The 54,969-nt window shown below is 37.1% G+C and overlaps 3 protein-coding genes and 1 long non-coding RNA gene across 4 annotated transcripts; all 4 read left to right on the top strand.

The window, feature by feature from the left end:
• The first annotated feature begins 14,216 nt into the window (after positions 1-14,216).
• On the top strand, positions 14,217-15,223 carry LOC148743392 (uncharacterized). Its single transcript, XR_015999293.1, has 2 exons — positions 14,217-14,496; positions 14,864-15,223. It is a non-coding gene; the product is annotated as an uncharacterized LOC148743392 (long non-coding RNA).
• A 496-nt stretch (positions 15,224-15,719) lies between these two features.
• Positions 15,720-25,903, top strand: LOC148743391 (uncharacterized). The gene is made up of 12 exons (XM_088751096.1): positions 15,720-15,885; positions 16,701-17,039; positions 17,130-17,378; positions 18,478-18,601; positions 19,866-19,937; positions 21,212-21,283; positions 22,012-22,083; positions 22,767-22,838; positions 23,283-23,354; positions 23,734-23,805; positions 24,851-24,922; positions 25,776-25,903. Exons 1-12 carry the CDS (start codon positions 15,720-15,722, stop codon positions 25,849-25,851), a joined length of 1,458 nt encoding a protein of 485 aa, XP_088607222.1. The 3' UTR covers positions 25,852-25,903.
• Positions 25,904-31,976: 6,073 nt separating this feature from the next.
• LOC148743390 (uncharacterized) lies at positions 31,977-45,308 on the top strand. The gene is made up of 10 exons (XM_088751089.1): positions 31,977-32,026; positions 35,424-35,495; positions 36,073-36,141; positions 36,858-36,929; positions 37,374-37,445; positions 37,832-37,903; positions 38,951-39,022; positions 39,873-39,944; positions 40,678-42,625; positions 45,237-45,308. The coding sequence occupies exons 1-9, from the start codon at positions 31,977-31,979 to the stop codon at positions 40,751-40,753; spliced, it is 627 nt and encodes a 208-aa protein (XP_088607215.1). The 3' UTR covers positions 40,754-42,625; positions 45,237-45,308.
• LOC148743389 (G protein-coupled receptor GRL101-like) lies at positions 42,311-51,360 on the top strand. The gene is made up of 14 exons (XM_088751081.1): positions 42,311-42,360; positions 45,760-45,831; positions 46,280-46,351; positions 46,922-46,993; positions 47,140-47,211; positions 47,856-47,927; positions 48,544-48,615; positions 48,775-48,846; positions 48,969-49,040; positions 49,336-50,296; positions 50,546-50,627; positions 50,797-50,844; positions 50,963-51,022; positions 51,337-51,360. Exons 1-12 carry the CDS (start codon positions 42,311-42,313, stop codon positions 50,805-50,807), a joined length of 1,680 nt encoding a protein of 559 aa, XP_088607207.1. The 3' UTR covers positions 50,808-50,844; positions 50,963-51,022; positions 51,337-51,360.
• The last annotated feature ends 3,609 nt before the right edge of the window (positions 51,361-54,969 follow it).

Raw genomic sequence — 54,969 nt, 5'->3', positions numbered from 1 at the left:
CAAAAAACCTAAATTTCAGCAAACAGCACGTAAATAAAACCATGTTTTATTGGCATAATCTAGGCTGCCCAAATCCTTGCAAATGTATCACAGCAGTTGGAATCATGAGTGCAGCTACCCTCATTGAATGTAGAGGAAAATATTTACCGTCAGTTCCATGGCACTTGCCCCTTTTCTACAGCGAAATTGTAAGCATTTCAACTCTTTTTGTTTAACCTGTATAACCTGTATATACTCGTAGATACCTAGGTGAAAATCTGAAACCAAATGTCCCTAAAGTTTTCTACAATCATTAATTGTTTTCCCAAACATTTCAGCGGTCCGAAATCCTGACTCCTCGAATTTTATTGGCTTATTTAATTTCGGGAGCTCCAGCGGTTCGGATTTTCCCATTCAGACCCCGGATACGGAATGCTCCGAGTGTTACAATCTGTTGCCTAAAAAGCGTTTGTAATTTAATAATTCTCCTCAAAAACTAACTCCGATGGAAAACAAAAACTTACATTTACAACTGCAAAAAGAAACAAACAACAGGAAAGGAAGACGTTAAACTCACTAACCTATCTATACTCGTAGAGATCTAGATAACAATCAGATAGAGGAGCTGGCATCTGGAGTCTTCAACAGCAACACGAAATTAAACTACTTGTAAGTCTCCAAAGTTTTTAATAACCATTATTTTTTTCTAAGCATCTCAGCGGTCCGGAATCCTTAATCTTCAAATCTTATTGTCTTATTCCGCGAGCTCCAGCGGTTCGGATTTTCCGAGTACTTCGATTTGTGGCCGTTTATAATTTAATCACTCTCCACAAAAAGTAACTTAGAAAGTTAAAACGTGTGGTGTTTACAGTTGATCACTGGAACTTTATTTCATTTAAAATCCTAATTTTGCTAAACAGTTTGTCCGTTATAAATCGTTAAGCAAAGTTTTGAGTCCTTCTGCAAATACACAGTCAAGGCAAGTTCCTTGAATGTCGGCATTTCTACCAAACATTGCACTACAGAAAACTCTGTAATTGTCAGTTTCCAGATCATGACCGATACTTATAAAGAGAAAATGTTTCAAAATTTTTTTGGAAGGCTTCCTCTCTTTTCTCCACTATCTACTCGCTAAAAAGTTGATCGGTTCATGAAGGAGCTCACCGTTACTACAGCCCTAAATCATTCGGTTCCTTTTGGGAAGCATTTCGTCAAAATTCTGTAACTTAATTAAGAGATCTATAATAAACTGAAAATTACTCAGTAAAAGAGAATATTGGTGAGCACGGCGAGCTAAGACTTCCAAACCACGTGAATGTATCAGGGTTTCTACGTTTTTAGCGAATTTGCTTTATTTGTTTGTGTGAGGTATTCTCCATGGCTTGTGTCCAAGGGGCGGAGGGGAGGGGGGGAGAGACGGAAAGGGAGAACACAAATGAAGGTCGTACTTGCATGTGTTCTCTCTCAGATCTCAATGTTACGGCTCTGTAGTTCCCGCCTCTTCCCTCTGCTTATTAATAGAACACTGATAATTTCTTGTGAGACAAAGTTTCAACACTTGCAGATGGTTACGTAATAACAAGATCAAGAAGCTGCGAAGTGACTCCTTTTCTAAGTCAGTCAAGCTGAAAAGTCTGTGTGAAAAGTATATCCGTTTTTACATGTATCAGAGCACCCCTTTTTAGCTGTCTCTTATGAAATTCATCTTGAGAAAATGTACGACAACAATACACAGGAGGTTAAATGTTTCACCTCAGTGCGGAATATTTTCTCCTTTTAGAGACTTGGGTACAAACCAAATAGAGGAGCTACCACCTGAAGTCTTCCACAACAGTACAGAGTTAGTCAAACTGTAAGTAACTAATATCTATACCTAAGCTTGTGGTAGTTTTATTGACGCGCGATGTGATAAGAATTGCTATATAACTCACGCATGGTAGGTTAGTGAACCACAAAGGTAATGGAATAGGGTTGGAGGGTTTTCAGATCGGCAATATTGACAGAGAGGAGTAGAGCATCCTTCCATCTTCATAAATGACAATATACTGGAATTTTCAAATTCCATTTCCAATTTTTATCGGTAAATCTGTTTCATTTGCAAATGCGAAGTATTCTGGGTTGCCAACGTGGAAAGGGGAGGCAGAGAGAGAGGGCGAAATGTGATAGTCTCTGAAGGTTTTCCCTCTCAGGTGACAACTTTCAGGTTCCGTACTACCCACCTCGTTCTCTAGTTTTACCAGTTTAGCAGTCGCATTTTCCTATATGATGGTAAGACAAAGTTTTCAACATTAACAGATGGTTAGACGGTAACAAGATCAAGAAGTTGAGTGGTGATTTATTTTCTCAGTTAATGGAGCTGCAATGGCTGTAAGTGAAAATTGGTACTCTTATATCAGCCATTTTGTGTTTGAGATTGTACCATTTCTTACAGAAAATAAAATTAAAAAAGTTAACGATCGCAAACCTAGTACGGGACTGAATTAATTTCCTCAAGATTTGAAGAAATGCCGATAATTAACGGACGTTTAAAAAGTTCCGCTCAAAAATTCATTATGTATCATTTTTATGGGAGGTTAAAGCACAACCAGATAGAGGAGCTACCATCAGGAATCTTCAACTACAACACTGAATTGGTCAAATTGTAAGGCGGTTAACAAGTTTGTGCTCGATTTTTACCAATTTTTTTTTTACTGTCATGATCGTTATCGTTATTAATTCTAAAATAATCGAAATATTGTTTAACGAAACCATAGTCGTCGTGAGTGAGGAAACATTACTTTTGTGTTCACCATCGCGAAAACCACAACAGATATTTGTTAGCGACTGACAAAAAAAGCGTACTATGGTTATATTTACCCTCTATGACGCTCTATTTCCCTAGTCTTGGTTCGCTATTTAAATTTGAAAACTGAGAGCAATTGTACATGCTTTGACTGCTTTATCTTGTTATCCACCAATAGATGGTTAAACAAAAACAAGATCACAAAGTTGCGTGGTGATTTATTTACTCCATTAGTCAAGCTGCAGAGGCTGTAAGTGGAGAACCTTTGAATATCTATCGCTGATCAAGTCTTGGACAATGTAGAGTGTTTATTAGATGATCAAGATAGTATATTTACCACACAATACTCCGTGATTTGTTATTCTACTTTTACTTAAGAAAGTAGATTTACAACATTATTGATTAATAGGGATTGTCCTTACAGTGGTAATTATAAAGCTGTGTAACGCAATACATTACAGATAGTAACTAGTTGATCCTTCTTTATTCTCCGACTCCAAGTGTCGTAGTCATAGACTTCTTCAGGAAGTTTTACAAGTACAACTAAACGCCTGTGTTTATAAGCCAGAGTTACGGGGGCCAATGACCATAGAGGCTTGGCCGGACTTACCAACAGGAACAGGCAAAGTTTTGTGAAAAATTTTAAAACGTGTAAGGCTAGGTGACAAAAATATTTTGGGGACCACGGTTTTAGAGGCGTTTTTACAGGCGTTTAGTTATACTTGTAAAACTCCCTGAAGAAATCTACGACAGTTAGACGGAACGCGTTGGAGAATAAAGAAGTTTTACAACTACTGTTCGCAGAATTTCTGCTCACTATTTTATATTTAAAACATTGTGAGGTGACTCCTTTTCTCAGTTAGTCAAGCTGAAAAGGCTGTGAGTGAAAAGTATATCCGTTTTTACATGCACGAGAACACCCATTTTTAGATGACTATTATAGTATTTATCTTGAGAAAATATACAACAACAATAAAGAGGAGGTTAAATGTTGAAGCTCAATGCCGGATATATCCTCTTTTAGGGACTGGATACAAACCAAATAGAGGAGCTACCACCTGAAGTCTTCCACAACAACACAGAGTTGGCCGAACTGTAAGTAAACAATATCTATACCTATGCTTGTGCTTATTTTATTAACGCGCGATGTGACAAGTATTGCTATATAACTCACGCATGGTAGGTTAGTGAACCATGAAGGTAATGGAATAGAGTGAGAGGGTTTTCAATAGACTGGAATTTTCAAATTCAACTTTCTAATTTTTATCGGTGAATTTGTTTCATTTGCTAACGCGATGTATTCTGGGTTGCCAACGTGGAAAGGGGAGGCGGAGAGAGAGCGAAATGTGATCGTCTTGGAAGGTTTTCCCTCTCAGGTGACAAATTTCAGGTTCCGTACTACCCACCTCGTTCGCTGCGCTTACTTGTTCGATTGTTTTTTGATACATTACAACTCGCGAATAAAAATCGTTTGCGCGCACTTTATATGGAATAGTCTCAGTCTATATCTTACTGAAAGCAACACATTTCTGAAAGACAGAAAATACGAACCTTTCATGCATGAAATAGTCTACTTCGCGTTTTGCGTAAGACTCGCTTGCAGCGTCAACTATTGCGCAATCGCATTTCATCACAAGTTTCGAAAAGATTTAATTATCTAATGAGCTAGCCCATAATCGTGAGTGACGAACCTTACTTTTATGTTCACTATCGCGAGAAAGCGAGAACTCGAAGAGATATTTATATATGCTCAGTACTGACATTTACATGGCATGAGTTAGAATTCTCCTTATCTTGTGGTCGACAAGGAAATGAAAATTTTTCATTAAAAGAGAACACTAACAATCTGTTCAAATTTCCCTTCAGAAAATACTATGTTAAACAACCGCAATCCCTCTTTTTCGGCGAAATCCGTCTCGCAATACAAGAAAATCAGCTAAAAAAAGAATGGATGTTTGCGTACCGCGTGGAAATCTGGGAGTGTACCTCACTCCCAGCGGTCTGTGTGATGTGATAACATCAGGTGTTCTTTTTAGCTGATTTTCTTGACTTGTGCAACGAATTTCGCCGAAGGGAGGAATTTCTCGTTGTCTAGCTTGTAGGTGTTTAACAAGTCCATTGTACATAAACGTATTCAATACTATTATTATCTGTGTCGATATCGTTACTAATTCTTAATTACTCAAAGGCTGTTTTACGAGAACAAATTGCGTGGTGATTCAATTACTTATTACTCTAGAATTTCCGGCTACTGCGAATAATCTCACCATAACAACCCAGCTCGACTCGTTGTCTTGGCCGGCAGTTGTACCACTAAACCTGTTACCAGTTATTTAGACAAAATTATGGCTCTTAACGTGAAACTTTACCATCAGGTATTAAAGACAGCAAACACGCACCTGAAATTTTTAGACTTTAATTTTCTTGGTGAAGACAAACTTCTTTTGACTATGGATATTACATCTACATACATACATACATACATACATACTTTATTGCATAGCTCCCCCCTGGGGGCTCTTCCGCCATACATGAATATAAGATATTAAGTCGTAAAAACGTCATAATAAGATAACATGATATTAAAAAAAAAAAAAAAAAAAAGAAAAAAAAAAATTAGCTTATATTTCAATACTAAAGTCACATGTTACGAATTAAGAATATTCTTAAAAATTTTCTTTTTAAAACCACTTAGGCTATCTGTGTCTCTGATAAATTTGGGTAAAAAATTATAACTTTTAGCCCCACGGAAGGCAAAAGCCCTTTGCCCAGCCGCGATCCTGCACTTGGGCAACGTAAGCTCGCTCTTCTGTCTGGTATCTCTTTGGTGAATTTCGGAACGTTGTTTAAATCGTTCACAGAGATAGTTAGGAGTCAAGTTGTTGATGCATTTATAAACCATGACTAAGTCATTAAAAAGTAGTTTTTTCTTTACGTTAAGCCATTTAAGAGACTTCAGTGCCTCTGTGATGTGATCGTACTTTTTCAAGCCAGTCACGATCCTGCAAGCGTAGTTCTGGACTAACTGAAGTTTTTTGATATTTTTATTACTTGTGTTACTCCAAACCGTCGAACAATAAAAAAGTTTGCAAAAGACGAAAGCGTTTATGAGGTATATCAGAGTGCTTCGATCCAGTAAATGTTTTATCCTATTGACTCTCGTTAATTTAAACATACAGTCAGATACCGTTTTTGTAATGTGCTCATTAAAATTAAGATGGCAATCAATGTGCACTCCCAGGTCCTTAACTACGGTCACAGGCTTGATTTCAGTTCCCAATATTGTAGCACTTGGAAGAGTGGCAGGTAAAGTTCTCATTAGTTGGGGGACGCCCACATAGAGAAGTTTTGTTTTATCAGGGTTTACGAGCAGCGAATTTCTACAACACCAACTCAATATTTCTTCTAGATCTTCGTTTACAGCAGAGATAACGTCTTGAAGTTTGTTTGAGGGGAACCCGAGGAAAATTTTTGTGTCATCCACATAGCCCAGGGGTTTGCAGTGTTTTGGAACTCGAAAGAGATCGTTTACATATAATGTAAACAATACTGGGCCCAGGATGGATCCTTGCGGTACTCCGACTGTTAAGGGTAGAGGGCTGGACAAGGTATCCTGAATCTTTACAACTTGTTGACGTTGTGTCAAATAACTCTCGAACCAGGTACAAGCTATTTCCGATAAACCAACGTTGCGAAGTTTTCGCAACATCAAGTCATGTCGAATGCTATCAAAAGCTTTGGACATATCCAAGAGAACTATAACCGACATCTTTCTGTGATCCATGTTATTTAGTAGTTCGTCTGTGAAATAAAGTAATGAGGTCTCGGCTGAGTGAAATTTTCTGTTTCCGCTTTGCATTTGATATATTATATTGTTTGAGTCAAGGAAGTTGACTAGTTGCGAGTGAGCTGCTCTTTCGCATACTTTAGATAAAATGGGTAGTAGTGAAATTGGTCTTGTGTTGGCAGGTTCCTCACTCTCGCCTGATTTAATGATTGGAACGATTTCTGCTTTCTTCCATTGTAGTGGAAAACTGCCCAGAGAAAAGGAGTCATTTATAAGACTAGTTATGATGGGAGCAATAACTGGTGAACTATCTTTCAGAATTTTTGCATTTACTTTGTCGCAACCGGGAGCTTTGTTAGACGGTATACTCATAATAATCTTCTGCACATCGCCCGTAGTGATGGAACGGAACATAAACAAGGTATTTTGACCAGAGCTGCGAATGGATTCACACGGATGAATTCCCTCAGTGTCTCGGGAGTTGAGATTATGTTCTTCAGCAAGGTCCGTGGCTTTCAAAGCTGTCACTTTTCCCACGTTAGCATAAAATTCATTGAATTTATTTGCCAGAAGGAGTGGATTTTCAACAGCGGCTAATGGAGCGTTTTTACATCTCTCTACTTATGCTGTCATTCCAAATTGCGAAGGTTTCCTGGGCTTCAAACCTTTTCTGATCAAGGCACTATTAAGAAACCTGTTTTTGTCGTTCCAGCGGGCCAGCATCGCGCCCAACCAATTCATCGGCAATCAGCACTACAAACACCACATAAGGAAACTACTGACCGCATTCTATTCACTCTCACATTTCACCCTCACAACCACGCAGATAAATCCATCTTTCTTAAAAACTTTAAATAACTTCAAAACGATTCAGAGACCGGTACTATCCTTTCCCAACCCCTACTTATTTCATTCAAAAGCTTTAAAAACATAGGCAACTTTTTGGTCAGAAGTTCACTACAAACTAATGATCAGCCCGCAAGTTTCAAATGCACTCGCGCACGATGCAAAACTTTTCCTTTCATTCATAAAGTTAGAAAATATCGGGACCCAAACGATCAATTAAGATTACTGATCACTTCACGTGCACCTCCGTCAAAGTCATCTATTGCATAACTTGCACTTATTGCAAAAAGATATTCATTGCTGAAACAGGAACACGACCAGGTGACCGATTCCGAGAACACCTTCGCGACAGTAGAAAGGAATCACAGGGATGCATTAAAACCAGTCGCTAGACAGTTTAATCTGACTTATCATTCTAAGCAGCCTATCGCAGTCTGCGGCCTTTCCTTACAATGATGTAGTTCGAAAAGCTGCAAAACTCTAGAATAGAAGTTTATCTACCGAAGAGAGTCTTCAATAGCAACACTGAGTTGACCTATCTGTAAGTTTTAAATTAAATAATCAATGAACTCTATTTCTAAAGATTATATCGGTTTTGCTAACATTTACCCACCATATGCTGAGATTCGTTTTCATTAATCAGCGAAAATATATTTAAATTACGGCCGAGTGTCGTCAATCTTAAAGGGAGTAGGAGAGGATGATAACAGATATGGTTTACAGATTGACAGTCCCGAGCAGGTAAGAGTAGTAACTCCTATTTGAAGCATCTTTGGGGATCTTTGCTCGCTCCATTCTCTCCTGGTTTCTCTTTCCAATTTTTCCTTTAACTAAGCCGCACAGACAAACGTGAACAGATTTATTACACTTCCTCATGCAACTGTTTTGCATACTCTCTAACTCTTCTAGATCCCTGAACAATAACAAAATGAAGGAGTTGCACCATACTCTATTGAATCAGTCAGTAAAGCTTAAGCAGTTGTAAGTAAAGTGTGTTTTTCTTTACCAAATGAATAAGCGCATCCAATATACTACACATTTTATGGAGAACGATAAAGATTTCTAGGTTAGATTATACAACCCTTGAGTATATGGTGGCACAAGAACTGATTACGAGCCGAAGTAAAATAAAGGAGCTATTTGCATGATTTTTAATGATATTTAAAAAAGAGACATCTTAAGTAACTTATCACTGATGAAGTTAGCAATGCTGAGTTCTTGGAAACTGAACTTCAGAGGTGGACTGGTCGAAATCTGTTAAATAGATGTTCATTAGTTAACAAATGGTAAACACCACACCACACCACAAGAAGCTAGAGTCACTCTCGACCATCGCCTTGTGCGACTCTTACGTTTCTCTTGTGCTTAGCCACTTCCCGCGTGCATCCATAACTCAATTGTGTACGCTGTGGTGTTTACCATTTATTTACGCAAGTCTGTCATCAAATGCTGCGTTTAAGCCTCAAAAATGGAAATTAAGGCTTTAACAAACTTATTTTTTTCCCATATCATCTTTTATCGTTTTATTCAGTTTAAACTTTCTGAGATAACAATAACAACATTATCAAGTTTTCATATCTCGTGAATTGTTCACAGCGACACTTTTAGATTCTGGCGCGCCCAGAGAAGCAGAGAAACAAGAGAGAATAAATAAGAGAGAATAAATTTCTCTGACTATAAATCTTCTGAAGATTTATAGTCAGAGAAAATTCAACCACACAGGTAGGGAATTCGAAGAATCTCTTCATAACCCTCCTATCTGGCGTAAGGACATTTTTGAATGGTAATGAATTGTTGTTTTTTTATGAAATATACCGAAAAATGATTCTGGAAGTTCCCTATAAAGCCTCGATTACAGACAGGAGTGTCTTAAAAAAAACAATGGCAATCTTCTTTGTGATTAAACTGCAAAATGTCGTTTTCAACTGCTTTTTATGAGTTAAACAGCCCCGCATCTGTGATCTGTCGTGGGATCCATAATATACAAGGCGCTTAACCTAAGGAAAAATGCGTTATCCATCATTTTACGCTATTTAGTCAAATGCTTCAACCCCACTCAACACTCAAACTTAATTCCCCCCAGTCCATCAGCTGATAACAGGAAGATGGCTTCCAAAAGAACAAACAAACGAACAAAAAAAAAACATAAAGAGCTTTGGCGGAGAAATGCACCGAAGCTCATCAAGATAAAACTTCGAGAGCATTTTGACATATTTTTTTTGAGTTGTCGTTCGCTACAACTACTTTTTTCATCTAATTGCCAGTATGTACATCACTGGTCTTGAAATCGCCTGTCTTTTCAGGACATGATTTAACTATTTCGCTCTTGTTTTTTGTCCATTAATCAAGACGAACAAGTAAAAAAAGAGCAGCATGGCGATTATCAAGTTGGAATTGAAGAACGATTTAACCAGGAAAGTACATAATGATCTCATTATATCAGTATGAGAGCGATTTTCGCAGTAAGGAACACTACTCAAGCAGTAGTGAAAATAAGGCCTGAAAACAATTCAGGCCTGTACCGCACTCCACATGTATGAATTTCATATATTCACAAACGTTGATCTCATCATAATTATTACAATTACTATTATCATTTTTTTATTTACAACGTTTATATCAATATCAAGATCATTGAATACATTCAAACAATTGTATTACAGTTTCAAAAATCGTTTCTGCCCTGCTTTGTTCTTACATGAAGAGGCTTATTCACTCATTTATTTTTCTGTCTTCTTAGTGCAGCAAGGAGCTGAAATGATGAGAGTTCAGGCTTTGGCAATGCCACCTCAGGAACGAGGTTCTTGATAACTCCTCTATTTTTGTTCGTTGAACAATAACATAAAGTTAAATACCGTCACGATTCATTGTGATAGTGTTATTGTGATCTCTTAATTTTTTCCCTTTCAACATCTTTTAGAAGAAGATCACGAAGGAGAAGATAACATTGAAGAAGATGATCTGGAATATAATACAAAATTGTAATCATTGGTCGATAAAGCATATAAAGCTAACAAAAGCCAAATCCTAAACTTTTTAGATCTAACCAGTAATTATATATTCCTACTTATGTTTCATTGTGATTATATCAGTCACGAGACTTCGATATCACGAGCCAGGATAATACGTCTAGCTCATAGAACTGTTAATTCTACTAACCTGCTCGCCGTATAACTCACTGAAATTTATAGGTAAGGTTATCTGAATATCAGGACTAACAATTTAGGAATAGCTTTATCCCTGACATCTAACAAGATATTTCTTGTTGTAGTACACCATTGAACAACAAAGAGCAGTATGTTGGATTATCAACGAATGGTGAAATGCAGAAAGAAGAATAATTCTACTAATAATATTATTGTGGAACAGAGTAAAGCAAGGATAGCTTCTTACTTTTCCTGGTTAGATCACGGGAAAATGTTTTTCAAGGCTTATCATTTCATAAAAATGGAGCTAACCGCCTCCCGGTTAGCTCAATGGATAGAGCGCTGGACTGATGTGCGGGAGGTCGAGGGCTCGGCCGGACCAACACTCAAGGTCTTAAAATAATTGAGAAGAATATGCTACCTTTCTATAACATCAAGAAATGGTTTAGATATTCTAGTCTTCTGGGATAGGAACAAATAAATGGAGGTCCCGTCTCCTGCAGGGTTAGGGGTAGGAGACGTTAATTTCCCGCGCACGAGGTTACTGTGCGATGGATGTCCTCCCCTGGGGTGGGATGGGTGGGTTGTTGTCTTGCGTTTCATACATGAGCCTCTGGCTCGGGCAATATGGGTAACCATGCTCCACGTAAAGACATAAAACTGATTACTATTAAAATGTGATCTTGTTTGATACCACTGGCCTACAGATTCAATCGGTTGTTCTCCATGTTTAAAACCGAGAGACATATCCTTCCTTGACAGAAAATGATAATAGATGATACAAATATTAATTAGAAAGAACAGCCGAAATGGTATTCACATCTGCTAGTAAATCTTAGCAAGCCTCTCAATACTTTATATCTCTGTCGGGTAAATACGATGATCTTGAGAAGACCTCTAGCGTGAGTAGGGCTACCCTAGAGAATCCTTATTTAAGCTATGTATAGGGAACAGACCGTAGTATTACGGCAAAGAAAATAAACCATCCACTAAGTGTATCTTCTACGTGGTTAAAACCGCTGGGAACTAATTATGAATAACATATATAGCCTCCGTTTATTTACTCCAAATATTATTGTTGATCTTGTGATTTACTTAATCAATTACTAATAATGTTGGAGCCAAAAATTTTAGGTAGGATATTTCAATTGTCAAGGATGGAAAAGTAGAAAGAAAGTAGCGGTTCAGCTGATACAGCGAAGTAACCTAACTATTTTGCAATGAGACTATTCACATTACCTATTGTCTTTAAAATCAGTAAAAGCTATTAAAAATCAATACCAATGATACATGAACTGTTTTGTGTGTTTTACCGAACAAGATAATAAGCGAAAGGGAGAAAAATATCATTTATGATTTAGGAAATTCTTGAGGGTCATCAAAAGCTCTTTTCTTGTCTATCGAAAATTTTCCCTGCAATCGTTCATACCGTGGCTTAAGGAAAAGAATAAATAACCTGGTTGGCCTGTCAAACCCTGATCCCAATTTTATGAAAAATTCACTTAAGTTGTCAATGCTGAACAAATTGCCACCTCGACCATACGATGCCAGCTACGCCACCCCACCTCCTCCCCCCCGCCTGCCCAAACGTAGTAAACGATCATTTAAATATGTTCCCTTCCTATCTATTTTTTCTGACAATCCTAAAAAAATGATAAAAAGATGAATAATGAAAAAAAAAAATTTGCCGCTAACTTTTCTTGGTTAGCTCACTAAACGTCTCTTAGTTATGAAAATAACTTAACGGAAGTCGATGGAGATCCAGCTTTCTAAAGACAGAAAAGGAGGCTATATACGATTTGAAGTTTAATTTACATAACACATTGCGATCTAGATATATATTTCATTTATTATTATCAACAAAATGTGGTTTAAAGGAGGCTTAAAATATATTCCTGATGTAAATGAATTCATTTAAATAGATATGACTGAATATGATATATTTGGACTCAAATTAACGATGTTGGGTTTGAACAATTTTGGCCAAATAAAACACCCAGCAAGATGCTAAAACGATTAATATTTTTTTTAAACCAGTATCAAAAGAACACCAATAGGTGTAGAGGTAATAACTTAAAACGTCCTTCTTAAAACAAAACAGCGTTTTGTTTTATTAAAGACTAAACTAACCTATCCCGCCTGATTGCAGGAAACCAATAAGTTTAAGATCTATTTAGTTGTGTTTGTTATTACTTGAAAATTTCCTATTCGATGTTAGCAACTGAACCGTACGTACTGCAGGAATGGAATATAGTTATTATCTTTTAATTTAATGGACAATTTTCAATATATAATAGAAAATATTTTTGTTTTATTTGCATAATAGTTATGTAAGCGGGTGTTTTCTACTTTTTATTTTGAATATTAGATGATAACTTTAGAAATCATTTTGACATGGCGAAAAACTGTAAAGAAATAAACGTCTTTTGAAATACCAACCAACCTCTTAGCGAATGACACGACGAATTTTTTTCATTCTGATCCGTTTTAATTTCCTTTCATTACTGCTTTACAGGGTTATTTCTTAGTGCTTGTGACACTAGGTATGGCCCACTTACACTTTAAATTCGCTCTCAAGCACCTTAAAGTCATTATTTTGTCTCGCTTTGTATGAGCTTTGTATTAGGATCATATCTAGGGCCAAAAAATTTGAATTCCATATTATGCATTTGATGAACTCGTTCCACCTAAAGTCTTATGTTCTGACGAACACAAGAATTTTATTTACTACATATTTAACAACAGTTACGCTACTTGGCATATTATATTCGCATCTTTGGTATGAACAAGTTATTACAAATAGGGAAAGAACATAGGCCACGCTCCTTCCGGTGAGACGGGACTCGATAGAGCGGCGGAAATCGAGCTTAAGTGAAAACTTATCCAATAGCAAAAATCTATACTATACGCTGTATTTAATAAAACTGAGAGACACAACTGAACAACGGTTAGCTAAATATTGACTCTCGTTGAGTTATGATAATTTCTTCCCTCTGATAGTTCATATCGGAGCGGGGAGGGGAGGGGAGGGGGCAGGGGGATGGGGGCTGCGAAATTCTGGTTTCACCACCATTGTAGCCTTGGGGCACATTCTGTGATCTCCTGTCAAGCCACTTTCTGAAACTTGCCCTTTTCAAGGAGAGGGGTTGACTTATTCGAGCGCTTGCAACTCGTTACATTTTGTAAAACGTAAGAGTAAGCATTTTTGGTTTTTATTTGAAAAGCTGGTTATGTGTTGGTGACTCATGTCGATGATATTTATTAAAATGCAAAATTGGTTGAAGGCATAATTGCTGACGTTTTATGGACAGATGATTGAGAATGTCGTACATAGTGAATTGACTTGAATGGAAGGCTTGTTCATAAGAATATTCATATTAAGATGATCTGGAACAGCTGTATGCAGGCGAACGTTCTATATATGAATTTTTTGCTGTTTAAAGACCGTTCGATCCGTAAATTGAAGTGAGGGAGCAGCAAAAAAACATTTCAGGTATTTATTTCTTTTTGATGTTTGAAATGTTGATACGATATAAGATAAAACTCAGCGTCAGTGAATGAAGTGAGAGAAGGGCGGACCTTTCAATTCTAAAAAAAATATTGGTATTTGTGCCTACTCGATATTCAAATATTCAAGGCAAATATGAGTTACTACATATGCACTTTTCATTTTAAAGGCTGATAAATAAATTCAGCATCCTCAAGTCTGCCAACATCCACTGCACTTATCTTTACAGTGCCATAATTTTAAAAGTGACTATTGATTTTTTTCCTACACCACTTTAAAAACTGGAATGATAATAAAAATTACAACATTTTCATGTTTTTATATTCAGTCAATTGTTTGCCGCGGCACGTTCTTTCAGGCGCGCACACAGAGACAGAAATACATGTACAAGGAGGAAGAAACGAACCTTAGGAGAAATTACATCGTTGGAGAAGATGTAATTGTAAAGGTAGGGGAGAAGCCATTTCTACAAGAATTTCTTTACAACTTTTCTTTTACGGCATAAGGAGAATTTCGTGGTATTATGGTTATATAACTTGTTCTTATTATCAATTGCAGTGAAATATAACACTGGGAAGTTCACTTAAAAACCTTAGTAAAGCAAAGCAGTGCCATAAAAAAGAAACTTTGATATAACTGCATCTCGTCGTCTTTAACTGCTTTGTGAGGAACACAGCCTCGGCATCTCTGATCTATAATGAGATCCGCTAACATACAAGGCACTTAACTTGGCGGAAAAAATGCATCATCCATCGTTTTATGTTACTCAATCCAATTATTTAAAAGTTGACTCAATATTTAAAACTTCCCCTCAGCTCATCAGCTGAAAACAGGAAGATGGTGTCTAGAAGGACCTTCTGGGGTTTCATTATTGCTTTCTGTAAGCACTGCTATCTTTCTTTTTTATTGAGTATCAAGTTAGGGGACTAAATATCTAATTTAAGCCGATTCTAGAGGATCGGAAATCGTTACTTTTTACCGACCTTAATAAGGGTTTTGGTCTAGTGACAATACCTCACACGTCGATGAAATTTTCCGGCCTGCGTAGGATACACTCGCGATTAAGCGAGTGACACACGCACGGAGGAGACACGTGGCGGTGAAGCTCTGAGGGGGATACGAAAATCGATTAACTGTTCCCTGGTAATTAAAAAAAAAAAAAAACAAAGAAAAAACATAGAAGCAATGGAGTTGACTCCCACTTCCCTCTCGAGTCCGAACTTCGTTATCCTGGAACGATAATATTTCTTCGGAATATTATCTTCTGGAATATTTCTTCGTTTATCCTGGAACGATCACATTGACTTTGCTATAAGTAAAGCAAATAAGATGTTGGGTATTATCTATAGAACGTGCAACATTGATTGCGACCAAAAAACTATGTTGATTCTATATAAATCGTTGGTACGACCGCAGCTGGAGTACGCATCTCAAGTTTGGTCTCCCTATACTAAAGCAAAAATTAAGGCCCTTGAGCGTGTTCAAAGGCGTGCCACCAAATTTATCTTGAAATGTGATTTAACTTATCCAGAACGTTTACTAAAATTAGGTCTTTTGCCTCTCGAGTTTAGAAGGGAGGTTTTAGATTTATGTTTCTTTTTTAAATGTCTGAAGGGGCAAATTGATTTTGACGTCCTATCATATGTTAGCTTCAAATCATATAAGTACAATATGAGGAACACAGAAGCCATACTTGCCAAGGGTCGCTTTAGAACCGATGTTTTTAAATTCTCATTTTTTAATCGCATTGTGGATTTATGGAACGACCTGCCTGTAGCTATTAGGACAATTGATCGAGTATCATTGTTTAGTAAGAAAGTGAATCAGTTTTATATCAGTAAATTTAACTTAAGTAAGGATAAATTTTTATAATTTTTGATTACGTATTGTTGTTGCTATTTGTCTAAGTTAGTTTTTAATTTTTTTTTGTATTTTATCACAGGCAGTTTATTTAATAAGGAATCTAGAATTCTGTATAAACTGGCCTAATTACTCAGATATCTCTTTTTTATTCTTGTATATATATTTAACTCCTTGTCTTTGTTTTTGTTTTGATTATCTGTGTAATTGAATTTGAGTAAATAAATAAATAAATAAATAAATTCCGCGATCCATGAGAGGGGACGACCATTACACGTGAGCTCCAAACCATGCGCGTGACGTATTACAAAAGTCAATTTATGGGGAGCACTTGAGCAACTAAACAGAGACATAATTGCTTTTCTTCACTCAATTTTAAACTAAACTGTACGGTAAAAACGGTCACAAAAAATCCAGCCACATTTATTGTTCTTAGAAGAGACAAATCTCTTTACTTGTCGTAGTTTGCAATGTCCGATACAAGTGATACAGTCTCCTTGGTCGGTCATCCTTTGCTTTATATCAAAGCTATTGTTATTTCGCCCCTGTGTGATTTCATCTACTTACTAGTTTACTTACTAGTTTTCATAGACATAGCCAATCTCAGCGTTGTCTTACGTGTATGACTTTGAATCAAAACGTAACGTCGTGAGTCCCCTTAGACGTATCTGAACTCGAACTCTCATTCTAGATAGTGCCTTTAAATAGCTTTGATAGAATTTACATATTTCAAGACTTGGGCGAGGAACTTTCCTTCTTTTTCCTCTCGTTTTCTATTGATTTTACACACAGATGCGCTGATATCGGAAATAAGCCTTCAAATAGTTGTCCCAGCTTTAAACGCGAGCCAACTTTTGCAAGCTCCAAAAGGACATTATGTGGAAGTCACTTTCACCTTGGAGACTTTGCATCCAACACCATGCATTGATGATATGTATCTTGAGGTTCGTGATGGAAACAACAAGTCTGCCAATCTTCTTGGAAAATTTTGTGGAAGGAACTTTTCTACTATTGTAAGATCCAGTGGACAGAACTTGTTTTTAAATCCGTCATATTACGATTCTCTTCGCTGGATAACTGGTTATTACAAGATGAGTTATTTTACCAATAACAAAGCAGCGAATAAAACCGGCAAGTATTGTCTTGATGAAAGTATCTGAAAATGAGATAACAATACTTGAAGTGCTTTTAATTTTTCTGTATTTGCTTTTTCTCTCTTAGTGGAGCCAAACTTGGATAAAGTGCTCAAGACTCAGTACGTTCTTTCCAAACATTCCTCGTCTTTATGGTGCCCAGCACAAGGTGCACCAGCACCATTCATTGTTTGGAGAAAGAATGGCATAGCGGTACAGAACAGTACAAGTGTGATGTTTCAACAAAAAATTACTGAAAAAAACAATGCCAAGTACAGCTGTGAAGTGAACAGAAAGGATGGTGTTGACAAGAAAGGATTCCGTCTTGTCATCGAACGTGAGTATTTTAACATTTTGACATTTATTCATGCTTACACGGACACATTCAAAATTTCCGCTTCCAACCACATTTACCAATTAACAAACAGAAAGGCCTTGACTGTGTTCTGTTCTGTTGTAAAGCACATAGAAATCGGCTAGAGCACGAAGGAAGTATAGAGAGAAACACGGGACGTAGTCGACTATTAGAAAATCAAACTGCTTAAGGCGTTTGTCTTATGAATGAACGACATCCGAATTCACAGGGACAAGAAGATTTTTCGGGATGACAAAACCGTAAAACGCGTTTGTTGTCTCTGATATGGCCTTCCACTCCACTCATCGGAAAGATATAAGAGCAAGCTTTTAGTTCAGTTCACTCGAGAGGCGGCCAATGTTATTTCTGAGGCTAGCTTCACTGTGATGACCGGAGATTGCCATGATGATCTAGCCGCGATGGAACTCAGCATGATTGCAGTCGCTCTGAAATCGCCACGACTTGCAAACATTTAACAGTTATACCAGTTTGATAAATTTTCAAGTTTCACCATTCCTCCTTTGTTCTCCTTTGTGTTAGAACATGAAACTATACATGTATATACTATACAAGTGAGAGTCATGTTTACTTGATATTACCGAACGTAAGTTTACAATCTAACTGAGCGTGACTACCTTCAAAACTCGGACTGTCTATTTTCCTAGTTCTTTTTGAGAATTTTCGTCTCTGCACACGTTAAAATAATGGAAACTACGGCACTTGGCACGTTTACAAACCGTTGTTTGTGCCATGTATTCGGTTTTATTTCGAAAAACACATGGAATGAATGATACGCAGACGTGTGCATACTTACAAGAACCAAGCGCATACACTACACTTTGGCTCTTCTGGTCCTACTTGCGTGCTCGCTTGTTCCAAAATTTCACTTAAAATTCACGAAAAAAAACGCTATATACAGTACAAATTTGCAAATGGTGTGACAGCTTTAGCTCAGTTCCGTGCTCTGTACTCTAATAGAAAACGCCCTTTTAACCAATGACAGCGTGCGTTATATCCGAACTTTACTATAATATGTATTATGAAGCATGACAACGGGATTATCATCTTTCCTTTTTTTAAGGCTGTCCGGATCCTTGCCAATGTACAACCACATATAGGTTTATGGATATGGTTACACGAGTTGGCTGCAAATACAGACAACTACAGTCCGTTCCAGATAAATTCCCTCACTCCACTGCGAGATTGTAAGCATTAAACTCTGATTTTGTAGTTTGATCCTACGACTGAGAGTAGTCGTTAAGGGATCCGAAACGTGGTTGGAATTCATCATCAGAGTGGAGAGGAGTTGTTTAATTTGGTAGCCGGTTGTTATAGGTGTTATTCCTAGTTTTGTGTCTCTCTGTTGGCTGAAAACCTGATAGTCAGTTTAGATTGGTCGGCTCGATCTGTCCATAGGTCCATGTACTAAAATAAGCAAACAAATAGAGCTAAATAACAGCTTTTAATAGAACTGTACGAACTGTCCAAAATCTTTCCAAAATGATTTTTTTCCAACAATCTGAAGTAATGAATTGTAATCAATCGAAATTCACTATTTTAGCAGATAAAAACATTATTTGTGGCGAGAATTTAGGAAAAAATCAAACTCGGATCAAAGTAAACAGATCGTCTAAGCAAAGTTTGGAAGCGCTTTACTCTGCTTTGATTTTCGAACCAACTGGAAAAACATTTTCGAATTCGGGCTCATAGCAATGAACCGATCTTTTTTGAAAATTGGCCCGGAGTGAGATAAAAGTTGAAGTAAAAAATCGTCTGGCTGAATTTCTTTTAGATATGATCAAGAGCGCAAATGTCAGAAATAAAAATTACATACTCGAACTTGAAAAGTTTATTACTTTTCAAATAAGACGTCAATCATTAATCGGCCCCACAGTTCCTTAACACAATATGTGCTGCTTGACTTCACCCAGACTGTCTGCCGAAGCAAAACAACCTAAGCGTGTATAAATCGATTGAAAACACATCAGTAGTTTTCTCTTTGTGCTCAATTAATATCTCTGCATTTTAGGAAAATAAAAAACAAATTAGTTGTCGAATTCTGTTGTTTATAAACTTTAAGATGATATATATAGGGTGATTTTAGTTTCCTACTGGTAATCTGCTATGTGGGAACTGTGGTTCGTATGAGTTTAGAAAATACTCTAAAAAGTGAATGTGTAGGAAATAGTTGAAATGCGTACTTAAAGGAGCAAAATTGAATTCAAATGAATTATGATTCAAGATACAGACGACAGAAAGAGTATAAGATGAAATTTAAACTTAAATATGTTTTCCTCTCCAGCTATAGTTAATGGGGGTTCCACTGTTATAAATGAAAGCATAAAGTTCTCTTAGTGCAATGACTTTTGATAGCCGCAAGTGGATTATAAGTCGGTGGAATTGTTTTTTCGTGTGGGTGTCTAGAAAGGGGAAATGCTGAAGAAAGGAGGACCTACATTAATCTTGCAGGTGGTTGGCCTCGAACAACATCAAGAAATTACATGGTGATATATTCACTCCATTGACCAAGCTGCAGCTGCTGTAAGTGAGCAAACTTATTATTACTTAAATTATTTTATGTATCACAACACATCTTTACATAGATTCCATAACACGCATACAAATAAGTACGCGTGTAAGAAGGTAGAAATTCAAATCTCAAAATCAAAAACCTCAACAACTTGGAAGAAATTTAATTTCAAGTGGTTTAGTCTCAGAAGCGCAAGATCCAGTTTAGAGTTATGGAGGCACTCGCGGGAAGTTTTAAGTGCACGAAAGAAGCGTAAGAGTTGCTTGAGGTGCAGTTGAGAGCAACTCTAGCTTCTTGGGTGCTCTCCAATCTTCGAAAGTGCATCTACAACCCGATATAGGCACAGCTAAAGCACGAACAAATCTTTTTATAACACAGCATGAATATACACGTTGAGCAGGATGAAAAAGAGTTTATTATAACCGGTCATGTTTACCAGTTAGTCGTATTCTACCCGAAAACCATTAATAAATGACAAAGCAAAAACGACCATGAAATATTTAGAGACCAATTATTTATTCAACGAGCGAACTTCTTGCATACATAAAACCGCGTAGTAGATTCATCATGAATCGCTGCTTACGGAAATTCGCGGACAGAAAACTGCGCAGGTTTGTGTTGAAAATTTGGGAAATATCTAAGATAGTACGGTTTTTCAAATTAATCCCTCATCGCACGATACTTTTAGGACAATATTTATTTTTTAGAAGAACGAAGGGAAAACTTACAAATTTCTTGCATTTACGAGACCAGGGTGATTTACTTTCTTTGAACAGACCATAACTCCAAGGTAAAATCCTTTTCCGCTTACAGGACAATCAGATTAATAATCTATCATCTGGAGTCTTCATTAACAACGTAGATTTCAACGATCTATAAGTAATCAGTTACAACCTTTAAGATCACATCGGTTTTGTTTACCTTCACGCCATCTACAAAATCCAACTTCCCCTTCTTAAATCGCAGTTCAAGTTAAAGAAAATGTCGTGAAGGTTACCTCTATCCTGGCTCGCCAACGAGGTGTGCTCAAAGTCTCATTATTTATTGAATATGAGCAGATATGTCATTTTTCGTCCTCCACAAAGCGAGTAACAGATTTAGGTTCAGTCGTACATTAACATTGTGGGATGATCATATATCGACCTTTTAAAAATAATAGCAAAAGCGTTTGCTTGACCCGGACATAACACGAATAAATGGTAATCCTGACAGTAAAAAGGCTCGCTACAGCAAAAATACTCGAGTTAACACTTTTAACTGAATTCAGGGAAATATCTTCCCGTAGGAATTTGGATAAAAACCAGATAAAGGAGTTACCACCTGGAGTCCTTAATAACAACTCCGAATTGATTAAACTGTAAGTAACTGATATTCATTCCTCTGTTAATGTCGCTAAGAGTTTTATCTCAACATTATCAGATATGATCAAGAAGGCCCTGAGGCTTAGTGGGTGTATTCAGCCATAAAGAAAGTGAGACGGGTGGGACGGGTCACAGATAGACGGTATTGGACAGAAGAGAACAACCCACCTTAGTTTGTTTGAGTATCTTCTTAATTAAATAAATATTCATCTTCTACATCTCGGGGGGTCTTCCTTTTGTTAACCCCATTTACTATTGCCTTGATAACTCTAAGCGTTGTTGTTATGAAAGAGGTGGAGAGGTGGAGAGATGCAAAGACATACTATTTACAAGATAAGACAAGAAATAAGTAAAATAACTGTGTGGGAAAAAATGCAAAGCGAAAGGTACGAGCAGGACACTATGTGATGCGCCTGCCCAAGAAACTGAAGTTTTAAAAATTGAAATATACGCATCTAAAGAAACAAAGAAATAGAATTACGGATGGTGATATGGGCAATTCCAGGGGATGAACCACGAACGCACCAAGTCCACAACAAAAAGTGGTATTAAAAAGGGCTTATACTTAATTTATAAAATTATTTAAAGAACCCTCAAGCGTTCCCGGCTCAGCTTTAGATGGGCCACGCACTTTAAATCTTATTTTACACCAGTATGACAGTCAAATGCGAACAGGATTTATAGATTTCCATGTATTGATAATAGACCGTTTCAAAACTTGCAGGTGGTTAAAAAGCAACCAGCTGAAGAATTTGTCAGGCGATGTTTTTTCCCAATTAGACAAGCTGCAGGAGCTGTAAGTAAAATGTCGTCTGTACAAATGCTTTATATCAACTTTTGCAACACTTACTCCCAGCACTACCCCCCTCCCTCTTTCACAAGTGATATTCTCCAATCTTGGATCCTTATATCCACTAAGATTAGTCTTCGCTCGAATTTCACTCAAGAAAAGAGAGTGTTTAATGGATGTTCCCGAAGGCAGATGTAATTTGTTTGTTCATAAAGTCGAATCAGAAAACACTGAAAAGAAAACGTCCCACGCAGCAAATTATTGACACTGGTAAGTCGGTTTACTTAATTAGAACAAACCTTAAATCCAGAGTAAAATCCTTTTTCCGTTTAGTTTCTTAGTTTCTGTAGGTAATAAAAGTTAAAGATAACAAAGATCATTTTTAATTTTTTTTATAGGTCACCTATGTTCAATGATCATGATTGGCCAATATAAGAAAAGTGGTCCATAATATTAGCACCCTCTAAAGACAAGCTTCATGTGAAATATTTCTTTGGAAAATTAGAACAAGGGTCGTCTTAATGCCGAATAAAACACTTTGGAACTCAGAAGTTGTTATTCCTAAATTCTAAACTACAGAGAGCCTATCGGTCCAAGGAGTTTTCTCAGCCAGTTCAAATTGATTAAAGCGTAGTAACTAAGTTTGAAAGTAGTTTTAACGACTTTTAAACTCTTTTTCTTCTATACAGACAACTTGGCAACAATAACCTAAAACAGTTGCCAGAGGGTTTGTTCGTTGGTTTAAGGGCACTGAAACGCTTGTGAGTTAATTAAAGGAAAACCTCAATGTACAAAATAAAAATAGTTAAGATTTTTTGTGGAACAATTTCGGATCTATGCAAACTGGAGATGGAGAAACTAATGTGTTTTTTAGAAAAAAAAGGGAAAATGCAAAACTGTTGCTGTAAGAGATGATATACCGTGTGATGTGCTAATTAGATGAATGGGCAAACTGATGCGCAGCAAGAATGTCTCCAATTACTAATCAATTAATAACAGCATAGTGGCACTCTACGACAAAAATAAAAACTTCTTTGCAAGCGATCTGCCACATACCTATCAAAAATTACCAGAAATCAGGTTCAACAAAGGGTTGGGCTGGTATTGGGTATATGAAGTCAGGTTGGAAACTCGACATAAAGAGACGATGTAACGAAAATTAACTGAGAAAGGTACTGACCTATTATATCTTAACTTTTAATCAGATGGCTACAACAAAACCAAATTGGAAAGCTACCCAAAGACGTGTTCAAAGATTTGACTAATTTGAATGAGCTGTGAGTATATGGTTAATGAAATACTAGGTCTTTATATTGTATTTACTTTTAATCCATTTTGCGCTCCTCCTGACATGGGAATAGTGACGAAGTGACCATGTCATACTCGTAATCCTGTTGCGAGTATGCAGTGAATAACCTGGTCACTGATTGAAACAGACGACCATTTCGAAAGGGCTGTTCCTGGTTTTGAATCCCGCTCTGACCATTAATGCCGAATAAAACACTTTGGAACTCAGAAGTTGTTATTCCTAAATTCTAAACTACAGAGAGCCTATCAGTCCAAGGAGTTTTTTCAGCCAGTTCAAAGTGATTAAAGTGTAGTAACTAAGTTTGAAAGTAGTTTTAACGACTTTTCAACTCTTTTTCTCCTATACAGACAACTTGGCAACAATAACCTAAAACAGTTGCCAGAGGGTTTGTTCGATGGTTTAAGGGCACTGAAACGCTTGTGAGTTAATTAAAGGAAAACCTCAATGTACAAAATAAAAATAGTTAAGATTTTTTGTGGAACAATTTCGGATCTATGCAAACTGAAGATGGAGAAACTAATGTGTTTTTTAGAAAAAAAAAAAGGGGAAAATGCAAAAATGTTGCTGTAATAGATGATATACCGTGTGACGTGCTAATTGGATGAATGGGCAAAATGATGCGCAGCAAGAATGTCTCCAATTACTAATCAATTAATAACAGCATAGTGGCACTCTACGACAAAAATAAAAACTTCTTTGCAAGCGATCTGCCACATACCTATCAAAAATTACCAGAAATTGGGTATCTGAAATCAGGTTGGAAACTCGACATAAAGAGACGATGTAACGAAAATTAACTGAGAAAGGCACTGACCTATTATATCTTAACTTTTAATCAGATGGCTACAACAAAACCAAATTGGAAAGCTACCCAAAGACGTGTTCAAAGATTTGACTAATTTGAATGAGCTTTGGGTATATGGTTAATGAAATAATAGGTCTTTATATTGTATTTACTTTTAATAAATTTTGCACTCCTCCTGACATGGGAATAGTAACGAAGTGACCATGTCATACTCGTAATCCTGTTACGAGTATGCAGTGAATAACCTGGTCACTGATTGAAACAGACGACCATTTCGAAAGGGCTGTTCCTGGTTTTGAATCCCGCTGTGACCATTACGTGAAGCTGTTTCTCGGTGGTCCTGGGTTCCAGTGCTCGATCCCGTTTTCTGGTCTCAATCAATTGGAATTAATAACATTTTACATTAAATTATTTGCTTCAGGATGCTTGAAAAAGCTCCTGAAAACCAACCGGACAAGTGTAATGTACTTCTAATTTAAAAACGTAATGGTTACATAGCATATAACAAAGTTCTGATTCAAATTTAGCGCTAGAGTTCCCAACAAGATACAAGTGCACTGTTTTCCCCGTCCTGTTTTCACTTTTTACGCGAAAAACATACCAGGTGACGTTATTTTGTTTCTGAAAGTTCTAATGAAATGATATGTTATACCTTTCAGGGGTCTGTCTAATAACAAAGTCGAGTTTCTGCCACAAGATGTATTTAGCAATCTATCAAGTCTCACAAACCTGTAAGTCACCAAACAAGATGTCTTAGATCTTAGTATACCATTTGTCATCAAAATCTAAAGGAAAGGATTGCTTTGCTGTTAAACACCAATTGCGTTTTTTTTTTTTTGCTATACACTTACAAGAATCATTTCAGCGTTCTGCTAACTGTTCTATTATGTTGCTGAGAGTTTTATCTCATTATTATCAGATATGATCAAGAAGGCCCTTAGGCTTAGTGGGTGTAGTCAGCCATAAAGAAAGTGAGACGGGTGGGACGGGTCACAGATAGACGGTATTGAACAGAAGAGAACAACCCACCTTAGTTTATTTGAGTATCTTCTTAATTAAATAAATATTCATCTTCTACATCTCGGGGGTCTTCCTTTTGTTAACCCCATTTACTATTGCCTTGATAACTCTAAGCGTTGTTGTTATGAAAGAGGTGGAGAGGTGGAGAGATGCAAAGACATACTATTTACAAGATAAGACAAGAAATAAGTAGAATAACTGTGTGGGAAAAAATGCAAAGCGAAAGGTACGAGCAGGACACTATGTGATGCGCCTGCCCAAGAGACTGAAGTTTTAAAAATTGAAATATACGCATCTAAAGAAACAAAGAAATAGAATTACGGATGGTGATATAGGAAATTCCAGGGGATGAACCACGAACGCACCAAGTCCACAACAAAAATTGATATTAAAAAGGGCTTATACTTGTTTTATAAAATTATTTAAAGAACCCTCAAGCGTTCCCGGCTCAGCTTTAGATGGGCCACGCACTTTAAATCTTATTTTACACCAGTATGACAGTCAAATGCGAACAGGATTTATAAATTTCCATGTATTGATAATAGACCGTTTCAAAACTTGCAGGTGGTTAAAAAGCAACCAGCTGAAGAATTTGTCAGGCGATGTTTTTTCCCAATTAGTCAAGCTGCAGGAGCTGTAAGTAAAATGTCGTCTGTACAAATGCTTTATATCAACTTTTGCAACACTTACTCCCAGCACTACCCCCCTCCCTCTTTGACAAGTGATATTCTCCAATCTTGGATCCTTATATCCACTAAGATTAGTCTTCGCTCGAATTTCACTCAAGAAAAGAGAGTGTTTAATGGATGTTCCCGAAGGCAGATGTAATTTGTTTGTTCATAAAGTCGAATCAGAAAACACTGAAAAGAAAACGTCCCACGCAGCAAATGATTGACACTGGTAAGTTGGTTTACTTAATTAGAACAAACCTTAAATCCAGAGTAAAATCCTTTTTCCGTTTAGTTTCTTAGTTTCTGTAGGTAATAAAAGTTAAAGATAACAAAGATCATTTTTAATTTTTTTTATAGGTCACCTATGTTCAATGATCATGATTGGCCAATATAAGAAAAGTGATCCATAAGATTAGCACCCTCAAAAGACAAGCTTCATGTGAAATATTTCTTTGGAAAATTAGAACAAGGGTCGTCTTAATGCCGAATAAAACACTTTGGAACTCAGAAGTTGTTATTCCTAAATTCTAAACTACAGAGATCCTATCGGTCCAAGGAGTTTTCTCAGCCAGTTCAAATTGATTAAAGCGTAGTAACTAAGTTTGAAAGTAGTTTTAACGACTTTTAAACTCTTTTTCTCCTATACAGACAACTTGGCAACAATAACCTAAAACAGTTGCCAGAGGGTTTGTTCGTTGGTTTAAGGGCACTGAAGCGCTTGTGAGTTAATTAAAGGAAAACCTCAATGTACAAAATAAAAATAGTTAAGATTTTTTGTGGAACAATTTCGGATCTATGCAAACTGGAGATAGAGAAACTAATGTGTTTTTTAGAAAAAAAAAGGGAAAATGCAAAACTGTTGCTGTAAGAGATGATATACCGTGTGATGTGCTAATTAGATGAATGGGCAAAATGATGCGCAGCAAGAATGTCTCCAATTACTAATCAATTAATAACAGCATAGTGGCACTCTACGACAAAAATAAAAACTTCTTTGCAAGCGATCTGCCACATACCTATCAAAAATTACCAGAAATCAGGTTCAACAAAGTGTTGGGCTGGTATTGGGTATCTGATATCAGGTTGGAAACTCGACATAAAGAGACGATGTAACGAAAATTAACTGAGAAAGGCACTGACCTATTATATCTTAACTTTTAATCAGATGGCTACAACAAAACCAAATTGGAAAGCTACCCAAAGACGTGTTCAAAGATTTGACTAATTTGAATGAGCTGTGAGTATATGGTTAATGAAATACTAGGTCTTTATATTGTATTTACTTTTAATCCATTTTGCGCTCCTCCTGACATGGGAATAGTGACGAAGTGACCATGTCATACTCGTAATCCTGTTACGAGTATGCAGTGAATAACCTGGGCACTGATTGAAACAGACGACCATTTCGAAAGGGCTGTTCCTGGTTTTGAATCCCGCTCTGACCATTAATGCCGAATAAAACACTTTGGAACTCAGAAGTTGTTATTCCTAAATTCTAAACTACAGAGAGCCTATCAGTCCAAGGAGTTTTTTCAGCCAGTTCAAAGTGATTAAAGTGTAGTAATTAAGTTTGAAAGTAGTTTTAACGACTTTTAAACTCTTTTTCTCCTATACAGACAACTTGGCAACAATAGCCTAAAACAGTTGCCAGAGGGTTTGTTCGATGGTTTAAGGGCACTGAAACGCTTGTGAGTTAATTAAAGGAAAACCTCAATGTACAAAATAAAACTAGTTAAGATTTTTTGTGGAACAATTTCGGATCTATGCAAACTGAAGATGGAGAAACTAATGTGTTTTTTAGAAAAAAAAAAGGGGAAAATGCAAAAATGTTGCTGTAATAGATGATATACCGTGTGACGTGCTAATTGGATGAATGGGCAAAATGATGCGCAGCAAGAATGTCTCCAATTACTAATCAATTAATAACAGCATAGTGGCACTCTACGACAAAAATAAAAACTTCTTTGCAAGCGATCTGCCACATACCTATCAAAAATTACCAGAAATTGGGTATCTGAAATCAGGTTGGAAACTCGACATAAAGAGACGATGTAACGAAAATTAACTGAGAAAGGCACTGACCTATTATATCTTAACTTTTAATCAGATGGCTACAACAAAACCAAATTGGAAAGCTACCCAAAGACGTGTTCAAAGATTTGACTAATTTGAATGAGCTTTGGGTATATGGTTAATGAAATACTAGGTCTTTATATTGTATTTACTTTTAATCCATTTTGCGCTCCTCCTGACTTGGGAATAGTAACGAAGTGACCATGTCATACTCGTAATCCTGTTACGAGTATGCAGTGAATAACCTGGTCACTGATTGAAACAGACGACCATTTCGAAAGGGCTGTTCCTGGTTTTGAATCCTGCTCTGACCATTACGTGAAGCTGTTTCTCGGTGGTCCTGGGTTCCAGTGCTCGATCCCGTTTTCTGGTCTCAATCAATTGGAATTAATAACATTTTACATTAAATTATTTGCTTCAGGATGCTTGAAAAAGCTCCTGAAAACCAACCGGACAAGTGTAATGTACTTCTAATTTAAAAACCTGATGGTTACATAGCATATAACAAAGTTCTGATTCAAATTTAGCGCTAGAGTTCCTCAACAAGATACAAGTGGACTGTTTTCCCCGTCCTGTTTTCACTTTTTATGCGAAAAACATACCAGGTGACGTTATTTTGTTTCTGAAAGTTCTAATGCAATGATATGTTATACCTTTCAGGGATCTGTCTTATAACAAAGTCGAGTTTCTGCCACAAGAAGTATTTAGCAATCTATCAAGTCTCACAAACCTGTAAGTCACCAAACAAGATGTCTTAGATCTTAGTATACCATTTGTCATCAAAATCTAAAGGAAAGGATTGCTTTGCTGTTAAACACCAATTGCGTTTTTTTTTTTTGCTATACACTTACAAGAATCATTTCAGCGTTCTGCTAACTGTTCTATTATGTTGCTGAGAGTTTTATCTAATTATTATCAGATATGATCAAGAAGGCCCTTTGACTTAGTGGGTGTAGTCAGCCATAAAGAAAGTGAGATGGGTGGGACGGGTCGCAGATAGACGGTATTGGACAGAGGAGAATAACACACCTTAGTTTATTTGAGTATCTTCTTAATTAAATAAATATTCATCTTCTACATCTCGGGGGTCTTCCTTTTGTTAACCCCATTTACTATTGCCTTGATAACTCTAAGCGTTGTTGTTATGAAAGAGGTGGAGAGGTGGAGAGATGCAAAGACATACTATTTACAAGATAAGACAAGAAATAAGTAGAATAACTGTGTGGGAAAAAATGCAAAGCGAAAGGTACGAGCAGGACACTATGTGATGCGCCTGCCCAAGAGACTGAAGTTTTAAAAATTGAAATATACGCATCTAAAGAAACAAAGAAATAGAATTACGGATGGTGATATAGGAAATTCCAGGGGATGAACCACGAACGCACCAAGTCCACAACAAAAATTGATATTAAAAAGGGCTTATACTTGTTTTATAAAATTATTTAAAGAACCCTCAAGCGTTCCCGGCTCAGCTTTAGATGGGCCACGCACTTTAAATCTTATTTTACACCAGTATGACAGTCAAATGCGAACAGGATTTATAAATTTCCATGTATTGATAATAGACCGTTTCAAAACTTGCAGGTGGTTAAAAAGCAACCAGCTGAAGAATTTGTCAGGCGATGTTTTTTCCCAATTAGTCAAGCTGCAGTGGCTGTAAGTAAAATATCGTCTGTACAAATGCTTTATATCAACTTTTGCAACACTTACTCCCAGCACTTCCCCCCTGTTCCCTTTTTTCCTTACCCTAGTGATATTCCTCAGTTTTCGAACCTTATATCCACTAAGATTCGTTTTTGTTTGCCTTTCATTCAAGAAAACAGAGAGTTTTATGGATGTTACAGAAGGCAAATTTTATTTGTTTTGTTTTCCATAACTTTATCTCAGCCACATTTTCTTCAGGCTTAATTTATGGCGAGGAAAACAGGGCTGGGGATGGTGTTTAAACCAACTGTCGTATTTGATTGATGAGTCAAGCTACAGCCGCTCTAATTACAAAACTTCATTTTTGTGACAGCATTGTACAACTCTTAAATATACGCTTGGTGCTTAAGTTATAAAGAACATTGTAAAGAATATTGCTTCTCCACACTCGCCGTCAAGATGTGCTCAAAATCTCATTATTTGCTGAATATGAGCGAATATGTCTTTATGTTAAATGAGTGTCGTCAACCACAAGGCGAGTGACTAGGTTCAGGTTCATTTGTAAAGTAGCATTGTGGAATAATCCTACATCGATCATATCAGAATTATAGCAAAAGCGTCTGTTTCACCTGAACATAATTAGCACGGATAAACTGTCAATTTGACTGAAAGAAATGTTCGCTACAGCAAAACTACACAAGAGTTAACACTTTTAACTGAATTCAGGAAAATATCTTCTCGTAGGAATTTGGGTAAAAACCAGATAAAGGAGCTACCACCTGGAGTATTCAATAACAATTCGGAGTTGGTCGGACTGTAAATAATTGAGATTCATTCCTTTGTTCACATTGTTAAGAGTTTTATCAAAGTATTTACCAGATATCATCAAGAAGGTCCTCAAGCTTAGCGGGTGTAGTCAGCCATAAAGAAAAGTGAAAGGGTCGTAGATGGACAGTAATGGACAGAAGAGAATGACATACTTTAGTTTATTAAAGTATTCTCGCAATGAAATAAATAAATATCTTTTTAGATAAGTCAGGGTCTTCCTTTTGTTGACCCCATTCCCTCTTTCCTTGATAACTTTTCTTTATTTGTATAAGTGTGGCTGGTATGAAAGGTGGGGAGAAGTGAAGACATACCTTTTACAAGATAAGAAGAAATAGGTAGGGTAACAGTGTGGGAGAAGAAATAAAATCAAAGATGGTGACATAGACAGTACCATGAGATGGACCACGAACAAACCAAGTCCACAACAAGAATTGATATAAAAAAGGACTTAATTAATTTATAGAATGATTTAAAGAACCTTCATGCGTTCCCTCAGCTTAAGATGGGCCTCGTACTTCACCTTTTTTTGTACGTCAGTATCTCAATCAAACGCGAACAGGATTAATATATTTCCACGTATTAGTAATACGTAGTTTAAAACTTACAGGTATTTATACGACAACAATATCGAGAACTTGAAAGGCGATATATTTTCCCAATTAGTCAAGCTACAGTGGCTGTAAGTGAAAAGTCGTCTGTACAAGTGATTTATATCAACTTTTGCAACACTTACTCCCAGCACTACCCCCCTCCCTCTTTCACAAGTGATATTCCCCAATCTTGGATCCTTATATCCACTAAGATTAGTCTTCGCTTGAATTTCACTCAAGAAAAGAGAGTGTTTAATGGATGTTACCGAAGGCAGATATAATTTGTTTGTTCGTAAAGTCGAACCAGAAAACACTCAAAAGAAAACATCCCACGCAGCAAATGATTGACGCTGGTAAGTTGGTTTACTTATTTAGAAGAAACCTTACATCCAGAGTAAAATCCTTTTCCGCTTAGTTTCTTAGTTTCTGTAAGTAATAAAAGTTTAAGATTACAAATGTCATGTTTTCATTCTTTTCATTTACTTAAGTCAGCAAAATTTTCCTCAAGCTTCATTCGTGGCAAAGAAAACAGGGTCGAGGATGGTTTTTAAGCTAATTGTGGTATTTGATTTAATTGTCAAGCCACAGCCGCCCTAAGTGCAAAACTTCACTTTCGTGACAACATTTTACAACTCTTCAATATACGCATGGTGCTCTGACAGTGGCATAGTCTTTTTATGATACGTGCTGGAAAAGGATAAAAATAGCTATTGACAAGAGTTAGTTTATATCATCGAGTGCTGTGAGGAGACTCGCAGCAACATTGAGTCAAAAATGAATGTACGTTGAAAAATGACTGTTTGGATGAATCAAACTTGCATTAGTGGCAGTGAAGAACTGAAGAGGGTGACTTCTCCTCTTTAAACAGTGGTTGTATACAATATTTAAAGGGTTACTTTTATTCTGGTTCGTGATCGAGATGTGCTCAAAGTCCCGTTATTTGTTGATTATGAGCGAATATGTCTTCATGTTTAATAACAGTGATCGACGCTGAGGCGAGTAACATAGAGTTAGGTTTGCTTGTAAATTAGCATCTTGGAATGATCATATATCGGTGAGATCAATATTGCTGCAAAAGCGGTTGTTTTACCTGGACATGACACAAATAAACTGTAAATCTGACAGAAAAAAAAGGCTCGCCACAGCGAAAAAACATAAGAGTTAAAACTTTCAACTGAAATCGAGAAAATATCTTCTCGTAGGGAGTTGGGTAAAAACCAGATAAAGGAACTACCACCTGGAGTCTTTAATAGTAACTCCGAGTTGATCAGATTGTAAGTAACTGATACTCATGCTTGTGTTAAGAGTTTAATCTTATTATTTATTAAATATGATCAAGAAGGTCCTGAAGCTTTGTGGGTGTGCTCAGCCATAAAGAAAGTAAAAGGGGTGGGAAGGTTTATAGATGGACACAGTATTGGACAGAAGAGAGTAAAATACCTTCATTAAAGCATCCTCTCAGTTTTAATTAATGATCATATTCTTATACATGTCGGTGGTTCTCGCTTTTTAAATCCCATTCTGTATTCCCTTAATAAATTTTTTACATTTTTACAAGCGTAGCTGGTATGAAAAGGAGAGGTGGAGAGAAGCGAAAAAGAGATTGATAAATGAACACCTACTATTTACAGAATTAGAAGAAATAAGTTTATAAACTAAAGGGAGCGAAACCCTAAAGGAAAAGGCTCGAACGGGACACTAAGACCTACGCGAGGTTTTAAGTTTTAAAAAGTACACCGATGTACAGATATAAAGAGGCTAAGAGATAAAATTAACGATGGTGACATGGACAATCCCATGAGATGGGCTACGAATAAACTAGGTCCACATCAAATACTCACATAAAAAATAATCAAAGGCCCTGTGAGCCAACTCGTGAATTGGATACGCCAATGTAATTTATGTGTCGTCAATGGAAATTAATGTTTGATTTTCATACTAGGGTATGAATCGCTCTAAGAAGTGTTGGTCTGGTGAATGAACGTTTTGAGGAGTCTGATGTGAAATTAAATTAGGCCTCAAAGACAGAAAATATGGTTTGAGTGAGAGTGTATGACAATCACCGTTCCAGATTTTACTGTAAGGTTTTGTGGAGAGACTGTTCAAAAGGGTCGGTAGTTACTTGCGATGTAAGCATAGGGATAAGCATATAAAAGCTCATGCGCTGCATGGGACGCTCGGACATAAGGATAAGCATATATGCACAAGATTATCTAAAGGTTGCGTTCTTTTATACTTATGCTGTCTATACTAGTGAGTCATGCCGTAGATGGCCTTGTCGTACTGCCACAATCATAGTAACTTTCTCTGTTACGAAGGAGTGGTTGGATCAAATCCGCAGCGCGAAAGTAAATTTTTTGTTTTGCTTAACCGCCCGTAAACGCCCGAACCGCGCAATTGGCTCGCGCGAGAACGCTTTCCCCCCTACCTCCCCTACTGAGCAGAATTTTTTTCCTCAAACTTCCTCTATAGCTTGGAGATCAAGAAACGAATCAGAATCCGTCGTTTGCGCATATATTTTGATGGCTTTAGGGGGTACTAGAGGGGCATCATTCTGTGCGTTCATACTAAATGATCAAATTTGAAAATATGGCGTCCGCGCGGTCAACCTTCAAAATTTTTAAAGTCGGATTTTTTTTTCCTTTGCGATCGAGTTAGACCTTGTGGAACTCATAATTTAAAGTAACAATGCTATAGAGTACTCTCCTAGGAAAATAATGGATATCGAGGTCTTAAAGGTGACAGAATAAGCTCTCGAGTCAACGACAGCACGATTCTCTAAAGCGATGCGAATTGTGGACGTAAATTGGAAACCGAACTTTCGGACTTCAAGCAGGGCCTAGCGACAATTTGACGATTCCATGGCCCGGTAAATATTATGTTCGAGTAATAGTGTGTTCAAAAAATATAGTTTAATAGAAGATTTTGAGTTAAATCGTAGTTTTTCAGAATTTTCAACATAGCGCTACGCAATTTTCTGGCTGTGAAGTCAACTATACAACGATCTAAGGATGATGAATTTTACCGCGTGGGCTTTGTACACGTAAGAAATTCGTACGTTTTCCCCTTATAACAGCAAATCAAGAACTGTTTTGAATAAAACTGTCGTTCTGAAATAATTCTTGGTCACTTTGGTCTTGCTTCCCATCGACAGATCCCATTAAACTTGAAATATTTTCACTCACGGACAAATTTGCATATTCCTTTGAAATATGACCCGCGTGTCTATTTCCACACATTCCAAAATATTTAGGGATTTTTATCTTTCATCTTCATTTTTGAGTAGAAACTTAAGGCGCACTTATCGTTGACCTTCCTTTTTTTGTTTTCTTTTTTTCTTTTTCGGACACAATAATCATTTTACTGCCTATATACATTCAAAAATGAAGTATTGACGCCATAAATGAAATATACTCTGCAAGAGATAAAGTGTATTCGGAGATTGGGCAAACTTTAATTCACGGATGAAAAACGTAGAGTTTTAAACTCTTTTAAGATTATCATTGGCTTCTTTTCACCCCACCGCTATTCTTAGCAACAGAGGTCGCCATTTCGTTAGTTTATTACTCGCCAAAGACTCTCAAATGCACTCAAAAGCCTAAAATGGAAAAAAGTTTACTGGAATCGACCAATCGAGCGAGCAAGCGAGCGAGTGCCATTCTTCACATCATATCTACTACTAGCTCTTGCTCATGAGTGCAATTCACGAGTTAAAAAGGACTCAGACTTGTTTTTCAAAAATGATTTAAAAGAACCCTTAAGACATCCCTCTTAAAACGGGCCCCGCAATCCGCATTTCTCTTTACGCCAGTATCTCAGGTAAACGCGAAGAGGATTGAGACATTTCCACGTATCGGAATTAAAAAGATTTTAAAACTTACAGGTGGTTAAACGGCAACAAGATCAAGAATCTGCGAGGCAATTTATTTTCCAAACTATTAAAGCTGCAGTGGCTGTAAGTGAAAGTCGTCCTCTCATATCAAATCAGTGTTGTCAACGCATTTTGTCATCCAATAGTGCATGTTCCATTTCATCGAACGGAGTTTTCAACCCTTAAATACCTGTGTAGCACATAGACCAATAAAGGTCGCGTACAATCAGTGATCATGAACGCGACATAATGGCTAAATCTTACAAAATACGAAAAGTGGTCCAAAGATTGGGTGCCTCAAAAGACTAGCCCCTTATGAAAGTGTTTCATGTTGGAAAATGAAAACAAGGGCCGGTTCAATGCCGAATAAACTACTTTCGAACTCAGTGCTTGTTAGGCCCTAAATTCTGTGCTACAGAGAGCCTATCAGTCCAATGAGATTTTCCAGCCAATTCAAAGTAATTAAACTATAGTAAGTAGGTTTAAATTGACTAAAGTAATTGTGACAATTTTTAACTTTTTTTCTCCTATACAGAAAACTTAACAACAACAACCTAGAAGAGATACAAGAAGGTCTGTTCGATGGTTTACGAGCATTGGCACACCTGTGAGTTAATTAAAGGAAAACCTCAATATAAAAAATGAAAATAGTTCAAATCCTTTGTGGGACAATTCGGATCTAGGCAAACTGAAGATGGAAAAACTGATGTGATATTTTGGAAAAAAAGAAAAGTGGAAAATGCAAAAAATATTGCTGTAAGAGATCCCATACCGTGTGATGTGCTAATTAGATGAACTGGCAAAATAACGCGCAGCAAGAATGTCTCCAATTACTAAACAATTAAGAACAGAAGTGTGGCACTCTACGAAAAAAGAAAACTGCTTTTCAAGCGAGCTACCGCAGACTTATAAATAATGATCAGAAATCAACTTCATTAAAGTGTAGGGCGGTATTGGGTATCTGAAATCGGGGTGGAAAACTCGCCGTAAATAGCCGATGTAACGAAAATTAACAGAGATAGGGAATGACCTATTATATTTTAACTTTTAATCAGATGGCTTCATAAAAACGGTATTGGAACGCTATCCAAAGACGCGTTCAAAGATTTGACTAATTTGGATGAGCTGTGACTATATGGTTAATGAAATACTGTCTCTATATAATATTTACTCTTCATCAATAGTCTGCTCCTCGTGACATGGAAAAAGAAAGGAAGCGACCATGTCCCTTTTAACCTCAGCGCGGCAATCCTGTGAGGAGTATACAGTGAATAACCTAGTCACTGATTGAAACTGGCAGACATTTTGGAAGGAAGCGTGACCCCAAGATAAAAGTGTTAGACTCGAAAGCGCTGGTCCTGGTTTTGAATGCTGCCCTGATCATTACGCGGATCTGGTTTTCGGTAGTCCAGAGTTCCACTGCTCGATCTCGTTTTCCTTTTACTTCAATAAATCGGAATAAATAACATTTTACGTTGAATTATTTGTTTCAGGATGCTTGAAAACTCGTGAAAACCAACTAGATAGGCGTAGTGTACTTTTTCTATATAAAAAAAGTGATAATTTCATTGAATATAACAAAGGTCTTCTCAGTGCAGCGCTAGGGTTTCAAAGAAGAGAGAAGTAAACTTTTTTCCCTGACCTGGTTTTATTTTGTTTCTAAAAGTACTAATGCAATTACATGTTGAACTTTTCAGAGATCTGTCTGTTAACACAATTGAGAATCTACCACAAGAAATCTATAGCAACCCATCACAGCTGTGAAATATTTCTTTGGAAAATTAGAACAAGGGTCGTCTTAATGCCGAATAAAACACTTTGGAACTCAGAAGTTGTTATTCCTAAATTCTAAACTACAGAGAGCCTATCGGTCCAAGGAGTTTTCTCAGCCAGTTCAAATTGATTAAAGCGTAGTAACTAAGTTTGAAAGTAGTTTAAACGACTTTTAAACTCTTTTTCTTCTATACAGACAACTTGGCAACATTAACCTAAAACAGTTGCCAGAGGGTTTGTTCGTTGGTTTAAGGGCACTGAAACGCTTGTGAGTTAATTAAAGGAAAACCTCAATGTACAAAATAAAACTAGTTAAGATTTTTTGTGGAACAATTTCGGATCTATGCAAACTGAAGATGGAGAAACTAATGTGTTTTTTAGAAAAAAAAAGGGAAATGCAAAACTGTTGCTGTTAGAGATGATATACCGTGTGATGTGCTAATTAGATGAATGGGCAAAATGATGCGCAGCAAGAATGTCTCCAATTACTAATCAATTAATAACAGCATAGTGGCACTCTACGACAAAAATAAAAACTTCTTTGCAAGCGATCTGCCACATACCTATCAAAAATTACCAGAAATCAGGTTCAACAAAGTGTTGGGCTGGTTTTGGGTATCTGAAATCAGGTTGGAAACTCGACATAAAGAGACGATGTAACGAAAATTAACTGAGAAAGGCACTGACCTATTATATCTTAACTTTTAATCAGATGGCTACAACAAAACCAAATTGGAAAGCTACCCAAAGACGTGTTCAAATATTTGACTAATTTGAATGAGCTGTGAGTATATGGTTAATGAAATACTAGGTCTTTATATTGTATTTACTTTTAATCCATTTTGCGCTCCTCCTGACATGGGAATAGTGACGAAGTGACCATGTCATACTCGTAATCCTGTTACGAGTATGCAGTGAATAATTAATAACCTGGTCACTGATTGAAACAGACGACCATTTCGAAAGGGCTGTTCCTGGTTTTGAATCCCGCTCTGACCATTAATGCCGAATAAAACACTTTGGAACTCAGAAGTTGTTATTCCTAAATTCTAAACTACAGAGAGCCTATCAGTCCATGGAGTTTTTTCAGCCAGTTCAAAGTGATTAAAGTGTAGTAACTAAGTTTGAAAGTGGTTATAACGACTTTTAAACTCTTTTTCTCCTATACAGACAACTTGGCAACAATAACCTAAAACAGTTGCCAGAGGGTTTGTTCGATGGTTTAAGGACACTGAAACGCTTGTGAGTTAATTAAAGGAAAACCTCAATGTACAAAATAAAAATAGTTGAGATTTTTTGTGGAACAATTTCGGATCTATGCAAACTGAAGATGGAGAAACTAATGTGTTTTTTAGAAAAAAAAAAAAGGGAAAAATGCAAAAATGTTGCTGTAATAGATGATATACCGTGTGACGTGCTAATTGGATGAATGGGCAAAATGATGCGCAGCAAGAATGTCTCCAATTACTAATCAATTAATAACAGCATAGTGGCACTCTACGACAAAAATAAAAACTTCTTTGCAAGCGATCTGCCACATACCTATCAAAAATTACCAGAAATTGGGTATCTGAAATCAGGTTGGAAACTCGACATAAAGAGACGATGTAACGAAAATTAACTGAGAAAGGCACTGACCTATTATATCTTAACTTTTAATCAGATGGCTACAACAAAACCAAATTGGAAAGCTACCCAAAGACGTGTTCAAAGATTTGACTAATTTGAATGAGCTTTGGGTATATGGTTAATGAAATAATAGGTCTTTATATTGTATTTACTTTTAATCCATTTTGCGCTCCTCCTGACTTGGGAATAGTAACGAAGTGACCATGTCATACTCGTAATCCTGTTACGAGTATGCAGTGAATAACCTGGTCACTGATTGAAACAGACGACCATTTCAAAAGGGCTGTTCCTGGTTTTGAATCCCGCTGTGACCATTACGTGAAGCTGTTTCTCGGTGGTCCTGGGTTCCAGTGCTCGATCCCGTTTTCTGGTCTCAATCAATTGGAATTAATAACATTTTACATTAAATTATTTGCTTCAGGATGCTTGAAAAAGCTCCTGAAAACCAACCGGACAAGTGTAATGTACTTCTAATTTAAAAACCTGATGGTTACATAGCATATAACAAAGTTCTGATTCAAATTTAGCGCTAGAGTTCCTCAACAAGATACAAGTGGACTGTTTTCCCCGTCCTGTTTTCACTTTTTATGCGAAAAACATACCAGGTGACGTTATTTTGTTTCTGAAAGTTCTAATGCAATGATATGTTATACCTTTCAGGGATCTGTCTTATAACAAAGTCGAGTTTCTGCCACAAGAAGTATTTAGCAATCTATCAAGTCTCACAAACCTGTAAGTCACCAAACAAGATGTCTTAGATCTTAGTATACCATTTGTCATCAAAATCTAAAGGAAAGGATTGCTTTGCTGTTAAACACCAATTGCGTTTTTTTTTTGCTATACACTTACAAGAATCATTTCAGCGTTCTGCTAACTGTTCTATTATGTTGCTGAGAGTTTTATCTAATTATTATCAGATATGATCAAGAAGGCCCTTTGACTTAGTGGGTGTAGTCAGCCATAAAGAAAGTGAGATGGGTGGGACGGGTCGCAGATAGACGGTATTGGACAGAGGAGAATAACACACCTTAGTTTATTTGAGTATCTTCTTAATTAAATAAATATTCATCTTCTACATCTCGGGGGTCTTCCTTTTGTTAACCCCATTTACTATTGCCTTGATAACTCTAAGCGTTGTTGTTATGAAAGAGGTGGAGAGGTGGAGAGATGCAAAGACATACTATTTACAAGATAAGACAAGAAATAAGTAGAATAACTGTGTGGGAAAAAATGCAAAGCGAAAGGTACGAGCAGGACACTATGTGATGCGCCTGCCCAAGAGACTGAAGTTTTAAAAATTGAAATATACGCATCTAAAGAAACAAAGAAACAGAATTACGGATGGTGATATAGGAAATTCCAGGGGATGAACCACGAACGCACCAAGTCCACAACAAAAATTGATATTAAAAAGGGCTTATACTTGTTTTATAAAATTATTTAAAGAACCCTCAAGCGTTCCCGGCTCAGCTTTAGATGGGCCACGCACTTTAAATCTTATTTTACACCAGTATGACAGTCAAATGCGAACAGGATTTATAAATTTCCATGTATTGATAATAGACCGTTTCAAAACTTGCAGGTGGTTAAAAAGCAACCAGCTGAAGAATTTGTCAGGCGATGTTTTTTCCCAATTAGTCAAGCTGCAGTGGCTGTAAGTAAAATATCGTCTGTACAAATGCTTTATATCAACTTTTGCAACACTTACTCCCAGCACTTCCCCCCTGTTCCCTTTTTTCCTTACCCTAGTGATATTCCTCAGTTTTCGAACCTTATATCCACTAAGATTCGTTTCTGTTTGCCTTTCATTCAAGAAAACAGAGAGTTTTATGGATGTTACAGAAGGCAAATTTTATTTGTTTTGTTTTCCATAACTTTATCTCAGCCACATTTTCTTCAGGCTTAATTTATGGCGAGGAAAACAGGGCTGGGGATGGTGTTTAAACCAACTGTCGTATTTGATTGATGAGTCAAGCTACAGCCGCTCTAATTACAAAACTTCATTTTCGTGACAGCATTGTACAACTCTTAAATATACGCTTGGTGCTTAAGTTATAAAGAACATTGTAAAGAATATTGCTTCTCCACACTCGCCGTCAAGATGTGCTCAAAATCTCATTATTTGCTGAATATGAGCGAATATGTCTTTATGTTAAATGAGTGTCGTCAACCACAAGGCGAGTGACATAGGGTCAGGTTCATTTGTAAAGTAGCATTGTGGAATAATCCTACATCGATCATATCAGAATTATAGCAAAAGCGTCTGTTTCACCTGAACATAATTAGCACGGATAAACTGTCAATTTGACTGAAAGAAATGTTCGCTACAGCAAAACTACACAAGAGTTAACACTTTTAACTGAATTCAGGAAAATATCTTCTCGTAGGAATTTGGGTATAAACCAGATAAAGGAGCTACCACCTGGAGTATTCAATAACAACTCGGAGTTGGTCGGACTGTAAATAATTGAGATTCATTCCTTTGTTGACATTGCCAAGAGTTCTATCAAAGTATTTACTAGATATCATCAAGAAGGTCCTCAAGCTTAGCGGGTGTAGTCAGCCATAAAGAAAAGTGAAAGGGTCGTAGATGGACAGTAATGGACAGAAGAGAATGATATACTTTAGTTTATTAAAGTATTCTCGCAATGAAATAAATAAATATCTTTTTAGATAAGTCAGGGTCTTCCTTTTGTTGACCCCATTCCCTCTTTCCTTGATAACTTTTCTTTATTTGTATAAGTGTGGCTGGTATGAAAGGTGGGGAGAAGCGAAGACATACCTTTTACAAGATAAGAAGAAATAGGTAGGGTAACAGTGTGGGAGAAGAAATAAAATCAAAGATGGTGACATAGACAGTACCATGAGATGGACCACGAACAAACCAAGTCCACAACAAGAATTGATATAAAAAAGGACTTAATTAATTTATAGAATGATTTAAAGAACCTTCATGCGTTCCCTCAGCTTAAGATGGGCCTCGTACTTCACCTTTTTTTGTACGTCAGTATCTCAATCAAACGCGAACAGGATTAATATATTTCCACGTATTAGTAATACGTAGTTTAAAACTTACAGGTATTTATACGACAACAATATCGAGAACTTGAAAGGCGATATATTTTCCCAATTAGTCAAGCTACGGTGGCTCTAAGTGAAAAGTCGTCTGTACAAGTGATTTATATCAACTTTTGCAACACTTACTCCCAGCACTACCCCCCTCCCTCTTTCACAAGTGATATTCCCCAATCTTGGATCCTTATATCCACTAAGATTAGTCTTCGCTTGAATTTCACTCAAGAAAAGAGAGTGTTTAATGGATGTTACCGAAGGCAGATATAATTTGTTTGTTCGTAAAGTCGAACCAGAAAACACTCAAAAGAAAACATCCCACGCAGCAAATGATTGACACTGGTAAGTTGGTTTACTTATTTAGAAGAAACCTTACATCCAGAGTAAAATCCTTTTCCGCTTAGTTTCTTAGTTTTTGTAAGTAATAAAAGTTTAAGATTACAAATGTCATGTTTTCATTCTTTTCATTTACTTAAGTCAGCAAAATTTTCCTCAAGCTTCATTCATGGCAAAGAAAACAGGGTCGAGGATGGTTTTTAAGCTAATTGTGGTATTTGATTTAATTGTCAAGCCACAGCCGCCCTAAGTGCAAAACTTCACTTTCGTGACAACATTTTACAACTCTTCAATATACGCATGGTGCTCTGACAGTGGCATAGTCTTTTTATGATACGTGCTGGAAAAGGATAAAAATAGCTATTGACAAGAGTTAGTTTATATCATCGTGTGCTGTGAGGAGACTCGCAGCAACATTGAGTCAAAAATGAATGTACGTTGAAAAATGACTGTTTGGATGAATCAAACTTGCATTAGTGGCAGTGAAGAACTGAAGAGGGTGACTTCTCCTCTTTAAACAGTGGTTGTATACAATATTTAAAGGGTTACTTTTATCCTGGTTCGTGATCGAGATGTGCTCAACGTCCCGTTATTTGTTGATTATGAGCGAATATGTCTTCATGTTTAATAACAGTGATCGACGCTGAGGCGAGTAACATAGAGTTAGGTTTGCTTGTAAATTAGCATCTTGGAATGATCATATATCGGTGAGATCAATATTGCTGCAAAAGCGGTTGTTTTACCTGGACATGACACAAATAAACTGTAAATCTGACAGAAAAAAAAGGCTCGCCACAGCGAAAAAACATAACAGTTAAAACTTTCAACTGAAATCGAGAAAATATCTTCTCGTAGGGAGTTGGGTAACAACCAGATAAAGGAACTACCACCTGGAGTCTTTAATAGTAACTCCGAGTTGATCAGATTGTAAGTAACTGATACTCATGCTTGTGTTAAGAGTTTAATCTTATTATTTATTAAATATGATCAAGAAGGTCCTGAAGCTTTGTGGGTGTGCTCAGCCATAAAGAAAGTAAAAGGGGTGGGAAGGTTTATAGATGGACACAGTATTGGACAGAAGAGAGTAACATACCTTCACTAAAGCATCCTCTCAGTTTTAATTAATGATCATATTCTTATACATGTCGGTGGTTCTCGCTTTTTAAATCCCATTCTGTATTCCCTTAATAAATTTTTTACATTTTTACAAGCATAGCTGGTATGAAAAGGAGAGGTGGAGAGAAGCGAAAAAGAGATTGATAAATGAACACCTACTATTTACAGAATTAGAACAAATAAGTTTATAAACTAAAGGGAACGAAACCCTAAAGGAAAAGGCGCGAACGGGACACTAAGACCTACGCGAGGTTTTAAGTTTTAAAAAGTACACCGATGTACAGATATAAAGAGGCTAAGAGATAAAATTAACGATGGTGACATGGACAATCCCATGAGATGGGCTACGAATAAACTAGGTCCACATCAAATACTCACATAAAAAATAATCAAAGGCCCTGTGAGCCAACTCGTGAATTGGATACGCCAATGTAATTTATGTGTCGTCAATGGAAATTAATGTTTGATTTTCATACTAGGGTATGAATCGCTCTAAGAAGTGTTGGTCTGGTGAATGAACGTTTTGAGGAGTCTGATGTGAAATTAAATTAGGCCTCAAAGACAGAAAATATGGTTTGAGTGAGAGTGTATGACAATCACCGTTCCAGATTTTACTGTAAGGTTTTGTGGAGAGACTGTTCAAAAGGGTCGGTAGTTACTTGCGATGTAAGCATAGGGATAAGCATATAAAAGCTCATGCGCTGCATGGGACGCTCGGACATAAGGATAAGCATATATGCACAAGATTATCTAAAGGTTGCGTTCTTTTATATTTATGCTGTCTATACTAGTGAGTCATGCCGTAGATGGCCTTGTCGTATTGCCACAATCATAGTAACTTTCTCTGTTACGAAGGAGTGGTTGGATCAAATCCGCAGCGCGAAAGTAAATTTTTTGTTTTGCTTAACCGCCCGTAAACGCCCGAACCGCGCAATTGGCTCGCGCGAGAACGCTTTCCCCCCTACCTCCCCTACTGAGCAGAATTTTTTTCCTCAAACTTCCTCTATAGTTTGGAGATCAAGAAACGAATCAGAATCCGTCGTTTGCGCATATATTTTGATGGCTTTAGGGGGTACTAGAGGGGCATCATTCTGTGCGTTCATACTAAATGATCAAATTTGAAAATATGGCGTCCGCGCGGTCAACCTTCAAAATTTTTAAAGTCGGATTTTTTTTTCCTTTGCGATCGAGTTAGACCTTGTGGAACTCATAATTTAAAGTAACAATGCTATAGAGTACTCTCCTAGGAAAATAATGGATATCGAGGTCTTAAAGGTGACAGAATAAGCTCTCGAGTCAACGACAGCACGATTCTCTAAAGCGATGCGAATTGTGGACGTAAATTGGAAACCGAACTTTCGGACTTCAAGCAGGGCCTAGCGACAATTTGACGATTCCATGGCCCGGTAAATATTATGTTCGAGTAATAGTGTGTTCAAAAAATATAGTTTAATAGAAGATTTTGAGTTAAATCGTAGTTTTTCAGAATTTTCAACATAGCGCTACGCAATTTTCTGGCTGTGAAGTCAACTATACAACGATCTAAGGATGATGAATTTTACCGCGTGGGCTTTGTACACGTAAGAAATTCGTACGTTTTCCCCTTATAACAGCAAATCAAGAACTGTTTTGAATAAAACTGTCGTTCTGAAATAATTCTTGGTCACTTTGGTCTTGCTTCCCATCGACAGATCCCATTAAACTTGAAATATTTTCACTCACGGACAAATTTGCATATTCCTTTGAAATATGACCCGCGTGTCTATTTCCACACATTCCAAAATATTTAGGGATTTTTATCTTTCATCTTCATTTTTGAGTAGAAACTTAAGGCGCACTTATCGTTGACCTTCCTTTTTTTGTTTTACTTTTTTTCTTTTTCGGACACAATAATCATTTTACTGCCTATATACATTCAAAAATAGAAGTATTGACGCCATAAATGAAATATACTCTGCAAGAGATAAAGTGTATTCGGAGATTGAGCAAACTTTAATTCACGGATGAAAAACGTAGCGTTTTAAACTCTTTTAAGATTATCATTCGCTTCTTTTCACCCCACCGCTATTCTTAGCAACAGAGGTCGCCATTTCGTTAGTTTATTACTCGCCAAAAACTCTCAAATGCACTCAAAAGCCTAAAATGGAAAAAAGTTTACTGGAATCGACCAATCGAGCGAGCAAGCGAGCGAGCGCCATTCTTCACATCATATCTACTACTAGCTCTTGCTCATGAGTGCAATTCACGAGTTAAAAAGGACTCAGACTTGTTTTTCAAAAATGATTTAAAAGAACCCTTAAGACATCCCTCTTAAAACGAGCCCCGCAATCCGCATTTCTCTTTACGCCAGTATCTCAGGTAAACGCGAAGAGGATTTAGACATTTCCACGTATCGGAATTAAAAAGATTTTAAAACTTACAGGTGGTTAAACGGCAACAAGATCAAGAATCTGCGAGGCAATTTATTTTCCAAACTATTAAAGCTGCATTGGCTGTAAGTGAAAGTCGTCCTCTCATATCAAATCAGTGTTGTCAACGCATTTTGTCATCCAATAGTGCATGTTCCATTTCATCGAACGGAGTTTTCAACCCTTAAATACCTGTGTAGCACATAGACCAATAAAGGTCGCGTACAATCAATGATCATGAACGCGACATAATGGCTAAATCTTACAAAATACGAAAAGTGGTCCAAAGATTGGGTGCCTCAAAAGACTAGCCCCTTATGAAAGTGTTTCATGTTGGAAAATGAAAACAAGGGCCGGTTCAATGCCGAATAAACTACTTTCGAACTCAGTGCTTGTTAGGCCCTAAATTCTGTGCTACAGAGAGCCTATCAGTCCAATGAGATTTTCCAGCCAATTCAAAGTAATTAAACTATAGTAAGTAGGTTTAAATTGACTAAAGTAATTGTGACAATTTTTAACTTTTTGTCTCCTATACAGAAAACTTAACAACAACAACCTAGAAGAGATACAAGAAGGTCTGTTCGATGGTTTACGAGCATTGGCACACCTGTGAGTTAATTAAAGGAAAACCTCAATATAAAAAATGAAAATAGTTCAAATCCTTTGTGGGACAATTCGGATCTAGGCAAACTGAAGATGGAAAAACTGATGTGATATTTTGGAAAAAAAGAAAAGTGGAAAATGCAAAAAATATTGCTGTAAGAGATCCCATACCGTGTGATGTGCTAATTAGATGAACTGGCAAAATAACGCGCAGCAAGAATGTCTCCAATTACTAAACAATTAAGAACAGAAGTGTGGCACTCTACGAAAAAAGAAAACTGCTTTTCAAGCGAGCTACCGCAGACTTATAAATAATGATCAGAAATCAACTTCATTAAAGTGTAGGGCGGTATTGGGTATCTGAAATCGGGGTGGAAAACTCGCCGTAAATAGCCGATGTAACGAAAATTAACAGAGACAGGGAATGACCTATTATATTTTAACTTTTAATCAGATGGCTTCATAAAAACGGTATTGGAACGCTATCCAAAGACGCGTTCAAAGATTTGACTAATTTGGATGAGCTGTGAGTATATGGTTAATGAAATACTGTCTCTATATAATATTTACTCTTCATCAATAGTCTGCTCCTCGTGACATGGAAAAAGAAACGAAGCGACCATGTCCCTTTTAACCTCAGCGCGGTAATCCTGTGAGGAGTATACAGTGAATAACCTAGTCACTGATTGAAACTGGCAGACATTTTGGAAGGAAGCGTGACCCCAAGATAAAAGTGTTAGACTCGAAAGCGCTGGTCCTGGTTTTGAATGCTGCCCTGACCATTACGCGGATCTGGTTTTCGGTAGTCCAGAGTTCCACTGCTCGATCTCGTTTTCCTTTTACTTCAATAAATCGGAATAAATAACATTTTACGTTGAATTATTTGTTTCAGGATGCTTGAAAACTCGTGAAAACCAACTAGATAGGCGTAGTGTACTTTTTCTATATAAAAAAGTGATAATTTCATTGAATATAACAAAGGTCTAACTCAGTGCAGCGCTAGGGTTTCAAAGAAGAGAGAAGTAAACTTTTTTCCCTGACCTGGTTTTATTTTGTTTCTAAAAGTACTAATGCAATTACATGTTGAACTTTTCAGAGATCTGTCTGATAACACAATTGAGAATCTACCACAAGAAATCTATAGCAACCTATCACAGCTCACAAAACTGTAAGTCGCCACACAAGATCTTTTTGATCTTACCATTCGTTATCGCAATCTACCTTTTTTTCGCTGTGAAACGCAATTTTCGGGTTTTTCCTATACACTGACAAGTATCACTCGTTAGTGTATTGCGAACTGTTCTATTCTTGCAGGATTTTATCGAACAACCAAATCGAAGAATTACCCCCATCGATATTTGCTAACCTGACCCAGCTCAGGACATTGTGAGTAGTAACGAATAGTTTGAATTGTTGATTGATTGTTAAAATTTTTTATAGTCGATTGATCGATTGATTGATTTATGAATTTGAAAAATTAAACACTTAAAGCAAATTTGATAAAAAAGAGATACTGCATGTAAATAACGGAAACAGAAATTTCTTAGTTAGACTTTCCTAGAATTGCTTTCGAGTTCGACAATTTTAGAACTATGCGAGGTCAATTTGATCATCAAGGATTGCTCTCGTTCTGCTTTCATTCAAGATAGCTTCAACGGAGACTGCCAAGTGCAATAACATGATTGACTGCACTGTGTTTGTATCCTTGAAGATTGAACGCCAAGTCAGTTCAAGATGAATCTTGAACTGACTTGTGCCATTCTCTCAAGCGGTCAAATACCATGAATCAACTGCGTCTTGGTCTGTAGCTTTTTCCCGCGCTTGGTCATGAAGTCGTTTGCTTGTCACTGTATTTACATTTAGTGTACAATGGATTCGTTGCGATTACTTTGGCTTTGGTTTTCTGGCACTTTCTGGAAAGGCACTCTAGATATATATACTTACCACTCACATAACCTTCAACTTTTGAATTAAAAATAATAAGAAGAAAAGACCTGTAATGAACAGGTATATGATTGGCAATTTAACAGGAAAATGGAGAAGAACAAGTTAAAGAAGCTCCATCCTAAACAATTTTGGGGACTGACAAAGCTGCATGACCTGTAAGTATTTCTTGTATAGTTTTGGTATCTAGTTTCTAGGTTTTGAATATGTTATTACGCTGATTTTTGTGACCCAGCCTGACTGAAGGATTTTTTCCTTATCGCAATTGCCTGCAACATACGCTGGGATCGATCACATTTTCCAATTATGGAAATTTAACGCCCTTTGTTATAACTTCTCTGTTTCCGAAATTTCGGAAATATATGCTTGTGGAGAGTCTGTGGAGATAACTAGAGAACCTGGAAGGGAATTGGCCGGGTTAGAAATAATAAGCGGGATTTTTTGATTACCCTGGAAATTAGTTGTAAAGTTGATGCAATGATGATGCTTCACTAGAAATGACCAAAAACTTAAAAAACCAAATGAGAAGGTGTAGTCTGATCAAGTGACTCTGATGATGACTTCCGCACAGGTTGTCGAAACGTCAGTCACTACCACCGACAACAGTCCTTCTAAGGACTACACTCACCCGGACGATCAGACTACACCTTCACATGTTACCCCCGGGTTCAAACCATTTACTGCAAAACCAAATGATGTGATTACATTGGAAATTGCTGTAAATTACTTTCCCTGTTATGAATTTAGTGAAAAACTTTTTCCTTTTTTCATCAGCTATTTTTCAGGAAACAAACTCGGATATTTGCCAACAGGAATTTTCAAAGATCTGAAAAAGCTTTCGATATTGTAAGTAGGCAATGAATTATATGGCGATTAATTTCATCGAAGTGGTATCGTGGCATCTTCTAACAATCGCACTTTTTGGTTTTAAATCCATACATCAATGCTGAAAAATGGTATCATTGCTGTTGTGCTGATTGATTTTTTTGTCTTTACTTCTGTCAGAGAAATCTTTGATAATAAATTGACGAAAGTTTGCATCGACAGTTTCGAAGAAATTAAGCAGTTGAAAATTCTGTGAGTTTTAACTTATTAAAATGACAATCAAGATATAAAAGGCGCTTCAAGAATGTAGACAACCACTTCAAGAATGTAGACAACCATCCTATTTATTGAATTGATTCAAATCTAATTTTCAGATATATGCATTACAATCAGATGAGGGAGATTCCTTATGGATTTTTTAAAGTATTGAAGGATATACTGCGAGTGTAAGGTTTTGATTTTTTTTTAAAAAAATAATTAATTTGTAGTGTGTGGGCAAAGCTAAATATTTTGGGTAGGCAGCTTCAATTTAAATGATTGTAAACAGAGCGCTCCGAACAAATAGCTTGTCGTTTTTTTCCTCAGTCTAATATAACTTTTGTCTCTTGACTGTGTATTTCAGGAATTAAATTTTGATTGGCCCGTCTCGCACTCTAACGATACCCAGCTTAGCGATATACCTTGTTTCTTTCAGGCTATAAGATTTTAATTATTACAATGGCATGAGTTTTACGTTTGCAGGAGTTTCGACACAAATTTGATGTGTTGTCATATGCACAAAGAAGACGCTGACTGCACTTTCATTGTGAACGACGACTTCGCCAACTGTGAGAGCATGTTTAAGAGCCCAACCCCGAGGAAGAGCATCTGGGCTATCGGCTTCCTCTCCCTGGCTGGGTTTGTGTCTGTCATTACATGGCGTTCAATCTTTAGGGATACAAACACAGTGCAGTCAATCATGTTATTGCACTTGGCAGTCTCCGATGGCATGATGGGAGCATACTTAATCGCACTTGGTGTCAAAGATCTGTTGTGGAGAGGAGAGTATTACTTACACGACTTTCAGTGGCGGTCTGGCCTGGCTTGCCAGATAACTGGCGCTACCTCTTTGCTATCCAGTGAGGTCTCTCTGATGCTGATGGCCTTGATATCTGCAGACCGACTCAAGAACATTGTGTTCCCGTTCAGAGGTGGAGCACTTTCTCTTAAGATGACTCACATCCTTTGCGCAATCATATGGCTCGTCGGCCTCTTCCTGGCATTCTTTCCAATGTTTGGCCTGAGATACTTCGAAAATTCAGAAACATATCACAACTACTACGGGAAAAGCGTCGTCTGCCTTCCCTTGCAGCTCTCTCCTGACAAAGCGGAAGGCTGGGAGTACTCTGTTATTGTGTTTGTTGGCCTCAATTTCTTCCTCTTCTTATTCATTACAGCTGCATACCTCGCCATATTCATAAGCAGAGTGCGGGTCAAAAACCAATCAGCCAACACAAGGAGGGAGACAGGTCTTGCCAAAAGATTGTTCTTCATCATCTTCACTGATTGTCTCTGCTGGATGCCAATCATCGTGTTTGGTCTGAGGTCGGTTTTGGAAAAGATGTACAAAACCCCGGGAGATCTGGCCGTGTGGATTGCTGTGTTTGCTTTGCCCATCAATTCAGCAATAAACCCGATTCTGTACACGTTAGCAACACCGAAGGTATAGAGTAACTTTTCCTTTTCATGTTTAAACTCTAAGACAGTGGTAGTTGATACTTCATGCAAGGATCGTAGCCTTCATATTTCTGGCTACTTTACACTACTAAGAGTGAATTAAATACAAAGACGTCAAGCACTCCGATCCATTGAGATCGATGCATGTTTTGGCACTTTTCACTATCTAAGAATTGTTACGGGAAAATTGTTAGTTGATTAATGTCGTTAATGGCTAATTTCCTCTTCCCTCAAGGCGCAAGAGTATCTGGGAGGCAAAATAGCAAAATTAAGAAACTTCTTACTCAGAATTTTTCACTGCAGTGGCGATCAAGAGGGTAACTATAACCATTTTTTCATTCTCTCTATTTCATAAGATTATAGAATAGAATCGGAAACGTTGTTCTTATTAGTGAATCTTTCTTTCTGTGAGTAAAGCCACTTTTGATATGGATATCATATTGCAATAGTACTAATCCATTAATTTACTCATGCTTGTTTCATAAGAGCAACAATAAGTTCGACATGAGATTGAGGGCAACGGGCAACAAGAAGGTAACAGTATTTTACTGAGTTCTTTGTCCCACGGCATTTCCCTCAGGAAACATTTCCATGTACATTTTCATTTACATGATGTTGTCCTCCAATTCGCTTTTTATCTTTGTTTCCTCAGATGACCAACAAGGAGAGGCCATGGAAATGCAGGTTATTGGATTTCCACAACCACAACAAGGTTTTTAACCTTGAAATTGTTCAATTAGTGTACCAAAAAAATTCGATATCAACTGAAGGTCTCTTGGCTTAAAAAACCTTGGTCTTTCTTGCAAAATAAAAAAAAAAAAAGCAGCGCAAAGATCTTTAGCGGTGAAATGCACCAAGACTCACCAGGAGAGAACTTCAGCAGCATTTTGACATATTTTTGAAGATTTTCGTTTGCTGCAATTACTTTTTGCTTGTATTTAATATCGCGTCCTTTAATGGTCTCGAAATTGCCTTCTCAGTACATGATTATGCTCTGTCGCTCTTGTTTTTTATCCATTGATCAAGACAATCAAGACAAACAAGAGCAGCATGGTGAAGATCAAACTAGAATTGAAGAACAATTTCACCAGGAAAGTATGTAATGATCTCACTATTATTCTTAAAATTGTTACTAAAAAACATTATTGCTATTTACAATGTCTATATCAAGATCATTGAGTCCATTCAAAAACTTGCCTTACGATTGAGAAAATTGTCTTTGTTTTGCTTTTGTTGTTACATCAAGAGGCTTATTCACTCATTATTTTTTCTGTGTACGTAGATCAGCAAGGAGCTGAATTGATGGAAATTCAGGCTTTGGGATTGCCACCTCAGGACCAAGGTTCTTCATAACTTCTCTAGTTCTGTTCGTTGAGCAATAACATAAATATGAGCGATTCATTCTGTAATGGCTTTGCCACCATATCCTTTGAGCGCTATTGTGGTTTCTTTTAATTTGTCTCTTTCAACATTTTTTTAGAAGAAGATCACAAAGGAGAAGAAGATGATATTGAAGAAGATGATCTGGAATATGATACTAGATTGTAATCATTGGTCGATGAAAGGATATGAAGTTGACATCAGCTAAACCTTAAACTTTTTAGATCTACCCAGTAATCATCCTTACTTATATCTCATTGTGATTATATTAGTCACGAAACTTTGATATCACCAGGATAATACGTCTAGCTTATAGAACTGTTAATTCTATTAACCTGCTCGCTGTATGACACACTGTAATGTGATCTTGTTTGATACCACTGCTCTACTGATTCAATCGGTTGTTCTCCCATGATGTTTTAAACCGAGAAACATATCCTTTCTTGCCAGAGAAGTATAATAGAGGATAGAAATATTAACTAGAAAGAACAGTCGAAATTGTGTTTACATTTGCTGATAAATCTTAGCAAACCTATCAATACTTTATCACCTTACGTATGATGCACGATCCTTCGCAGTAGATAGCGCTATTTACGCAATAGCGAAAATCAGACCTGAAAAAAATCAGGCCTGTACGGGATTCGAACCACTGACCTCTGCGATACTAGTGCAGCTCTCTACCAATTGAGCTAACAAGCCAACTGGGAGCAGGCTGTTAAGTTGATTTTTTTTTTCAGGTCTGATTTTCGCCATTGCATAAATAGCGCGCTCTACTGCGAGGATCGTGCATCATACGTATCTATAACCGCAGTTCAAAATATATGAAGTTCATATATTCATCGTATCTGATTTATCATCACGGGTTTATTACGAATCAACTTAACGGCCTGCTCCTAGTTGGCTTGTTAGCTCAATTGGTAGAGCGCTGCACTAGTATCGCAGAGGTCAGTGGTTCGAATCCCGTACAGGCCTGAGTTTTTTCAGGTCTGACTTTCGCTATTGCATAAATAGCGCTCTCTACTGCGAGGATCGTGCATCATACGTATCTATAACCGCAGTTTAAAATATATGAACTTCATATATTCATCGTATCTGATTTTATAATCTTGTCGGGTAATTATGATGATCTTGTTTAGACCCGGAGCTACCCTAGAGAATCCTTATTCAAGCCCTGTATATGGGGGCAGACCGCAGCATTACTGGAGAGAATATACACCATCCACTTGGTGTATCTTCAACATGTTTAAAAATGCTGACAACTGCTTATAAATAACATCTATAGGCTCCATTCATTTGTTACAAATATCGTTATTCATCTTATGACTTACTTATTACTGATATTAGTTACTGATAATAATGCAGCCAATAGTTTCTAATAGAATATTTCAGTCGGCAAGGATGAAAAAGTAGAGAGAAAGTAGTAGTGCAGCTGATACAGCGAAGTAACCAGTAACATAACTGCTTTGCAATGGGATTGTTCACAGTACCCATTATCTTTATGTCTAGATAACTTTTCTGTCTCATTTATGAGTTAAGATTAACATGCCAATTCAAGTTACTTTGCATTCAAGTGCAGGTCGTAATTGGTAGTAGTAAATGAAGAGTGGCAAAAAACGAAATTCAGGAGGCGCTATTAAAAATCAATATCAATTGTACATGGAGTTTTTTTGTGTGCTTTGTTGAACGAAGATGAAAAGAGGAAAGGGAGAAAAATATCATTTATGATGTAGGAAAATGTTGAGGGTAAATCAAAAACTCTTTTCTTATCGATCGAGATTTTTCACTGTAATTGCTCCAACAATGGCTAAAGGAGAAGAACAAATAAGCTTGGAAGAAACGATTTTCAAAAGTATTGAAGCACGATCCTCAAAACTGGTGAGAAGTCTACTGAAGCTGCCAACTTGCTATTTCGCCCATAACCCCTCCTTCCCCACCGCCTCCTGTTAAGGGAAAATTTAGTGATTTTTCGGTGTGGATGTTTAAGCATATTTATTCGTTGTTTTTGGTATTCTAGCTGTTCTCGATTCAGGCGAGTTTCTCTCATCGTGATGTTTTAAAAATATACATTTGAATTAAAAAAAGCCACAATAGATTTTGGAAATAGATTTTGCATTGTTACTTTGCCTTCATTGTGCAGCTGCCTATCGGTAATTTTCTTTTTAAATTCGAGGGAAATTTTAGGTAAATATATGTGTTAATGGTCTTTCTAGCAAAATTAGTTCTCATGGTAGTTGACAGCTGAGTTTATACTCGTAATTTTAATTTCCTTTCATACGATAGTTTCCATACCAACCTTGCATAGATAAGCAGAAACTTTTAATTACTTTTCCGTTTTTTTTCTTAAGCTGCGTTTCTGAAATTAAGATAAGTATATTTCCTGTACCAGTGCTGTGAATTCTCACCTAAGTTTCCTATTTTTATTGGCCTCGAGTTTATCGTATCCTTCCTTTTAGTTTTCTTTTCGTCGTAGAGACAGATGAGAATATTTAGGTTGTTTTGCGTTTGGCTTCAGAGAGACCTTTGCCGCCTCTTTTGTTGTACTGTTCAAATATGGGGGTTGCTATAATGCGAGCCTTTTCTGACGAGCCGGAGGAGAGCCGGAGCTATTTCTTGCGAGCCCCGGGAAAATAACATCCAAATCTGGACATAATGCCTTTTTATGGTCATGGTCCTAGGCATTCCTTGTTTAAACCGCGGAAACTGAGGATGAGAGTGCGACAACTTGTCTTATCGTGTGCTTGCTGGCTGTAAACATTACAATTTTGGAAATGTTGTGTTTTGGGAAGGTCGCACGGCAAAGATTCCTGTCTTATACGCTGTTCTCACATACAAACGCACACACCGTTCGTGGTAGGCCCACATTAAACGATGTCGAGCGTTTTCGCTCAAACTACGAAAGCACTGGCAAACTGTGACAGCCGATTAACAACAAACTATGAAGCTGAGACGAACACCTCGCTCGACGGTGGCGCTCACAACAACGAATTGGATAGGGATACTGACAGAAGCAACACGAATTGTAATGTTATATATCTTAGCTTAGCTCTTCCGTTAAATGCCTGTTTCTGTAATTGTTTTTTATCGGGTTCAATACTTGTAAAGTACGATTTGATATTTCGTGCATAATCACTATTGTGCAAGCGATCGTGAAAGTTGGTTTGCTCTTTGCATGGAAGTACGAGTGCTTAGTAGAAGATATGATGAAAACTCTTAATGAATGTGATCTTCTAGATAAATATTCCAATATGACCAATGTCCATGAACATAATGATGTTACAG

Source organism: Stylophora pistillata, chromosome 1 (genome assembly GCF_964205215.1).
Source record: "Stylophora pistillata chromosome 1, jaStyPist1.2, whole genome shotgun sequence".
NCBI classification, from domain to species: domain Eukaryota; kingdom Metazoa; phylum Cnidaria; class Anthozoa; order Scleractinia; family Pocilloporidae; genus Stylophora; species Stylophora pistillata.
The sequence above is the reverse complement of the archived record's forward strand: the minus strand, read 5'-3'. Positions and strand labels throughout refer to the sequence as shown.

Excerpts from the sequence above, each read along its gene's own strand:
- LOC148743391 (XM_088751096.1), top strand. The coding sequence starts at position 15,720 with ATGAGGAACACAGAAGCCATACTTGCCAAGGGTCGCTTTAGAACCGAT. Across the intron at positions 17,379-18,477 it reads ATTCCGTCTTGTCATCGAAC|GCTGTCCGGATCCTTGCCAA; the intron begins GTGAGTATTTTA and ends CCTTTTTTTAAG. Across the intron at positions 23,355-23,733 it reads TTGACTAATTTGAATGAGCT|ACAACTTGGCAACAATAACC; the intron begins GTGAGTATATGG and ends TCTCCTATACAG.
- LOC148743390 (XM_088751089.1), top strand. The coding sequence starts at position 31,977 with ATGTCTTCATGTTTAATAACAGTGATCGACGCTGAGGCGAGTAACATA. Across the intron at positions 32,027-35,423 it reads GCTGAGGCGAGTAACATAGA|AAAACTTAACAACAACAACC; the intron begins GTTAGGTTTGCT and ends TCTCCTATACAG. Across the intron at positions 35,496-36,072 it reads TTACGAGCATTGGCACACCT|TCTGCTCCTCGTGACATGGA; the intron begins GTGAGTTAATTA and ends CTTCATCAATAG.
- LOC148743389 (XM_088751081.1), top strand. The coding sequence starts at position 42,311 with ATGTCTTCATGTTTAATAACAGTGATCGACGCTGAGGCGAGTAACATA. Across the intron at positions 48,847-48,968 it reads ATTAAGCAGTTGAAAATTCT|ATATATGCATTACAATCAGA; the intron begins GTGAGTTTTAAC and ends TCTAATTTTCAG. Across the intron at positions 50,297-50,545 it reads ACACGTTAGCAACACCGAAG|GCGCAAGAGTATCTGGGAGG; the intron begins GTATAGAGTAAC and ends TCTTCCCTCAAG.